The sequence below is a fragment of the Anser cygnoides genome, chromosome 1, assembly GCF_040182565.1.
Source record: "Anser cygnoides isolate HZ-2024a breed goose chromosome 1, Taihu_goose_T2T_genome, whole genome shotgun sequence".
NCBI classification, from domain to species: Eukaryota; Metazoa; Chordata; class Aves; order Anseriformes; family Anatidae; genus Anser; species Anser cygnoides.
In genome coordinates, this window is record NC_089873.1 from 124,071,859 (window position 1) to 124,133,281 (window position 61,423).

At 38.4% G+C, this 61,423-nt stretch overlaps 1 protein-coding gene across 5 annotated transcripts; it reads right to left on the minus strand.

Annotated features, from left to right (window-relative positions):
• Positions 1-5,432: 5,432 nt before the first annotated feature.
• Positions 5,433-40,137, minus strand: GK (glycerol kinase). 5 transcript variants are annotated; one of them, XM_048081238.2, is made up of 21 exons: positions 39,927-40,137; positions 34,147-34,220; positions 33,413-33,519; positions 32,768-32,845; positions 31,678-31,757; positions 30,540-30,677; positions 29,692-29,801; positions 29,057-29,123; positions 25,678-25,713; positions 24,944-25,011; positions 23,314-23,356; positions 22,366-22,446; positions 20,566-20,644; positions 18,660-18,756; positions 18,054-18,138; positions 15,040-15,160; positions 13,640-13,783; positions 12,607-12,687; positions 11,010-11,096; positions 9,000-9,070; positions 5,433-7,892 (listed from the first exon to the last, which is right to left on the minus strand). In XM_048081238.2, the coding sequence occupies exons 1-20, from the start codon at positions 40,002-40,004 to the stop codon at positions 9,027-9,029; spliced, it is 1,698 nt and encodes a 565-aa protein (XP_047937195.1). In that variant the 5' UTR covers positions 40,005-40,137; the 3' UTR covers positions 5,433-7,892; positions 9,000-9,026. The 5 variants fall into 5 exon arrangements, with proteins under 5 accessions (XP_047937195.1, XP_047937192.2, XP_047937197.1 ...); XM_048081235.2 differs by lacking the exon at positions 39,927-40,137 and adding an exon at positions 39,577-39,765; XM_048081240.2 differs by lacking the exon at positions 39,927-40,137 and adding an exon at positions 36,369-36,392.
• Between the last annotated feature and the right edge of the window lie 21,286 nt (positions 40,138-61,423).

Sequence of the window (61,423 nt, forward strand, 5' to 3'; positions counted from 1 at the left end):
AGCAGGAACAGCAGGCAGCAGGGAAATCTGAAAAGTGAAATAAGGACTTTCATTTATTTCTTTCTTTTAATAGTACTTAGTTTTTGTTCTTTTTAGATGTGTCAGTGTTTAAAAAATTTCATAAAGTCCATAATAAAATGACAAACCAGGGGACACAGGAGGGAGAGGGAGAAGTATCTTGTAGGTAGAATCACAGAATGGTTTGGGTTGGATGGGACCTTAAAGATAACCTGGTTCCAACCCCCTGCCATGGGCAGGGACACCTCCCTCCATAGCAGGTTGCCCAAAGCCCCATCCGGCCTGGCCTTGAACACCTTCAGGGATGAGCATCCACAGCTTCTCTGGGCAGCCTCTGCCAGTGGCACCACCTTCTGAGTGAGGAATTTCTTCCAAATATCAAATCTAAATCTGCCCTCTTTTAGTTTAAAGCCATTCATTACTCCTCGTCCTATACCTACACCCCCTTAGAAAGAGTCCCTCCCCAGCTTTCCTGTAGGCCCCCTTTAGGCACTGGAAGGCTGCTATAAGGTCTCCCCAGAGCCTTCTCTTCCCCAGGCTGAACAACCCCAACTCCCTCGGACTGTATTTGTAGGAGAAGTTGTCCAGCACTCTGACCATCTTTGTGGCCCTCCTCTGGATTTGTTCTATTAGGGTAATAGCTCCATGTCTTTCTTGTGCTGGTGGCTCCAGAGCTGAATGCAGCACTCTAGGTGGGGTCTCACGAGAGCAGAGTAGAGGGGGAGAATCACCTCCCTTGACCTGCTAGTCATGCCTGTGCAGAAGTTGTAGTTCAGTGTAATTGTGTAATTGCTAACGAGTCTTTAGAAAAGTGCTGCACAGAGAGACAAGAACTAAGGACAAACAACATGATAATGAGAATCTGTGCTTTTATGTACTACAAAACCTTTAACATCAAAATAAAAGTTATAAAAAAGACATGGATCCTAGTTGCATATGTTTTCTTTACTAGGGAACATCAGCTCATTTCAAAATCTAGTTAACATTCAAGATTAAAATTCTATAGAGCAAAAGAAATTTCCTAATTAGAGTTTAACAGATATGTTGTGCATTTGGACTATTAGACCGATGTGTAACCATAGTACCAGATCTTCATGACTTTTGGGTGAAAAATGCATAACTTTAGTAGTCTTAGGGTAATTTCTTAAAAAAAAAAAAAAAAGTGTTTCCACATTTTTTTTTTTACTTTATTATTAAAGAGCACACTGTCTTTCCTCATATGTTTTTAGTAATACATATTTGTTGCAAACTAGTTTGACAGTATGATATGCAGCTCATAAATAAGCTGCTCTTAAGCCGATGTTACCTTCCTTTCTAGCATAAGGTAATACAGCTGTGACTCATGTCTTTGCATAAATATTTAAATTATGATTTCAACATTTTCATTTTGAGGATACTGTGCCAAATACTGCTGATAGCTTCAGCGGGTGCTACTTTGAAAGGCAAGTGGGAATAAGTGATTTTATTTTTTAACGAAGCTATTACAGAATCTTCCAACAGTTTCAGATATTCAAGGATATTCTGTAAAACAACACCACCATACTGTTAGGACCTTCAACTATGCTATTGCTTGTTATATCAATCCATTGTTGTGTTACACCGGGTTCTGAACTGCAGAAATTCTGGTAGGTTTCCTCTACCTTTCGTAAGAGCTTGTCACACACACTGAATAATAAAACCATACCTGCCTATTCCAATATACAACATCCCTCATTTGCTCATCAGTTGGGACTCAGTGTTTCACATACTCATGAATAAAACCAGATAATCTATTTCAAGATTAGCAAATGAGATCTTTCAGCACTATTGTAATATGTTTAATCTAATGAATTAATTTATTTAATATAAAGATTTCCTTTAATTAACATTACCAAACACTTAGTAGTTTGACAAATCTCACCCTGTGTACTTTTGTTTGTTGGTTATTATCAGCAGCCAAACAAAAAGCAAGGCAACAATACAAAATGATAGCATGATCTGAAATCCGTTGCTGGGTATGATAGCTCCTGAAAACTCTGAGTCTGAAGTTGCTCAATGAGTTGTTCAATGAGCTGAAATCCAAACAAAATCTCTGAGTGCTTACTTTAAGGCTTATCTACCAGAGAGTCCCAGAATAACGGCATGTGAAGCAGTCTGCACCTCCTTGAACACAGGCGTAAGAATATAAGCCCATTTCCTGCAGGGAGTGTCTTATAAAGGCTTGATAATATGTGTCCTGAAGCTTGACAGACATGATTGTTATTTACAGTATATTAGAGTTACCATCTTGTATTTCCTTTCATAATGAAGGAATGTTCTTGCTTATTCCAGGCAGGTCACTATTTCTGTCTTTTCCCCTTTTTTATTGAAACAAAGGCAATTAATATTTGTGTAAGCATCCTCTCAACTGCAAGTTGAATCCTGTTGTCAAATTTTCAGTAATCTGTTCAGCTGTGAGAAAACATGCGAGAAAGATGGATAGGAGCGATGTAGTCGGAAAACAGCAAAAGCACAGAGTAGCTAAAGTGAAATCCTCAAGGATCCTGAAGCTGTTTATGAAGTGGAGGAAATGTGGGTGCTGTCAAGCACTCTGACTAACCCATCCTATTTCCAAAACAAATAGAAGACAACTCCTTTAGTGTTGGGAGGGAAAAGCACTAGACAGCAACAACTGATCACCAAAGCTGTTCTCCTTGAAAGCTCTTTTCTGGCTGCCCAACAACCAAGAAGCATTATGAGGCTATCAGACTCACCATGTTGCTGGCTCTACAGTTCTCAGAGCACTCCATCCCCACAGAACTGAAAAGTAATGATGCAGAAAATCCTCCTAACCAAAGTGTTTGGGATTTCAAAGATAGTCAGAAAAGGAAACCCCAGCTCAGCAGCCCATGGATTTAAACTAAAAACAAACAAACAAACAAAATCCACATACAAAAAGAAATGACATCTGAACTGATGTCTTTTCATCTTCCATTACAAAAATATAAGGAACCCATTTTTTTTTTTCAACTACAATGAGGTGTGGTGTCTTTGGAAGCAGGTTATGCCATGCTTGCCCTTTGGACTGCTTTGAAGCACCTGGTGGTACAATCGCCTATGCAAAACTAGGTATAAGGCTACAATAATCAGGAATCAAAAAAAAACCACAGTAATTCTGCTTAAATTCACACCAGCAACTGCTTAAAAGCTTAGCTCTCAAAATTAAAACATGCAAGAAAATAAGCCCACACAATAGGGCAGACTCCTCCAAAACAGAGATGTACATAAGATAAAAAGTAATAGTGCTGTTTGAGCAATGTTGAAATACAGCTCAGGGTGAATACCGATTCATACAAAGCAATCCACTTTTGTCTAAATAAACTAGCATTTCCTTTTCCCTGACTTTTAATGCCCTCAGCATGCACCATGGACAAACTGCAACCGACTTAAGCACAGACCCATGGAGCAGCTGAGGCTGGAAGGCAGCTCTGGAGGTTGTCCAGTCCAACGCCTTGCTCAGGGCAGGGTCAGCAGCAACAGGTTGCTCAGGGCTGTGTCAGTCAGGTTTTGAAGGTCTCCAAGGATGAAGACTCCACCACCTCTCTGGGCAGCCTGCTCCAGCGTGTGACCACCAGCAGTCAGAAAGTGTTTTCTTATGCTTCAGTGGAATTTCCTGCATTTTGGTTTGTTGTCACTGACACTGATCATGTCACTGGGTGCCATCAAGAAGGGTCTGGCTCCATTGCCTTTACTCCTTGCATCAAGAATTTATATCTGAGCTCTCTCCAAGCTGACCGGCCCCAGATCTCTCAGCTTCTCCCTGTATGACAGACAGATGCTCCAATCCCTCAGTCATCTTTGTGGCTTTTCGCAGGACTTACTCCAGTGTCTCCACGTGTCTCTCACACCAGGATCCCAGGGCTCGACTCAGCTCTCCTGATCTGTCTCCCTCCACCTCCAGTGACGCTCTGCCTGATGCATCCCCGTGTGCTGTTGGCCTTCTTTGTTGAAATTCCATGTCCAACCTGGTGTCCAATGCCCACCTGCCCACAGTGTCCAGCAGGGCCCTTTCTGCAAATCTGCATCTCAGGTGGATGGCCCCCAGCTGGTGCTGTTGCCTGGCATTATTTCTTCCAAGGTGCAGGACTTGGCCTCCCCTTGTTGGACCTCATGATGTTCTGACAGCCTGTTACTTCTGTCAAGGAAAAACCATCCCAGCAGCATTCCCATGTCATTTCTGAGCTTTGAAGGGTGACTCTCCATATTCCTGCCCTTATCTCCAGGTATTACTGATGTGTATTACTTCCAGAAATAGAAGTAATGGCAACAAAGAACAACAACCACCAAAAAATCATACTGGGTTTCTGTCACACCTCTTAATGGGAAGGTATTCCAATAGCTATAAACTCAGGCTTCTTTAGATGGTAAGATTATGGCTTGGCTGCTGATGTGGATGTTAAGAATATACTATATTTTATATAGTTCTAATAATAGACTAAACATTGCATAAGCTTTTGTTGAAAAAAAAATCTACCTGTAAAGTATTGGTACTAAGTACACCACGAATGTTCTCGTCTCTTAATATTCATGAAATTTCAGTATGCTCTTGTGGAGTGCAGCTAAGGGCAAGGCCCTAATTTTGCCATGTGAAAGGAAGTCTGGAACCTTACAAGCAGATATTGTCCAATACTAAGTAATAACATGTTACCCAAAGCTTCTGTGCTGATAGAAACAATCAGAAATCATTTAAATATATGACTCACACAACTGATTTTGACACCTGGAATGAAAGACTTTGTAATGACTGTTGATGAAGGCCGTGTCCTTGGTGGAATTATGCTGCAGCAGATGTGTAGAGTATAATTTGGAGCTACATAGTGACAACAAAAACGAGTCTGGCAGGCACACTCCATAAATGCAACCTGCACATGTATGCGTACCCCCATGCTTCTTTCTCAAAAGAAGAGAAATACCACGTGTTTCTAGAATGAAAACACTGCTGGGTGCGCTATTTCATGTACAGTCCCTGCCCCAACTTATAATGACCTTTTAATCTGTGTCAATTACCAAAGAATGGTGTAAGACTAAACACCAGCTGGCCCAGTGGCACCACCACTGTTGTTTGAAACCTTCATCTCACACCTGCGTTAGGACTGTACTCCCTTTCACCATTTTACTTGGTGAAATTTACTTACAGCTTCCTGCTTTTCCACAAGTTCCTCTGCATTCATGAAAATGGGAGGCATTTCTAATAGAACCTCAAAACTGAATAGATCACTGAACACCAGAATGCACTGCTGGATGTATTTGATCCATACCTCTGAGCAACTTAGAGCATGTGTCTGTGATACTTAAAGATGGGGCTCCACTGTTTAATATACCTCAGTATATACTAATGTCTCGTGTAATAAACGTTAATGAAAATGTGTCTGAAAGATAACGTGGAAGAATAAACCGACAGTTTAGATCAATTTATTTATGGCATTTTAATACCAAGTTAATGCATGTCTCAAGTAAGAATTTATAAATCTGGTAATTTATAGAAAAAATAAATCACAGCTTCACAAAAAGCTAACTTTCAACAGTTTGCCCCCCCAACCCCAATTTACAATATATTTCAACTGTTGGTAGAAAGTGGTGTGAAATTCTTAAAAAATATTTGCAACAGCAATTGAAAATAAAATTATGATATTTACTCAGTGAAAAAGTAATAGGAATTGTGTTTCCCAGTAAAAGATATATCAGAAAAGCAGCAAAAAGTCCTCCTCTTACTTATTATGTGCTACCTTTCCCCCGGCCACATACATCACTGGCAAAGGCAACACTTAACAGTAACCATTCCCAGGTTCAGTACTTCAGTGTTTTTGGCAAGAAGTCAAACTCAGAAGTCCAGTGCTTGAGGTGTATGCTGCCCTTGCCCTGTGTGCTCCGAAGGCTGCTGTTCCTTGGTGTAAGATGGAATCAGTGACAGCTCAGAGTAAAGGTAGGGAGTATAAAGATTTTCCTATGGGTTCATGTTCATTTTTCACTCTTTCTTCACCTCTCCAATACAAACTGGAAAACTCAGAAATTTTAATTATTACACCTCACATTTGAGTTCTTATACAAGATGAGGGATTTGAATGTTGGTGTTGTATTTTCACTTATGCACAAAAATCCCTTCTGTTAAATGTACACATGCAACCACAGGAGGAAAAATGTTCCTTCTCTAACTTAATTAAAAGTCACATTTTCAAAGGTCATTGCACTTGATAATAAAAAGGCAATTAATATGCATTTGATATTAAATATATCATACAGACCTGAACTTCTGTGCAAACCACTGCTTCAGACAAACACATATTTAACATTTTTTTAAAATCTAAGCCTCTAGTTAAACAAAGAAAAACTTTTAAAGAATATTTTTCAAAGACAACATTTTTTTTAAGAACACACAAAAACCACTCCCTTTAACTCCTAGTGCATTTAAACACCTCTTTGTAATTTGTTTTGAGTTTCTTCATGTTGTTCCCACATTTAACCTTGCTATCATTCTATACTGATCCAGTGACATGATACAAGAATACGTTTTCTCTGACCTACCCAATAAGGCTGGCATTTGTCATGCTGTTGGTACAAACACGAAAGCTGAAGGTAAGATTATTGCCTCACTCCTTTACCTGTGGAAGATCTAAAGTTTCAAAGTGGACGCAACTCCGTTTTCACTCCTGTTGCCTGTGAACTCCAATGGCCAGTTTCAGGTGCCAAGTGCTTACAATTCCAAGCCAGGGTTTTGGGTTGTCTCTGCATATTTTGTGACAACTTGCTGTTAAAACTATGGACATGGAAACTGAAAGGGAGATTTTGGTCCCTGAGGTATACTAAATGACAGCAAGAACTAAAGCACTGATATTTAATTTGGAGTGGACCCTCTTTAAGGAAAACTGTTAGCTTCAACTTTCAAATTTTAACAAACAATCACTAAAAATACCCTTAAGCAGGACAACAGAATATATGCAGTATTGGTCAAGAAAAAGTACACCGTACAGAGTAATTTTAAGAGTTTTCAGTTACTGAGGACAAAGAAGCTGTCCTGTGAATAGCATGCTGTATCAAATTTGTCTTTCAAAACACAAAAGGGCAAGAACATGAAGCACGGCCTAAACCAAAACGGCCATTTACTCCTACCTCTTTAATGTACAGTTACAGGACTTAGTGTCTTAAATACTTAAAATTGGCAAACTGACTACATATGCCAGAAACCAAACCAAACTTTTTAAGTCTTTAATTGATCGTTTCAATAGTGCTCTGTTTACCATATCAGCAACTTTTTCATTGCCAAACCAGTGGCAATGTTTCCTACCGATAATATATTTTGAGCTAGAGATTAAAAGGTTAGTACCATTGAAGGTGTTTCAGACCAGAGGTGACTAAAATAAAATATCTTTGGCAACCACATATGTATGATAAGTAATTCACAGCAGCTGGAAAAATTGTAAGACGTTTACAAAGTCCCATAGTGCATCATTAACTTTTTGCAGTGTGTTGTATAAAGTACCAACCCCTGAAAAGTTTAACTAAACATCTGAAGTCACCTCAGAAGTTGCAGGGTTTTTTATGCCAACTTTCTCAAACAAAGCCATGGCTTGTGAAATTTTAAAGGATGATGGGATATAGTCCACACAAAGGCCTCCAGTGCAGTTGGAGTTGATGGGGAAGAGAGGAGAGTAGTGAAGGGCTGAATACTTAAATTTCAATGTACCACAGGGAGGTAGCTCAGGGACTGACAACAGATGTATTCATGAATGAATTTAGTCACACAGGTAGTATCATCACACTGGTGGTGGAATCTTTTCAAACAATAAAACAAAATGAAACAAACAAACAAAAGTCAGCTGTGTCCAGAGAGTCCATTATGTAGTCTCATTTATCGTTACCTTAAAATGAGAAAGAATGTGCATTAGTAACATAGAATTTACTTTAAACAATTTTAACACAATATAACAAAGCTAAGTGATAGGAAGAATTCAGTATAACCATCTTGTGTTTTCAGTTAATGCAATTATAAATTAGATGAATCTTGTGACACAAATGCAAATAAAAGCTAGCACTTAAGTGTGTGGGATGTGTATACAGCAGAAGAGGAGAAACCACACTAAATAAGATGGGTAAACTTTTAACAAGGAGAAGAATTGAAGTAAGGTACACTGAGCTATTTTTTTTCACGAATATGAGCTCAGTTTTCAGAAATTTTGGAAATATTGCAACTGATTTGTGAACTGCATTGTGATTCCTATATGTAAATTAGTATGCAATTCAGCAGTAACTGTCACAGCACAAGGAATTTAAAAGAAAAACAGATTTTTAAAAACAACAACAACAAAAGGGTACTTAAGCAGGAGGCATATGATATTACTATCAGCACCGATACCTTACTTTGTGAGAATAAGGTCAAAGAACTTTGTGTCTCAGATGTAGCATAATATCCCATTTATAGCCAGACCTCTGGTTTTATACCTCATTAGAGAGGTGCCAACTTAAGCATGCAAAGGCGTTTCTTTAAATTTAAGTCTAATAAAATATAATGTCACTTTAATTTGACCCTCACCTCCCCCAAAAAAGTACAGCTACAGAATATGTTGAAATCTCTCAGGTATCCAGATACAAAAGTAGTGTGAAAGACTTAGTGGAATCATAACATAAGGACCCCAGTTGCTACATACAATTTGCTTTAACAGTGAAATAAAACAAAATATTAACTCTTTCTCCACTGGGGGAGAAGAAAGAAGATCATAAAAGAAAGAGCAAGTAAATGACCTGATTTTGATGAAATTATGAACTACAGTATTGTTCTTCATATTCTGTCATCAGGTTCTGCACGAAAAGGCAGTTAGTTTAGCAGATCCCTAAATGGGTTTTTGCTACGTTAGTGTTCTCTGTTCTGCCACAGCAGATTTTTGCTTCACATTTCAGCAGCTGTAAAAGCATGGCCCAGACCTACACAGACACGTTCGACAACAGCGCTGCTGCCATGCAAGACTTACTGCTGTTTCAGCACATGAAGGATGAATTCAATCCTCTGTAGATTCAATCCTCAAACTTACTATACTGATGACTGCATTGGAGTTCCATTGTTTTGTTAAGAGATAAAATGGAACAAATTAATTAATGGAGTTACAGTACCAAAGTTAGAAGGAAAGCCTGGTCAGCTAGCTCTGGCTTTTAAAAGCAAAAGGGCATTTACCAGAGAAAACGTCTAAGGGGGTGGTGGTGGTGATGCAGCCCCACTCCAATCAGCAACACAGATTCAATATGTCCTAACATGTTCTACCCTAACACAGATGAGCAAAACTACAAACAGTACATATCATCACTAATTCCACTCTTGCTTAGACACCATAATTAAAAAAACAACAACAAAAAAAACCAGGAAAGTTAGAAATTTCTTGCAACTTCTCCTGTCCCCAAGTTTACCATGTAAAGAATATAACAAAAATCCTCAATTGTTACTGGTTGAAAACAAGGGCAAAAAAGGGCTCTGAAGGCAAGAGTGAGGAGCCAAGATGATTTCCACTTGTGGGGCAGAAAGACACTGGCAAGCTTAGGGAAGGGAGAAAAAGATCTGTTTTTATGAATTCCCATTGTGTAAGTTTAGATACATATGCAGGTTACTGATTAGTTGTTTTCACAAAGCATTAAGCCTGGAACTTAGGTAACTTATCTGCCCTCTTGATATTGATCTTCCTATTATTTTAGGCATCCCCCATGTGCTCGAGAACCTGATCTGGAATTAATATTCAAGTTGTTTAGTTCAGCTTGTTAAAAATTTACCCACTTATTCACAGTTGGTTTTATGTTATATTTCATAACCAAGATTGTTCTCATTCACAGATGTATTTCAGAGTTAGTACATCAATGTCAAACCATTTGTTCAGTGCGATTTTTAATCAGCATTTGTTTAGTTTGATTTTAGTTCTCCTATAAGCTCAGACAGTCTCTTCCATGCAAGGAAAATTACTATTGAACGGTTAATTCAGGCTGTATGAGTAGAGACAAGCATTATCAGAGGAGCATACTAAAGTTCTCAGCTGTCTAATTAATACCCCACCCCTCAGAAAAAAAAAAAAAGAAAACTAAACAGTAACTCCAGAAAACCTTATTAAGAAGCAACCATGGCTATGCTGTAAAATATTTTACTTGGGAAGAAATTTTGAAACACAGTGGCAAAGAACAAATGACATCAATACAAAACTTCTTACCATACAAGTAATCTTACTACAATGTCTTACTGCTAGCATAAGTAACTAACACCATCATCCATCCATATTAAGAACTTTCTTTTAAAATAAAACATATATTAATAGGTTGAAGATGCACCTTCATTGCATATGCACACAGTCCCTTTTTCCCCAGTTTTTGTAGGTAGGTTTATTGGTGTCTCTTCTCTTTACAAAAAATGAATTCAACTTATCCATTAAGAGAAAAGTACTAAAAGAACATTCTGTAGATTAAGCAGATGAAGATTCCTAACCATACAATAGCTTCAAGGGTGCCAGAAAAAAAAGATGGGGGAGATACACAAAGCCTTTCAGGGACAGAAGAGAAGTCTTCCCTTTATTTAGACCAGATCCTCTAAATAATTTAAAACGTTATGAGAAGAAATAAAAGATGAAGGATGGAACCGTATTCTAATTGCAATGCGCAATGTAATGCAGGCAATGCAAAACTCTGCTAGGCTGCTCCAAACTATCCAAACTATATTCTGTTTATAAACTGTGTACAGTCGGCATAGCTAGACAAAGGGAGAGGATAGTCCAAGGTTTCACATGCATCTAACAATTATGAATTTCACAGCACATAAAAATGAATTCAAGAAGGCATTCTTTGTTCCCTTAGGTTCTATGTGACTAAACACCCTTAAACACTTGTGTGCATGAACAACAAAAAGCATCAGTCATTTTTGCTCAAAATAAACAGTGGAATATAAAAAAACCCACAACACTTAAACTAGTGTAGACAACTTTTAAAGTGATCTAGTTCAAATAATAACTAACCTGAGACGTACTTTGCTCCGATTAACATTACCATGCTACTCATAATAAAAAAACCCAAGGGCAGACTACAGAAGATACTAGTGTCACCTGATGTCATCGAGGGGAAGATGTTTCCAGTCAAGCAAATCAAAAGAGAAATATATATATAAATTGCAATATATGTGTTAAAAATCATATGAACAGCAAAAAGTAACAATTGCAAGAAAAACTAAAACAATTTGCAGAAAAAAATAAAAAAGTTCATGCAACCCCCCCAAAATAATTCAAAACAAGCTCTCAATAAGAGTTCAAAACCAAATTCCACTGTTAGAACTATCTAGGTGGAGACCATTTCTAGTATTCTCCAATCTTAAATGCTCCTAGCAGGCATAGGACAGTTTCAAAGCTAGAACTAAGAAAATTAGCATTCTTCCCCTGGTATTAAAGTGGATAATCAGTGAGGTCAAGTTTTCATAAACATAACCCTTTTCACATTAGCTGAAGAACAAGATCTAGTTTTATTTTCTGCAAGGCAGATATTCTGAGCTTCAAAAGGAAAGAATAATAAATAATACACACATCAAGCACTTGGGATTTGGGGACACATAACAGAATTTAGATATAAGGCAATTAAATCATGATGCATAATACTGAAGTGAATCTTGTTATTCATGATAAATTACCAATTTCCCTTCCAAGCATCCTTGAGAGAATTGTTTGTATAACTACACTGTTAAATAAAATACTTACATCTACATACAGGATGATAAGAGAAAAAAATTAGTTTTAGCTTTCATCAATAAAGTAAGAAACTTTATGCAGCTTGAGGGCTGCAGCTGTGGGTTCTGGGGATAGGGTTACATTCTGAAGATTCTTAATCTTTTCAGTAATTTTTCCAAGAAAAGTGAAATGAAATGGAAGTTGTGTGCTGTAGGCTGATTCAGGCCTAAAAACTTATCCTGAAACAGTGCTAAAATATAAACTCAAATTATAGATCATATAAGACTGCAGACTATTCAAACCTGATAAATGGAAAAGTCCCCTACTTCAAAAGAAACATCTTTTTTAGTCCCTCAAAGTGTATGTATATACTGTGTGAACGATAGGTGTATGCAGTGCTTCCCTTTATAACTTCTAGCTCTTAGTCCTTGCGAGTCAAGCAGGTTTTGATGTAGTTAGCAATCCCTCCTTCCTATACAGCAAATAATAAAGCCAAGATACAGCAAGAAAAATCACTGGATGAAACTCTCCTCTTTTTCAACATGAGTATAAGAAAGTTTATAAAATTCTTGCACCATCTTCGAATTAAGCTGTATCTCTTTAACAGGAAAGATTTTTTTTTTTTCTTTGTAAACCATCACCATTCTGTGGAACCTACAGTTAGTCTGGATTTAATGTCTTATGTTTTTAGAGACCTACAAGATATTGCTTGTGTCCTCCTTTCAAGAGGAAGACCTATCTATATCCTGCTTTGTTTCCACAGTGTTTTTAAGTAATCATTTTCAAATCATCAGAATAGTCAACAGATAGAATGAACAGAAAAGCTCACCAAACTCAAGATTAATTACCTAGGCTAGTTAGCTAATTAATATTTGACCTGTGTTAATGTCTGGTTTACCGTTTGAAGGAGCTTCAGATGTCTCCCAGCCCATAGATTTCATCACGGCTTTCTTCCATCTGGCATAGCGATATTCACTTTCTGAAATAGAGAAATCAGCAAACAGAAATGTCTGTCAGTGCCTATGAATACAACTACAGTATTAAATAAATGTTTTGAATTAATTAAAAGATAAACCCTCCAAACAACTAAAATAACACAATTATGCACAGCGACAAGATATAAACTTTGAAAACAATTTTCTGCATGTTCTCCAATTAGAAGATATACAAGTAGGACAAAATGAAGCAATTGTTATTTATGCATAAGCCCTTCAGTGTTGAAAATACTGTCTTGAAGATGGGATCATAGCAGTAATTATAATCAAAATGGTAAGACAAAGTTCTTTACAAAAACAAGAAGAAATAATTGAAAAGGCAAAAATGTCATGCACATGGATTAATTATGTCAAGTATATGCTTTTTGTTTCTAGAAGCATTTAAGAATGATGAAAAAGTTAACTAAAAGAATGATCAGTGTAGGCTTTTTAAAGCCAAATTAGGAGTCTACCAAAAATACTCTGTCTGTCCTTTCTACATCTGTGAAAACTCAAAAATGCACAGGAACTTTAGGAGACATCTTTCTCAGTAAAAATCTTTCAATATTTCTTTGATTTTACTTCCTGTAAGCCAAAAAAAAGCTATTAACTGCAATGCCAGGTGACAAGCTTCTTTAAAAAAGTAAACCAAACCAAACCACCAGAACAACATAAAAAACCCCATCACATTAAGTAAACAGTTGACACATTCCCTGATGGAGCTATGTTGTTTTAACCTTTTTCCAGTCCTACTAGTCAATACATGAACAAAACTGCAAGTGGAATGCACTTTTTCCTAAACCTAACACTACTAAGCTGATTTTTAACATTTTTGAGGATATTTACATACAGCTGTTTTTATACTGGTATGTCAGACTGCAACAAAGAATAAAACTGATCTTTTGAACATAAAATAAAAGAGTTCACAGGTTCCTGGAGAACATTAATGGGCTTTACCCTCTGGGTTGATCTGTGGTTCAAATCGTTCACATGTCACTGCTGTCAAATCTCCAGGATTCAGACTCCAAATTCCAACTCCTTCTGCAGCTCCTGCTGCCATAGCAGCTCCTAGAGCAGTTGTTTCAGGCATTGATGGCTTTACTGAAGTAAATCAGAGAGAAGGCCACGATGCTTTTTACTGAAAGTCAACTTGATGATATCAGAACTCCAGACTTACATATGTATCTAGAATGACACATATTTTCCTATGACCGTTATATGAGCTTCCCTTAAGTTTACCAACTACAAACCTCATTTTATTGCCATTCACATGATTATGAAGTTAACTTCAACTATGAGTCTTCCAAGTCTTCGAAATACCTCAGATAACTGCTTCCCTCAATATTGAATAGTGGGTGGCACCTCTGTCCATGGCAGGGGGATTGGAACTAGATGATCTTCAAGGTCCCTTCCAACCCAAGCCATTCCATGGTTCTATGAATCACGTAATTGCTCATTTTCATACCATGTGCAAGGTTACTGACCACCACCAGTTTCCTCAGAGTACTTCTGTTAATAATACGACATTTTGTTGTCCTCTCCCTCCCCAAAGCAGCAATTACTGTTTTAGTAACCCATGTTGTTCTCCTGCTCCAGTCACTTTGTTATTAAAAGCATCTATATTTAGAAAAGGCATCTTAAAAGAGGTTACACAGCTGTACTTACTAGCTGGTTTGCCTTCCACAGGTGCTATAAAAGACCAAACCACCCCCAAGATGTAAATCTGTGCCATTAACTCTACAAATGCCTGCTTTTCTCCTTCAAGAGGAGAATCCCTTAAAAGCAGGTTTTATTGATCACATCCTTTCAAGTGCTAGCTATGAAGCACTGACAGTATAAGCCTTGTGCATTATGTCTTATTAAAGGCAAACTATAGTAACTCTGGAGTTAAAAACTTTCCACTGGCTTGCTATCGCTGAAGTGGCTCACAAGTTTATGTAGAAGAGCAGTGGAGGTGCAAAGTTCTGATTTATCTCTGAGCAAGATTCTCAGGGCTGACATGTTGCAGGGCAATGTAAATTTCACTGATTTTAGAACTGTTGGACAGTTAGATATTGATCAGACAACTTTAATATCATCACAGTGCTACAATATTTCAACATGAGAAATGAGTCAGAGATGCTCTAGGAAAATGAACCTCAAAACTTGATGCTAGACCTAAATACTTTTTTTTCTGGAAACAAAACAAAACCAAAATACACCCTTCCCATCTCCCCCCCCAAAAGCAACATTCTCAGCACTAAGAAAAGCCCAGCAAAAACAACAACAAAAGCCATCCAAACAGCCCTCGTTAGCCATTACACATGAACAGCGTTTTCAGCTTTAAAAAGAAAACAGGAGTCATAGTTTTGTCTTACCTACTGGAATACAGAGAATGTCTGATTGGAGTTGCATGAGAACTTTGTTATTGGTCATTCCTCCGTCTACTTGCAACTGACTTAGTGGTATCCCACAGTCCTTGTTCATCGCATCTAAAATCTGAAGAGCCATATATGTTACAATTTAATTGCAGAAAAATCTCCAAATGCAAAATATTGATAAGTCAGTGTCTGCTGAAGAGTGTTAAGTAGGTAGGTCTCCTTCCCTGTACATTGAGAGGCCAAAAAGGAGGTAGTGACAACACAGTTTTGCTTAATATATAGCAAGTGCATTCAATTTATCACAGAAATCCTAGTGTAGGAAATGTTTCTCTATACCTACCCTACCCATTGCATATATGGTCTGAGAAGAACTTTGGGGAAAAAAAGCAACTGATGACCACTACGAACTTCATTAAAGCTAACGAGGAAGTACACAGCATCATCCTACAATCATCTATTACATGGAGAATATTGTTTTTTTAAGGTTTTGTAAAAACAGTCAATTAAATGTATCATTTACATCTTTTAATGTCATTATATAATACTTGATGATAGGCATTAACTACTGCAGAATGATTTTTCTGTCATATTGTAAGTGTGCTTTTCTCCGCTCTAAATAACATAGCAAAATACACAAACAAGAAACTACAGTGCATTCTATGCTATTCTGCAGCTCACAAAGTACCCAGTTATACAATCCTTACTTGGAATTCAACATGTTTCTACAAACGAACAAACGGGTAGGTTGGTAAAGTACAGAAAACTATACAGAGATGGGTTATACAGTAGATTTTATTTATTCCCAGAAAGTAAGTCAACAAGGAACGAAAAGCATTGCCACACGATAAATAATAGTTAAAAATTAGAAGGTAAAAGGCCACCTTTCATTGTGGCAGAATCTGTACATGGGTCTGCACTGTTCAATACATTATAAATAACCAAGAATACAGGATATATAGCGGAGCACCAAAGTTTACTGACAGTACTAAGCTAGTACTGCTCCCTACACCTTGTTTTCTTCATATGTATCATTTTATACTCATCTATACCGAATTTCACCTGTTTTTTTTTTTTAACTATTCAGAACTTCATCAGTGCCTCTTAATCTTAGCTTTACATATACTGCTGAAGCTCTGATTTTGTTTATTACTCTGCAAGAGCATGTTGAATCATACTATGCACTCAGACTAGAAGTCTAAGTGCAAGATATAAGTGCATAGTATGCACTTAGATTAAAAGTTTTTGACTTTGACTAAAAAGCAAAAAGAAAGATAGAATCGAGGGGGTGATGAAGAAACAAAACAAATTATGATCATGCTGCTGCTATCTCTATTGTAGCGTAGTTAGATTAAGAGCAAGGTGTGCAGCAACTGAAAAATGACTTCTTTTTCCATAATACTTTCTGAGAGAAAAAAAATAATGTAACGGGTCATCTGTCTGCACAAGGAAGGAACTTTTGGGAGAAAAAATGAACAGAAGCTTAGAAGAACTGGATGGCACAAACAAACAAATAAACAAAAAAACAATGAATAGGAATTTTGAGTCTTTTCCTGAAGGATACAAAAGACTTACATTTCAAATAGAATTAAACCAAAATGACTTTGCTTTTGAGAAGACAAAAATAACAATGTATCTTGGAAAAATGTGTGTTTTCTGCACATCTGTAGGACTTAATCTACTAATTTAAGCATGTCCAGAGACCTAATGAGGCACGCCTACCACTGTGATATAAGTACATTGACTAAAAAATAAGGAAATAAGGAAGAGTTAGATAAATTCAGTTAGTTTCACCTTCAGGTTTGAAAGCTTTATTCCTCACCCTGCTACACCCAGACACATGCCATCTCTTGTTACATTTGCTACAATCCTCTGCAAGTCAGCTGAGATAATTAATCCAACAGAAAAATAGCCCAGCAAAACAGGGATAATTTTTTGCTGGAAAGATCATTGAGCTGTCACGTGAGATGGAATGGATGGGAGGAGAGACAAGGAAAGAGAGGAGCAAGAAAACAAACCAGGCTATCACTTCAGTTCGCTGTAACTTTACCCTGACTTCTAGTATCAGAATTAAGAGCTTGCTATTTCCAAGCTCCTTCCATGACTTTCAGAGGACTCAGAGGCTGTTAACACAGCTTCAAAAGCAGATGCCTTGGTGAAGTTTCTAGCTGTCTTTTTTCCACAGGAGTACTTCTTGCTTTACTCATTGTTGCTACAGAAACAACAAGCTACTTTCCTCATCTCACACAGTTTCAGGTGGGTATTATTTTAAAACACAGAAGTTTAAATAACATAAATTTAAAACATGCAAACATATTAAGGTTTCACTGTTACCCTTTGGGGGCTATGACTTTCATTTTGTCCTGTGTTTGTACAGAACACAAGAAGCATAAAATGCTAGCAGATGGTGATATAAAGATTTTAATGCTCAAAACATACTGATATCAAGCCCTTTGATTTGGTTGAAGGATTAATTTATTGTGTGAGAATGTAGGTTTGCTTTTGCAGAATGCTGACAAATGCAAAAAGAGATGTGGGCAAAAAGTGAATGCAGATTTCCCTGGATATGTTTGGTGCTCTCTTGATTTAAATAATTTTTGTTCTTACGGAAAGCAACATCAGCCATATCTGTCACAGCAGATGATATAAAATGTAGTCTCTTCTGTTGTAGAACCAATACAGCATTTCTGTTATGGCACTGGCCTTGTCATTTTACTGTTTGCATGTTCTGCCTCTCATAACAGTCATAAATATGTTCACCTTATTTTAAGCACGGATAAAAAGTATAATTGCCACTCCAAAATAATGTACCACCCAGCCAGATCATTCTAGCTAAGTTCACAGGAACAAACCTTCAACACTAGCATCATGTAAAGAAAATAATAGCATGGAAGTGTGATATGAAGCATCTGATCATCTTCATTGAATCTTTTTAATCCTCTCTCTTCCCGAAGAGTTACAGTCACTGTTCTCATACTAATTTACAATTAATTTATGAATTAATTTGCTTTTACCTCTCGTGTTTGAAAGCAGACAGCTTCTAGTGCAGCAAAGGCGATGTGTTTTTTATTTGTAAACTGAGTAAGGCCACAGATAATACTGTTGAATAGAGGAAAAAACAAAAACAAACAAAAACAAAAACAAAAAACAACCAGAGTTAGAACATACATCTTTACTAGAAAATCCTAGACCTAGGTCTTCTAATTCAAGTCTCATTCAGTTCCATTGTATAAGGACTGCTTCTTAACATTAAAAAGCTGGTTTCTTTTTAATCTGAATTCCCTCATTTTTGTAATAAGCTGTTATCATGACAAACCTTTCAGTGTCCCAAAGTTTCCTGGTCCAAATGTTTTCTGTGCCCCTCCCCCTCCCTTTTTTTTTTTTTTTTTGGGTGGTGGTGGTGATTAGGATGAGTAGCTGAGTCAGCTCATCCTGCTTCTCCCAGTAGCAGTTGCTGTTTTGAACAGATTAAATACAAAACAGAAACAATGGTTGCTTGAAGATAAGTCAGAGAATGTTGTATCCAGACACACCAAAGGAAGAAAAAAAAAATCTGGTACCTGTAAGGATTTGTGACATAATTTAATCTTTCTGCAAATGTAGTTTATTCAGAACCTTACCCCCTTGCACTGGGTTCCCAGTACGGTGCATACAGTCCTGAAAATGCTGGCACAAAGTAGCAGCCATAAGAAGTCCCCGCTTCTGCAGCCAGTTTTTCTAATGCACACACAAACAGTCTATATTTAGCTTTTTACAACTGCACCAACACTTAAAAATGACACTTAAAGATGTTATTAAATAGGGAAGATATTCAGAATATGTTAGGTAGCTACAAAAGCAATCAAGCCATGTACCATTAGAGTATGCAACTAACTGCCACTCTGCTTCTCTTTGACTAGCTGTCCACATCCAACAATATAAATGGAAGATGGGGCATGGGGGGCTGTGGTAAATGTAAAATCAAACTCCAGAATCATTTACTTGATATTCTGATCTAGATTCTGTGCGGTTTTCAAAGGGTATCCTGTGGGTAAAGAATGTTACCTTCAAAGCTTTCCAAAAGGTCACAATTTACTTGCATTTAAGCCAAGGCAAGAAAGTGAAACTGGATCAAGACCAAAGGGAGTTAAGAACTAAATTCCGATTAATTTCAAATGGATTTAGAGTTCTAAAATCTCATCTTAAGAATACAATCACATCCAACTACAAGAAAAAGTGAAGTTTCTTAATATCTGAGTAGTAACTTCAGATATCTGAACTCCTCAATATTAAAACGTATAATTTTAAAAGCTGTATTAAAACAGCCAAAACTACAGAAGTTAATGTGCAGCTCCTTCCTGTAACAAGAAAGGAAAGTAGATTTTTTTTCAGCTTTTGTAATTTTCATGTTTGCATTGATCAAAGCAGAGCAATAGAGAAGAAGGTTAGGGAAACTTATTCAAAAAGTCTTCTAAAATGGTACTTTCATACAAATTCCACATAAAGGAGTGAAGGGAGAAGGAAGGACATCTTCAGGGAAAAAGAAGCAATGACTGAGTACCACATGATTTTAGCAACACTGACAAATTAAAGTTCTTGAAGTTCCTACATGTCAAAGGTCTAATCAAACTTGTGAAGCCAACAGTTACTATAGTGTTTCAACAACCGGCTAATTCTAGTGACAGTAGCTTATGTTCTTCTATATGGTCTGTCAGGCTTTCTCATAGATTATTGTTTTATGAGTTTTGCTTAGTCTCTGAAGCTTTAAGTCAAATTTGAATTGTACTTTTTCCACTTTTCAATAAGATATCAAATTATTAAAAAAAATGTAATGAGTTACTTTACAGTCCAAAATCTTGTTATATCAGTCACTTTCAAACTGTTACAGTTGCATGTTTCTGATTTTTTTCCTTTTTCAAAATTTGGTATATTCCTAGTTTTTATGTCACAAACAAGCTTGCTTTAAGTTCAGCTCATGCAGAAAACATTAGCGACCCAAATACTAAAGGATTACTGTGTTCTTAGCCGAAACAGACTGCCATCATCCACAATTTTTTAAGAGACAGCTTTGCAAACTGAGGTCTCTGCATCAGTAGATACAAACCCTTCTACATAAATCATTGCATACTTAGAGCCTCAGGTTGTCATGTCTGTGACAGGAAAGAATATGTATGATCTAACATGCTTTGGGTTCTGTAATAGAGACTTAAACACTCTTGATTCTGGAAAACAATATTGTACAAAACCAGGATACTGTATGTCAGTGCAGTATCTTCCTGAGTGTGTGCTTGCTACAGAAAGTTGGCAAAGGGTTTCAAACACCTTAGTGATATGCTGTATGAAATATCGGTGAAAAATATCAGTAAGTAGTGATTTCATGGGTGCAAAACAAATCGTTTGAACACAGCAAAATATATGCATCTTTCAGCTTTTCTTTACTTGAATATTTTGAGCTTTTGTTCAACAATAAAGCAGTTGTCAGAATTCAAAAATTTATCAAGACAGTTGACGACTTAAAATTAAAAGCTCCAAATTGCAAATACTCACCTATTTCCTGTGAAGTCTTAACGATACCTAGATTGTCCCTCAGCCAACGAACAACGGCACCAGCTATTGCAACAGATCCCTGAAGAAAATAAAATCACTATACTTGCATGCAATTTTTCCATGGAGGGGAGTTACCTAATTTCGTGAGCAATCTTCTTGGTCTCACTAATTTAAGGACAAGTAGGTCCAGTAGCCTCAGCCTTCTTTTTATAACAAATTAAGTTTTTTATGCTTTAATTTTAAAAATAAGACTAATTATAGCTAGAGCCTAAGTAAAAATGCCCAGAGAGACAGAAAATGTAGGCATTTTCATTTGTCAGTAAAATTCCTCTATTGCTTCAGCAAATGGCCCTGAATGGTTCCATCACATCACAGATGAATGACATGGCTCCCATCTCACACCAAAGTACAAATGGACTTCTCTACAAGACAGTTTCAAGTCTACTAGACTAAGCTTCAAGTAAACTGGAAGCAGCATTACATTTTCATTCAGAGCCATTGCTATAAGGGAACAGGGGTGTTTTCTAAACAGCTAGCTATTACAGTTATAAAATAGAGGGATGATTAAAACAAAAGGCTAAAGCCACATTTCTTGCCTCTCTGCAAAGTGTCTTATCCACTAAATTGTAGACAATTCTAGCATGGATGCCATAGAAGAAAGAGCACTTAATAGCTTTGGTTGAAGCTATTTCTTCAGACAATATCATTAACGACTTGGTGATGAGGAAGAAGCAAAAGTGTGCATACAGAAGTCTGAGCAAGTGGAAATTAAAATCACTCTCAACACAGTTCCAAGTCCTTTCTTCAAGTACCTGGACTAAAACCAAAACGAACCTCTTACACACCTTCATAAAGTGAAACCCCCAAAGTTGCCAGAACATGGCAAATAAAAAGCTCACCTTTCCTTAGGGAAGGAAAAGGAAATGAGCACAACCTCCCACATCCTGGTAATTGTAAGCCACAAATTATTTTCCCAGAGAAGAAAATCCTGTGTGTTGTCTTGGTCTGTTTGACATGAAAAACATAGGCTATCTTCAAAAGCTCGATTGCAGCAGGCAATTCAGTACACTTCTTGAAAGTAACTATTAGATCAGGCCCACTGAACAACATAGATGGAAAAATATTCATTCTACTGATCCCAAAGAAGCTTTGGTGCCAAATATGTGCCAAATGGCTCCGTGCTTCAGAAGCAGAGCTTTAGAACAATGAAATCTTGAGTAAGAGTGAAAAATCCAGTTTTCTACAGAATTTGGATATCCTCAGAGTTGTGAGGAGAACTGAGGAACTAAAGGAACTGGAAGTAGGAACCTGATTTTGAGGTAGGTAAAAAGGGCTTTACTGTTTGATGAATCTTGTCCCAGAAATTTAGCTTAGATTTTTAAGTTAGAAGTAAAAAACATTTGAATGAAATAAGACAAAAGACATCTAGTCATGTTTTTTGTTAATAGAGGATAGTTGAAACACTAGTACCAGAACTTCCTCCTGTTTAAACTCAATCTTAGTATGAATTTTTGTTTATTTATTTATTAAAGATTTAGAAGACTGTGTAACTGAAAAAGTGTTTCAGCCATTATGCCAAGAAATGCAATGTAGAAATATTTTTATTAGATTAAGTGATCTAGATTGGAGGTAGGATAACCAAAACAACACACAAACGTTGAAGCACACAAGATACAACAAAAAGCTATTTTAATTTCTGTGCAACTGAATAATTTCACTGAAGATTACAGAAAGATACTAGAAAACAGAAGTAAACAAAAACATGTATCGCTACAGAGAGGAAGAAATTACTGTACTTACTTCTAGTGCATAACAAACAGGTTTGTCTCTGCCCAGTTTGTAAGCTATTGTGGTTAGAAGACCATGCTCAGAAAACACAGACTAAATAGGGAAAGAAGAAAGAAAAGGTGAAGCATGAATACAGGCAGAAAATATTTAAATCGGCATATGCAAATGATAATGAAGAAGAGACAAAACCTTTACTTAAAAAAAAAACATATATATATATACACAAAATGTTTAAACAAAGTAAATTATTAATGACTCTACAAAAGTTACATAAGTTTAGTCAGGCATTGGAATGGGTTGCCTGGGGAGGTACCATCCCTGAGAGTGTTTAAGGAAAGGCTGGATGTAGTGCTTAGGGACATGGTTTAGTGGGTGACAGTGGTGGTAGGGGGATGGTTGGACCAGATGATCTTGGAGGTCTCTTTCAACCTTAATGATTCTATGATCCTATAAACACCAAAGATAAAACCCTTGGACTGCTGGTTTTAGTTCTAATTTCCACAAGCTGCCTCAGATCTTTCCAGACTCTCTATAGCAAAGAAATGGGGCTCTTCGAGAGATATGAATGGAAAGGAAGCCAAAGCTCTGCATTATTTTTTCAACTACTAATAGAAAGAAAAATGTGAAAAGAAGAAAAAGAATAGCCAAGACAAGGAACAGAGCATGTGGTTAAGTAACACAAGACTCAGCACTTTGTGGGTGAGGTTAAGGAACATACACAAGGGAAAAGCAGGGAACTTGCTATGAAAAGTTCATTTTGCAGCTAGGATATACAGTCTTACTGAAACACGTTGAACAGATTTTTACTTTCTGTTCTTTCATATTTCAATATTCATTTTTCCTTATGTCTAGCAGTGTAATTGTTGCTTATAAGTTTAAGAAATGTTAATTTACAGTTGTGCTCAAGTATTTAAATGAAGAGCAATAAAAACAAGTGAAAAATTAAAAAATGCAACTGACCTTCTGACCTGTATTGCACAGCAAGAAACATCCTGTTCCATACCTAGCATGAAAGCAAAGAAAAGTTAAAACAAGGATGTTTGAAGGATAAACAATTACTGCAATTCCTGAATCCACAACTCCTTTGTGGAGAATCAAGACACCACTTTTTTTTTCCCGCATTTAAGTTTATGTTAGCATTAACTGATGACAAAATCATCCCCCCCAAATTAATTTAAATGCAACCTGAAGCTGAAAAATCTAGACCTACACCTCTCTCTCTGGTTATTTCTTGTATAGTACTTATCATGGAGCAGATAGGGCCAAAAACTAAACATGAATTCATCCTGGGTGGCAGTGTTTACTTATTTCAATTTAAGATGATTATGAAAGCCACTTTATAAAATAAATATTTCAAAACATCAAATTCAAACTTTTAAAGGTGAAAATTCAAGACACTGCATTCCTGCCACAAAGAAGAGGGTTTTATTTAAACATACTTAGTTCAAATATTTCTAAAAGTGGCATGTTTCTCATTTGAAGACCACGTCACATGTATGTGTGCATACACACATACAAAGACACAGTTTAATAAAAGGAATACAATATACTCATAATCCATGCTAATTTATTCCAACTAATTATTAATTCTCAATATTTTTTACACCCTGAAAAAAATCAACAACTTAAACATAGTACTGAGAAAGTCCTCAGTTATATTTGGAGAGAAAAAAGATAACAATACTACAAATAGGTTAAACATTCTCATCTGTTATCTAACTTTTACCATTTTCTTTAGAAGTTTTTTTTTTTCCCCAAAAGTCTCTCGTGTTATAAAAATGTTTTTATAAAAATACTTTGTGACAATATTGCTTAGAACAATGTTTGTTTTAATAAAACACAAGGCTACCAACAATTAGATTCGTGTACAAATATAAAAGATAACATGAAGGTTAATTTGCAAGAAGTACAGATTATTGTGCAATTAAATCTGTGAAAGTCCAGAACTCTGTATATTCCTACATGCTCTGTTAGGCACACAATTGTAAATGAAACAGTAAGTCATTTAAGCAAAGAGCTTTTCCTCAAATGAATGTTTGATTACACCATTTGCCTGATTTAACTGATCAGCTGTTTTAAACAAGGGAAACTAAGAGGCTGAGAGCTAGGAAAATAACATTTTATAATCTCCATATTGATCTAGACACAGAATGAAAACTAAGCACAGCAACCTAGAGGTTGCCTTTTCCTATCTAGCAATAGTCTGTTTTTTGTCATTGAAGTCTATGCAATCTAACTTCCATTGCCTGTATTTGTTTAACTTTAGCTTACTCAGTTTACATTACCCTAGCAACTGCTATAGTCGGTATTTTGGAGAATTTTAAAAGGAAAAACCTTCTTTCACACAGAGGTATTTCCTCGCAATGACTTTGTTCCAAAGTATACCTCACAAACCATTTCACTATTTTCCCTATTTCATTCAGAAGTCAGTACACTGTTTATTTTGTAGGTCAACACAGTCAAAAGGTAGAGCTATAGTTATGTCATAACTACAAAAGTATCCGGCGGTTAGGTTGAAAGAGAACATAACACTAAATTCAAAACAGAACAGTGACCTACTGTTTATCTTACAACTTTCATCATAACTTACGTGTTTTTTGCCTGCCCATCTTGAAAACACATTTGCCCAACAAGAGCAGCAGACTGGTCACCCAAGCACTGAAAAAAAAAAAAAAGGAATTTTTTTTTTAGCAAATGTCTGCGCATGAATCGCATTCATGAACAAGTACATGAATAGATATATTTAACTATGACTCTAACCTATTAGGAGCACCCAGGTAATTGAAAGTGAGGAAAAATCCATAGAGATAACCTGTGCTTATTATTACTCTTCCTTTTGTAAGAACTGCAAATTAAATGTATTATGGAACTTATGGTGAACAACTTAAAATTGAAATTTACTATCTTAATGCATATTGGAGAAAAAGCTGGGAATCTGCCCCAAATTTCTGGATTACGTATACGCTGAACTACTATTATATATAAAGCAGAGCTCGGTTCCATTTTGTTATGCTATTTATTTAGAGATTCTAAGTTTCCAACATAACTAGACATGCATTAAAGTTGACAGCTGTTTTTGCATAGCCAGGCCTTATCTTATTAATTTACTGGGTTCTTCATTATTAAATTCAACCTCAAAATTTACTTCATGTAAAGGAAATTTACTTCATATGAAGGAAAAATAAAAAAAAACAAAACAAAACTGGAAACCATCATCTTAATTTGTAGCAGGATTCACCCTTCTTAAAGCTTTTTCCAGTGAAGAAATGCTCCTGCAGTATCTACCAGGTTCCTATGCCAGAATTTTAGTTGAAGTTGACTCACCCCAGAAATTGGTACACCTGTCAAAGCTCCAGATTTCTGAATCACAAAAAGAGAAAGAAAAGCTCCATATTAGCTTTCTGTGAATAGAAATTTCAGGCAGTCAAAAATAAGCTAAACTTTTATTTTAATAGGGAGATGCAAATCCTGGATGCAGACAAAACACATGAAAGAAAGGCTAAATCATACAAGAATGGACAGCCGCTTAAAAACAGTGTCACTAATACTGTAGAATTTGCTTTATAGTATCCATTTAATGGAAACCGTTACAGTTTTCAAGAGAAAGACTTCAATACAAGACCAACAAACTCACAAAAGACCACAAAACCATACAGGTTTTTCACTGAAGGTCCTCTGTGTAAGCCAAATTAAACTTAGTTACTTTTAAGTCTGCATCCCCTTGATCCCTAAAGTCTAGACTACAGTACTTCAGGTTCACCTTCCAATTAACAAAAAAAAAAGGCTAAGAAAAAGCACAAAAAGAATAGAAAAATATATCCCCATTATCCTGTTATAGCCAAACATGAAAGATAACTCAACCCAAGAATAAAAGCAAGGAAAATGTGTAGATAAGCTGAAAAAAAAGGGGGGGGGGAGGGGGAGAAGAAAAAAGCAAGTTGTGATATCACTGCTGTTTATATGGTATCACATATATATATATATCTATCACTTATGCAGTTAGCATGTTTCCACAATCAGTGCTGAGGTGGCAGAATCATGGTACTGTCTGGCAAAAGGCAGGACCCGATTATCACAGACAATAGTTTAAGCAGTAAAGAGACTTTTTTTTTTTTTTTTTTTAGTATTTTAATGCTTCTTTCAATTCTGACAAAAATCTCTAGTGAGAAATGGAAGATGGCCACAAGATATTTATAAAGGAGAAAGTGTCCTGGAGAAAAATACTTTCTGGTAGGAGCAACTGTTTGTCTAGCAATTTGTTGCATAGAGCAAACAAGGAAAAAAAACAACAGATACATCACATAAAGACAAATTTCTGGGAGAATAAAAGTCAAGTGAGAGAATTAGGAAGAGAAAAAAAAAAGTCAATCCTGTTAAATTATGTTTATGAAAAGCACAGATTCCAATCCTGAACATAGCATATGTTAACTATATTTTAGTAATATTAAGGTTGTAGTAATATTAAGATTGTAGAAGCTGGAACTCTCTTCTTTTTATATCACTTAAAGAGAAATGCATTGAAGTTGGTTTAAAGTCAGGAAAAAAAAAAGGAAGTAAGATTTAACGCCTAAAGGAAAACAGAAGGATCACGTAAACAGTATGGTTGAGTTGATTGCACATTGGACTTGAGCTTAATGCAGCTCATGCCTAAAATAGAGCAGGAAAGGGTCACGGACTACATGGTTGAGTCGAATTGTACATTGGACTTCAGCTTCATGCAGCTAATGCCTAAAATTGTATACTACCTCAATAGTTCTAAAGATAATTTTTTGAAATTATAGTGTACAGAAAACCAGATACAGTGTAACATGCAGCCTGTGTCAAGTTTAAAATGAAAAGGTGCAAAACAGTAAAGTGAGTAGAAAAAAAGTGACTGTGATGACACACTAGGCAAAGACAGATGCCTCATTTTAAGATACAGCATTTCAAGGCTCATACAGAAATTCTTCCAAACACTACCACATATTTTTTCAGTTGCATTCTTGCAGTAGGTATCATAATAAATCTCTATCTTCACAATTTTTACCTCTTTCTTTAAAATTGTTTCTTTGTGGAATTGTGAAAATGAATTTTCAGTGAAGCCATGCAAGTGCATTTCCAATCTGATTTTTATTTATTTATTTTTTAATTCTCATTTCAATTGACTGGAATTAAGGTAATTCATTTTATAGATGCACTAAAAACCCTGGCATGAATCTAATGTTTCAATATAATAGAATTAATATTTGTAGACAGAATGGCTCAGTTTCCTCATTTATAAAATGAGAAAGCCAGCATTTAGTAGACAGTAGCTGTATTTTTGTGTTCGCTGTGAAAAGAAATATTCCCCAGCCTACAAATTAAAGCAAATACTTACATAAAGATTACACTTCAGAAGCAACTTTGACATGAGCACATACTGTAATATCTCAAATTTGGAAATACTTGCCAAATTTATTGGTCTAGAAAGCATGCTTTTACTAATACTAAAAATCAATGGAAATGCACAGCACCTGAACAGAGTGGATAACATAGAGGTGGTCAGCCTAATGGAAGCCTCTACTCACCAGGCTAGGACAGATTTTCTAGTCAGCAAAAGGAAGAATGAGAAAAAAATGGGAGGAAAGGGGAAGAGAAACAAAAGTTCAAATTTAAAGTGACCAATGACCAGCTATTCTGTTTCAGTTGCCAGGTTGTATCTCCTTTTTCATTACCACATTGCCTAGTATTTCATTTGCCTCACTCATTCAGCTTAATACAGCTCACTCTCATCTGACCATTTGCATTAGTAAAAGTTAGTAAGATTTCTAGTGGCATCATTTTTGACAGATTAGCAAAAGTACTTACATTTCAGGCAAATTAGAATTTCTTTTTAAATAAAATTTTAATTTGTGTTAATTACAAAATGCTTGTATGTTCTTAGTAAGCAATAGGGTAAAATACCATGAAAAAATGTGAAACCACAACATCTAGCTTATCCTATTCTCAAGCTTTAAGAATAAATTAGATGTCACTTTATCAGAAGAATTGGTACTACACATCAAAGTAAACTTGAAACCTCAGGCCAATGATAACAAATCATGTTTTACTCCTAAGTTACATTCACAGCTCCACTGGGAGCAGTGCAATTAGTGTAAGAGTTCACAATGTTATTATTTTTTTTTTTTAAACTGAAGTTCTATGTAAATATACACTGCAAAAGGAGTTTATTAAAAACAAAAGGCAAAAAAGCAATCTTACGGTATCACTTGTGATCTGCTAGTTCATAGAAACTGAACAAATTCTACCTTCAGTTATATGGGAATAAGACATTACACACTTTGTCCAGTCTTCTTAGACCATTAAGTAACTTTCACATATTTTTTTTTCAGTTGTACAAGAAGTACAAATACGGTGCCTTAATAACAGCAAGCTCATTACTTTAGATCTACTGATTACACTTTGCAACCTGATGGGTAATTTCTACATCAATAAGTACTTGTCAACAACTTGTCTTATATTTATCAAAAACCTCTCTCATCTTGCTTTGCTTTTTTGACTGATATTTAACTTCATATAATATCACACAGGCGATAATGACATATTACTCACAAATCAAACAATACTGGTCTAGAAAAAGCCGAACAATACCAGTCTAGGAAAAGCCATTAGTTTTAATGAAAATTCTGTCAATCAATATTGATATAATTATATTTTACAAGATCAACGTCACAAGAAAACATACCATCAGGCCATAAATCTCAGATGAGCTTCGTACTTTTGGAAGTATTTCCATAGGAATATCAAAGAACCTGAACACAATACAAAAGAAGTTATATATATGGTCAGTGATAAATCACGAAGGGTTCTGCATTTATTTTCTTAAATAAACATAAGCTATAAACAAAAATAGGTAACTGATTTCTAGGGTTTAATCCATCACTATATGTTTCCCCACTTCTTACATAATGTGACACTGAATCAGGGAGTAAAATGAGAAATATTTGAGTATTTTGAAGACATGTCCAACGCTTTCACATGGGAAGTCTTTGCTCTTCCAACACTATCTTTATAATATTGTTATTAATTGTAACTGACTAAAAATTTAATTAAGAAATAAACAAAATATTAAATGCCATTGTTTCCATGCAATAGTCCTCTACTGACAGAAAAAAATCAAGGCTCTGCTTTTTTAATTAATCCAGATAGTTGGATTTTGGACATTTGGAGAAAAATGAATCTTAATTATTAATGTTAACAGTAAATACAACAGTAATAACTGACTGTAGTCTCAACAACAAATTCTTCTATTAAATGTTTCTTTACATATCACTTACAGAATCTACTTAAAGAACAATATAACTGAAAATCTGAGCTTACTGGCAGAGCTCAGGATCCCAATCCAAGGAATGAATGTTGAACAACATCGTTCTACTGGCATTGGTTACATCTGTACAGTGAACACCTCCATTCTTCCCACCTGTCAAACACTGAATAAAAAAAACACACCTGTATTTGCCGTGAAAAGATACATGTTTACTTCAACAAATTACAAAAAAAAAAAAAAAAAAGTAAATTCACAAAGCTTTCAGTCTGGGAGTGCGAAAACTGATATTTCTGCAACAACTAAAGGGGAAGACTTAATATAGTGGAATTAAGGCATGGAAAAGATAGTATGGGTCCAGCAGTACAATAGTAAGGGTACTGCAGTACCTCTTGGATTCTTATGTTGCAAAGGTGGCTAATGCATCTTTCTGAAGTCCAAGTTTTTTGAAAGGCATAAGCAACGTTTTACAGAAAGTGGGAAATTAAAAGTAAGCTTCTACAAAAAAACGTAGTGCTATATGGACAGTACAAGCTCATTTTGTAAGGAGCTTTAATGGAGTTTCGTTAACAGCTTGTAACAACATCACTGTGTGATCAGTGGGCATCATGTGATACAACGCTCCTGCTAGGATCCCATCTCTCTGCCTAAAGTTGTGCTAAAAAACAGGCTATATTCAGCAAGTGAACTGGTAGGAGACAAAAAAATCCCTTTTTCTAGATGAAGAAAAGTATGAAATTGGTTAGAAAATTATGATTAAATATTATTACAAGCAGCCTGTAAATACTCAAAATTTGGTTCTGTCTGTGTCTTCAGGAAAAAATGCTTTTGTAATGAATTTGTGTGGTATGGGAAATGGAAATTCATTTTACAGAAGAGTAATAATAAACTCATAAGTACATACCCATATAAGCCATGAATCAATAGTCCCAAACATTGCTCTTCCATTATCAACTGCTTGCCTAATCTCTTCTACATTATCCAAAAGCCACCGAAGTTTCACTGCACTAAAGTAAGTGCTAAGTGGAAGACCAGTCCTAAACTGTAAAATCAAAAACATAAAAAGAAACAAATAATCAAAAAAAAGCATTTAGAGATCATACAAAGATCTTTTCAACACATACTACAGTTAAATATAAAAATAGTCATATCAAATGAAAAATGCAAGATTCAAAAGTCAGATAACTTAAACAAACTTGTTCTTTTAGTAAGTATTAAGCATACAATAAATCTAAAAGTATCAAAAACAAATGGCTAGTGCACTAATGGACAAAGATCAAAGCTGATCTAAACTCAGTACAAAGACCATTTACGTGGAAACGGTTATTTGCAGAAGTCTGGTCTCATCCAGGATATCTCCATGACTAGACAGCAAGTAAAGTAGATAAAAATGAACAACATGACACAAGAAAGATGGATTTTGTATTCTATTTGAACTTAAAAATCAAATAAGTTTACATGCTCTCTTACATCCATTTTGTGGCTAAAATAAAATATATAAAATATAAAATATTTACATAATCAATCAAGGAAAACATAAATCAAAGAATTTTGATACCATTCTGCAAGCATTTATTTTCCAAATTCTTATATATACTCTTATTAAGGAAAAAAAAAAGGAAGATTTTGCTTTTCATAAAATATCTCTGCAGTTCTCAGACTGGTTGTAATTAAGTTCAATGTTATGGCATACGATGAAAAATGATAATATTTCATATCAGTAAATGATTTTTGAACTTTTTTTCTACTCGATCTTAATTTTTTGGTGTGATATTTAGTGATTGGATAGAAAGTGCTCGATTAAGTCTTACAAAAGGTTACCCAATTCTCTAGTAAGAATATGTAAGGACTATTATAAATCTGTTTTGAGTCTCAGATCAGTAGATAGTATTATGCATTTTTTAAAATTACTTTACAGCTAAGAAGGAACTAGAAGCTACAACTGACTGACTTTGGGGGAATTTTTCAGCAAAAAATCCCTAAAACGTTATATACTGTAGCAATAAGTATCCAGCTGCTATTTAGTCTGTAATATCTCTCACCTTAAAAAAGGATTTGTTGTTTCCTGGAATTCTTTTAAGAAGCCTTTCAACTGTTGACTGGGTTCTCAGGTCAAGCCACACTACAAACATGAATAAAATGAATTAATTAAATGATCTAACACACCAATAGTGAGATATGTAAGCTGCTTTTACAAAATTAGAGCTCTTGGCAGTAAATTCCTGTCTTTATTTATTGCTTTCTTTTTTTATTTTTTTAACACAGCTGAAAGAATACTGTATTGCCATTCTATTTTTAATGCGTGTTTGTGGGGGAAAAAAAAAAGGTTGGATACACTCATTTGATTTAGAAAAACTAATGATTTGAAAAGTCAAACAGGATTTTCCACATAATAGGATATATACTTTTCTCTACCAGAGTATAAGCAAATGACTAATACTGCTTACTTTATAGCAGATGAGTGTCATTAAATTGGAAGGTCAAAACAAACAGCAGGTTGATTATTTACTATAACATGAAAACTTTGAACTAAAGTGCTATGCCAGAGCTATCACAGTACAGCTGAAGATAAAGCTGTAAACAACAGAGGAAAACATAGAGGAGTCCTGATCTTGCAATGATAAACTGCTAAACTAAATTGCCATAGGCTAAGAGAAACAATCTAGACAATTACCATTTCTCAGCTGTCAATCTCAAAAGCCAAGGTAAATTATTTTTATACAAATACAAATCAGTAAGTATTAATTAAATCTACTTAACATGTGTTTCCTTTAAAGTTAAATCAAAGTTAAATCAAATCCTGAAAATTTAGTAAGCTCCTTCATTTTAACAGAACTGGTTGTGCATAAGTCAGGACTTCATGACACGCTAAGGATGTACAAAACCCCTTAGGAACACTGTTTTTTGTTAAAAGACTATTAAGTGATTTATTAAGTTATTAGGTAATAATTAACAAAATAGTCTTTTTTAATTGTACTTGTGTATACAAACACACAGCTGATGACACAGATCTCAAACACTCAAAGAAGTCAGTAGGTTATGTCACAATGAGATCTGAAAAGAACTAGGAAAGCATTTTTCTACAACACACTCATTCTACAATGCTACATATTTAGAAAGTATAGCAGTTACCAATTGCGTTATAAAGAGGTTCTCCAGTGATCTTGTCCCAAACCACTGTTGTTTCCCTCTGATTGCTGACTCCAATGGCTTCAGGACAAAATAGAAAGAAGTATCCTTTTCAGAAGGTTTGTTTTCCTCTTTTTGGGGGTGAGGGAGGGAAAGGAGAGGTGGAGATGAGGGACGAACAGGTAAGGAGAAGAGGAACGTAAATGGGAAATAAAATGCTTCCAACTTTTTCATGTTACAGTCTAGAAAGATTACTTCTATTAACTGTCGATTCATCTTTCACTGCTTAACTTACATGCTCTAAATCTTTTTTTTATTTACCACAAACTGAGACAGCACCAACACTGACAGGTAAACTAGTTTTCTCTCAGTAACTCCTAAACATTTTACATTTCAGAATTTCTTCATTCATTGCCTGTCTCTGTGATTTTGTAAGATTGGTTAAGTCTACTCTGTAGATTTTGCATTGCTAATATACACGAACAGCCTCTTTTCTCATTACTCCTCCCAAACAAATGACTCTCAGTAAGAGTTAACATTTTCTTTGAGGCTAGTGCATACTTTCTCCTTATTGACTTAAAAAAGAATCTGACTTGCTCAACTATGAGCATGTTAAAGTCATGAGTTACACTTAAGGATTGGAAATACCTTTTATGTTAGTGATGTCTATGTTCAGTTGTTGCAGTTTCTCACAGGTTCTTTCCACACATTCATAGACTGACTTTAAGATTTCCTTTGGATCTTGTTCCACCCATCTTGAACAGTCAATAAAAATGCACGTTTTAAAAAATTACGGTTAGGAGGAAAAAAAAAATCAAGTCTGATCATTTTGACACAATCATAATTACAGAGAATGGTTTACATACCTATAAGAAGTTTAACGATTTTCAAAGCATTTTTAAAGAGTAAGCTGTATTTTCATAGCAAAACTATCTGCAGAAAACAAGAATTTTGTTTTGTTTCATCCCATGCAGAGGGCTTTGGAGCAACCAGTAAGTCAGTTAACAAAATGGTAGGTCAAACAAACAAAAAACACCTCAGAGAACAAACTGTGCCATCTCTATGGACTAAGCTGAAGAATATGATTAAATTGCAAAAATAACCAGCTTTACCACTTTAAATGAGACCACAAGAGAACATGTTAATGATTGGTCAGAGTGAAAAACTAAGTATTTTTAGTTTACGTAACACAAAGCACATACTAGATGCCTAAAGTAGTTATATTATGCCATTTTTCCTACCACAGAATCATTTATAGTGGATAGTACGTTCTAAATAGTCATTTTAGATCATCAACTTCAGTTTTGGTCATTCATACACAACAATACATATGCTCTACTGAAATGTCCATAAATGAATAAAAAGTCACAGAAAATGCATACCCTTCTTTAGGGAATTTCTGCTGTATCTCAACCTGATGGTGACTCAAGAGCTCCGCTGTTTTTGCATTAAACACCTGCAAATAAATTACACAATTTAATTTTCTATGAACACAGAAGTTTAAACAACAATAAATAACATTTGTTCTTTGCAATAAATATAGTGAAGTTATAATTGATAGCCCCTTTCTCATCTATCAACAACTACAAAAAAATATCCATAAGCAGGGTTCAGGTATTAGGATTTATGCAATATTTTGGTAAGCTTTGCTGTCAATGATAACTGTTGAAATCCTGATGTTCAGAAACATTTTAGTTACATATTAGAATTGTAGAATAGAGCAGGCTGGAAGGGACCTTTAGACACCTCTGGTACAACCTCCTGCTCAAAGAAGGGTCACCCATGGGTTTAAGACCAAGCTGCCCATGGATTTTTTCCAAGCAGGTCTTGAAAATCTTCAAGGATGGAAACAGCACAATCTCTCTGGAAAATGTTAAAAGTTAATTTTTCCACTCTATTCCCCAGAAAAGAATTCTTAAAGAGGTCCATGTTCTTCCTTTTCTGTTATCACCCGAGAGATTACACAGAAAAGCACCACTGTATTTTTTCCACTGTATTTACTTAGCTCTGTTTCACCTACCAGCTCAGGCTTGACATGAAGCTATCCTAGAAGAGGGTAAGCTCTGTCAGTACTGCATGCTTGCAAGGAATTGGTATAATTGGATAAGGGTCTTAAAATGCTAAGCAATACAGTTAATAGGAGAGATTGAGTCTTGCATGTATGTAGCAAGATATTTTTACTTGAAATTCCCTTTATGCCAAAAGCATAGTAACATTTACTAAGGTTTTATAATAAAGATAGAAGACATTTTATTGAACACAGGTATAATATGTATGTGACTTATTAGCAATGTTAAATATCACTCAGTAATCATTCACCATTAATCATTTAGTACTCCTTGAAATAGGAGGTAGCACATAAGGATCCCTGCTCTTAGAAGGAAATAAACACAGATTCAACCAGACGAGGTCATTCATTAAACCTAGAGTGTGTGACCTGCAGATAATAAATGGTGAAGCCCTAGCAGAGCGAGGATTTTGCCTCCTTCTAAGTAAGCTGTTCTAGCAGGAATAATTTCTCAACAGAACCAGTAAGACTACAAACACATGGATTTTTTTCATGCCCATAGAGAAGAACTAGGTAAACGCAAACTCCCAATCCAACACAAACAAAACCGCTAGCTTCTGACATCCTCAACAAAAGCAGCAAACACTCCCTGTACCTCTGGGCAAGGGACTAAAAAGTGTCGCTGAAAACAATACCATGTTATATAGTGATAATGGAATTATGATACACAGAAGGAAGCTAAACATGAAGGAGACATTACATTTAAACCCATTAGAAAATGGTAAACAAAGTAGTAAATAAGCAGAACAAATTGGAGCTCTTGCCCACCTCCACCAGGCTGTAGCCAAAAAAGAAAAACTGTCCTTGTTTCTCTCTGACGGTGGTGTGAGAGAAATAGGTGACAATGACTAACGCAGATAAGGTCAACACATTCTTGTTGAAACAGGTTTGAAGTGTATTTCCGTCACTGCTTTCCTTCCTTTCATATTCATTAATAGCTGATTCCAGTTTATGATAATAATCTCTCACTTCTCATAGGGGAAAAAAAGTCAAAGTCGGTTTTGCCCTAACTGTATCAGCAGTAGATACAGAATTGTCTGGGCCATTTGGGCATGTGGAGCTATCTTGTGGCAGAGATGATCTGATGGAAGGCAGTGAAAACATCTAGAAATGTACCGAACGCTCTGGTGAGAGATTAAGGCAAAAAGAGTAACACCCTCCTTCCTCTCCCAGCAAATGTATCATACAAAGAAGTAGAGCTAGAGTTTTGACTCTCAAAACAACGAAGCAGAGAAGGAACACCTATGTAGCTATGTTGTAAGGAAGCAAGCAGACAAACAGAAAAGCTGATCATTTAATTCAAGCTGTTTCTAGGGTCTCATCCATGACAACACACTAAATAGTGCTAACAGTTGCATGGCGTTACATTCACCCTTTATCATCTTAGTGGAAAAGAATTCAGATCACCCAGCCCTACCAATTTTCAAAGAATGAAAAAGAACCGTGAGACAAACAAACATGAGGCTCGTGTAAGTGATGAAGAAGCTGCATGGCTGAAAACGCAATAAACAGTGACATATTTTACAAGTAACTTACCATTACTTACAAGCTTTGTCACTCCTGATAGTCATAACTCTACCTGCAGAAAAGCTACTTCAGTTAGCCTATGCTGTGTTTTCATGAGTTTATGTTAAGCTGAAACAGCTATGGCTTTGTAGGCCAACACGCCCAAAGACGGAGTTTTGAAACTGCATTGAAATCAACCCAACTGGGGAAAGGATGACAAAAACAATAATTCCACCCTTAGCATTTAACTAAAATTAGCAAGCAGGCAGGCAGATTTCATGAATGAGCACAATTTAAATTGTCTCAGAGAAATTATCTTGCTTGGAAGTCTCCTGTCAAACAGCTCCTCCCCTCCTCCAGAAGCACTTATGATTACGGGAATAAAAAGCAAAACCATAACCCTTTTAAGTGATAAAAGCTAAGAGTTGGGGGAAAAAAATAAAGCATTTGCAACATTTTCAACTTTCTTGTTAGCTACGTGGCCAATTTTTTTTTTTTTCCCCCCCAAAAGGTTGGGCTACTTATCAGAGGAGCAGAAGAGATTCCCTTCTGTAGGGTAAGCCCAATGGATACTAAGTGTTTCCTTAAGTAAAAGCTGGTTCTGTTTACTGAAAAGAATGGTTATAATGTGATACAATTTTATTTGAAGTGTTTCTTCTGGATATCAAGGCAGAAAAAAAATGTGCAGGGCGTGGAAAAAAAAATAAATCTGACTGACTGATAAACCTAGGACTCTGAGTACTGTAGGTGTACTTCACTGTATTGACACTTCATCGAATATTTCAATTCTTGCTGTTCTTGGATAAAATACCAGAAAGGCTTTACCCAGCAAATACGTTTCAAGAGATCAGGCAGAGCCATTAGCTCCTGACCCCAAGGCTTTTAGCAAAAGTAGCAGGAGTTACAATGGATTTTAATGATATCATTCTTGAATAAAATGGAATATGATAGATGTAAGTATTTGATGAATGTATTTGGCAAAACATCTAGATCAGAATTTAGTCACTCAGGTACAGTTGTTCAGCCTACCCCTTTTTCCTCCAGCTTGGTATCTTAAGAAAATGAGCTGCAAGCAATGGTGATGGCACTCAAAGCACTGAGCTCTCCCCAGTAACTCTGATCCTGTCATCCAAGTTCATCCCAACTTAACAGGAAAACTGAGAACTCACACAAGGAATGACGGTTTCTTTTGCAGAAAAAAAGATCCAAATAAAGGTCCTCTGAGGGCAAGGCTACAGCATAAACTAAAACTGTTTGTGTGCATTGTGTGTGCTAAGGATAAACAAGGAGTGGCAGTAACAGAGATGCAGTTTCCTCAGTTCTGGTGCTTATTTATCATCGGCCAGCCTCATTCATGTAAGCAGGAGAATCTCACAAATCCTGGCTTGTGTCCATACATAGAATCACAGAATAAGTAATGCTGGAAGGAATCTCTGGAGTCCTCTGGCCTGACCCACTGCTCAAATAATATTAAATTTAAAATTACACCTAGTTACTCAGGGCCTTTTCCAGCCAGGTGTTAAGTACCTGCAAGGATGGAGATCTGTCTTTTTGAGCCCCGATCCAGCGTTTGAGCCTAGTGAACCTTTTGTTCCTTGATTTATTTGAGGTTTATGTTGCTGTAACTTGTCTTTGTTTCCTGTTTTCTTTTTCTGTGCCCCTCTGAGAAAAGCCTTGTTATATTTTCTCTATACGCAGTGTTTAGATAGCTAGAGACACCACTTCCATGCCTCCTTACATTTCCCCTGGACAAACAGCCCAGGGTCTCCCATCCTCACCCTGCATGTCATGTGCTGCAGCCCACGAACTGCATTAGCCAAACTCTGCCGGACTAAACTCAATGTTTTGGACTCTCTGTTCCTCTGGGGGGGGCAAAACCAGACACAGTGTTCTCAGTGCTGCCATGTAAGTGGCACATAGACAGGAATAATTAGTTCCTTTGACCTGCTGGCTGTACTCTTCTTAATGGGGTTAATCTTCACCGCTGCAAGGACACACGGCTCTCTCATGCTCAACTTGCTGTCCGGCAGGACTCTGGATCCTTTTCCACCAAGCTGCTTCCAAGCCCTCTGTCCCACGCGCTAGAGTTTGTTGAACTTCACGACGCTTCTGACAGGCCGCTTCTCCACCAGGAATTCCAATCAACTGCTCACCTGCAAACTTGAGAGCACATCCTGACCCATCATCCAGGATGCTGATGAGAATACCACAGGGTATCAGCCCTCACTACCAACCCCTGTGGAACACCACGTGGGAATTGGCCACCACCATTTAGACTGAACTATTGATGCTACCCTAACCACACTTTTCACCCAGACATCTTTGGGCTCTTCAAAATCTTATGTCCTCTGTCTCAAAAGTAAATAATAAAAAAAGGTAATGGCTGTACAGTACTAGTACACTTTCTTAAAAAGAAGGAAGTAAAAAGGTATGGCCTCTTCTTTATTTGAGCATCTGAATCCCTGAACAGAAACATACTTCATGTCAGACAAAAAACAACTAACAGTATAAAAACTGCTGATGAATGCAACTAGTGCAAGGAATTTCTTTTTAGCAGAACTTGTATTCATAAAAAGATCTTGAGTATAAAGTTCAAAGTGTCACTTTCAGTTCTACTAGTGTTAGCCTTGTAGGCTAAGAAAAAGAGTTAACTCAGCTGCATGTGTAGAGCAGACAGAATTTATTTTCAGGCATTACAGGGAACTTTTCCAATTATTTTTTTGAAAAGGGCTCCTGACTGGCATTCCAGATAGCCCGCTGGTGTCATTTGTCAGTTTGGAGTTTCTCTCCACCCCTAGATCTCTGCTTTGTCATTTGACAATCCCATGAAGGTCGTGATATTGAGAAATAACGGTAACACAGGTCAAGATACTCGGTCTCCTGCTTCGTGAAAGAAAATTCCACATGGGGGAAGCATATCTCATTCATCTTCCCAGTTCAGTACTGTGCACATTTGACAACATTCCCTATCTGGTTGCTACCTCTATGTCGGTTCCAGAACAGAAGCTATCACCGGGGCCTATGTCAAATTGCTACGACTTATTGACTAGGAGACAGGACAGCATGCACAGAGATTTGCAAGCAGGAAGCTGATCTAGTAAGTTAGGTAGATAGTAATGACATTAGTTACTGTCTATTGCATAATATGGAAATGACTAGAGCCTTAGCCTAGAGGGCTGTCATTAACCGCCCCATCCTTAGACAAGCCCGTCCTCCCCCGGTGCTCAGCCGGGCCCACCTTCCGCAGGGTGGGCGAGCTCAGCCACCTGAACGCCGGGACGCGCCGACACCGAGACCGGAACTGCAGCAGCCGCCCCAGGAGGCCACCACAGCGGTCTGGAGCCCGGCCGGTGGGGCTTTTATACACGTTATCGCCCCGCGGCCGCCCGGAGGGACCTCCATCCTCCCGCATGCAGCAGGCCAGGGGGGCCCTCAGCGCCCCCCCGCCCCTCCTCGTCCTCCTGCGGGGGCGGCAGCCGGGGCAGGGCGGCGCTGCCCTTCCCCAAGGGCGAAGGGAGGCCGGGAGGGGACCCGCAGCAGCGTCCCCGCCCCGGCCCCCTCCCCGCGCGATCCCCGCGGCGTGCTCACCAGGAAGCGGCTGGAGCTGGTGCCCTGATCGATGGAGCCCACCAGCGGCCCCAGCGCCACGCGGTCCGACGCGGCCATGAGGGGGCCCCCCCCCGGCTAACGGCCAACGGCGGCCGCCGCCCGTCCCCGCCTTGCAACGGCCGCGGAGCGGGCAGAGGCGCCAACGGCCGCGCTCGCGCTGCCCGGCCGCCCGCGGCGCGTGGCCACCGAGTGAAGCCGGCGGGCGGGGCGGGGCCGCCAGGGGGCGGGGCCAGCGGGGGGCGCTGCCGCGCGCGTCACGAGCCCGCAGCCAATCGGCGCCCGGGGCGCGGCGGGGGCGGGGGGCGCGTGACGGGCGGTGCGGGGGGGGCCGCCGGTGGCTGTTGGCGGCGCGAGGGCAGCCGTTGGCGGCGCGGGAAGGCTGAGGCGGCTCCTGAGGGGAGCCCGGGGCGGCTCCGTGTCCCTCTCCAAGCCCGTTTCTGTCCGGTACCGGGCAGCTCCGAGGGCTTGTGAGGCAGCCACCCGGCCTGAGGCAGCCACCTGTGAAACGTCGGCCGCAACGGGGCCGGTGTCGCTTCGCAAAGCTGGTCTCTGCATCCAGCAGAAATACTGACTTCAAAAAACAAAACAAAACAAAACCCCATGATCTTGGTCCTCCGGCCTTCCTACGTGGAGGCAACTAGTGCTTCAAGAAAAACCGCTGGTGTTGCAAGACCCGTGATCGAGTTGCAAAAGCTAATAATGCTGACTAAAGCATGTGAGAAGTTAACTAGTGAAATGTTGCGGTAAATTGTCCTCCGCCGGCTCCAATTAAATAGATTTGTCTTTGTTTCCCGTTGGTGGTAGTTGTCCAAAGTTGAGGTATTTTGTCAGAATATGGTCAGACGCAATCAGATTGCTGCTGCTTGGTAGTATTTGGTGTGACATCTGATCCAGTGCCTCCAGCGTACCATTTTTTTTGTGTCTGTTGCCATTGGGGCACCTTGGCATGGATGCTAAGGCTCTTTACTAATGTATAATAGATAGCAAATGACTTAGTTACAGCCTGTAATTACAAAATCTGGAATGAGACAGATAACAGTTTTAGTAAGAAGTTGCGTGTTTTTAAGAGTTGGAGTAAGAAAGCACTGGAACCGCTTACTAAATATTATGAAAGATTCTCTGTTACCCTAAAATGTTTTAACCACGACTGGTATTTCTTCTTAAAATGTCAGCTACAGTTCAGAGATTACTTAGCTCTGAGACTTTGATTCTGCAGCCCATAGAGAATGACCAGAGGCAGGTGGTGCAAGGAGGTGACAACAATCCTCTCTGGCTGTGCAGGAGAACCCTCCAAATTCTCCACCTGTCAACTCTCACAACCTACACTGCAGGCAACCTCTACGCTACAGCCATGGGCAGTAACCACAGCTGACTTTAAAAAGTTTATGCAGGGCTACACCATCTTCATACAGACTAACAGCTCAGGGAATTAATCTCAGAAGATCTTATTGAAGTCTAAATTCATCAGTATAATTAGTATGATTTTTGTATTTTCTTTTGCTTCTTTTAAAACCTGCCATATGATGTTTTGAACCTAAATTTTAGCTCGAGGTAAGACATAACTATTTTCAGCAAAAGTTGAGGTCTCTCAGGATCCAGAAAAGGAGGAAGTAATATCATGACTGATATTTATGCAAAACATGAAACACTACTGCACCTATATACAATTTATAGAGATCACTGAGTTACAGCAATTTCCTAGGATGTGCAAATCTACCATTTTCTTGGGTATTCTTTAGCAGTGTCTCTGTATTTTCACACACCTGGGAAAGGAGAGATGGCAATGATAACCTGTGCTGTTTCTTTACCCTGCAGCAGACTCTTGATTAAGACAGACAGAGAATTCTGGCAGACTCTAGTAAACAGAGTGTCATGGAGAACAACTTAGCTAGTCTTCCTAGCTCATTCAACAGAATAGTATAATATGAATATTCAATAGAACAGCGTACTCTTTATCCTTCAATGTTTTTATTTGGTGTTTGAACACTTCTATTTTTCTTTCCCTGTGGTATTTATTGCTTTATAGTTGAAAGTTGCTCTTTGCAGACCTGTCAGTACAGATAGTGGGCACAGTTCCAAGGAAGCTGTTTGCAGAGGAAGGAAGGGTGGAGCTGCGGCCATACCTCTGCGGTGAGATGGTGCAAGGCTGCATGCAGCTCAGATATTGTTAAAGGAATTAGCTTGGTAATGGAAGCAGTGTGCCTGAAGGAGCATGAATATCTGTGTTTCTCCACTTCTGAGTATGTATAACCCCACTGGTGGTTTTGGATATTTTCAGGTAACGAACATATTTGATGCACATTCATTAAGCACATAAATATTTACAATACATTTTTCCAAGACAAGTAATTTGTTTCCTAAAGAACTGTTTTCAATAGCTAATAACACCTTCCCCTCCCCACCCACCTTTTTTTTTTTTTTTTTTTCAGTATCAGCAGAATGATGGAGGGGTGTTGGTAATTACATTCTGCTCTTTCTGGCTGATTCTTCTTTATTGACCTCAAGTTGAGGACAAAATGTGACCGTGTCAGGCTACTCCAAGCATGTGATACTGTGTGAATTAAAGAGTGGATGCCAGACATCCACATGTCTTTCCATTTCGCCTGTTAGTGACAGAGAGCTCGGCTGGCTGAATCCTCATGTGCCTTACTGATGTCTGATCTTTGTGTTCCTGTAGGAAGAGCTGAAGGGAAATATTTGGAATTGGCCTACAGCAGGTGTACACATAAAGTGTGAAGCGTGCCAGGATCATGAGTTACGCTGTTGCATGTACCCTTTTGCCTACTGGGAGCATGAATGATACATGTGAGATTGCAGATGCTTGCACGTTTGAATACATTCAGTCTCTCATGCCACCCCAAGGAGCAAACACAAATAGATCATGACCTTGGTTGCTGGTGCCCTCGCATTTACGTACGTGGTTTGCAGCACTCGTATACAGGGAGCCTTTCCACGGATATAGAGGAAGCTGATTAGAACAAGCAACTCTGTTCTCTATCCTAGGCTTATTTTGGAAGGTGTCCACAGTGCTCTGTCACCATTTGGCAAGAACAGTTTAATTGTGAAGCCATGACTGTTGTGATGCAATAGATGTCTTGCAGGATGCATTTTACTTCTGACCTGATATTAAACAATAGTTTTCCCTGAATGACATTTTATATTTAGAATCACTCTCTCACTCTTCAGACCCTGAGCAATCATTGTTGCAGTTACTGTCTCTCATGTGGACAAAAGCAACAGTTGGATGAAGTAAATTCATACTTGAATTTACAATGAATGCCACTTTGAAAAGTAGTTTTTCAAAACGGAAAAATCAGAAAAAAGAAAAAAAAACACAATTTTCATATAGATAAAAGTAAACATTCTTGGGAATTAAAATGAATAATTCAGAGAAATATAAATATTCATTACTGGTATAGTAGCTACTCCATGCCTCAAAATCCTTAACTCTGAGGTGCTTGGTCTTCTAGCTTCCATACAGAAATTATGGCTGCTTACTGCAAAATTAACTCCTGAGGGAGAATGGACACTGCATCGAGGAGAAGCATTAAATTTGAGATAGTTTTCTACTTGTTTCCTTAGATGCTATATATTGCTGGCTTTCTTTTTTATGCTTTCTTTCTTTTTGTATCCTATTTTTCCCTGTCAAATGAATTAATCTAGTTTGTGCTCCATAAATGGATGATATGAAGACCGCTTCACATAGACTCATCCTATTCTTCAATTTGACTTTCAAATTAGCAAAGGCAAGGCAATTGCTATTCATACAGCGCATCTTCTGACATATATCTTTTTTTTGCACTTGATATTAGCAATTTAAGCTTATTTTTAGAAATATCTATGTATAATGATAGGATTAGAAGAAAAAAAAAAGGTTGTATTTCTCTAAATATTAATATTTGTCACTTTTCTATGTAAACCCAGGCTCAGAATTGAAATTTTAGCATTACATACTCTAGAGTTTGGTTTCCATCTGTGGATATCAAAAATTCCAGGACAGCTGTAGTGAAACTATTAAGAATTATCGAAGGAAGTTGTATGAGAACCTGGAAGCTATCACTACACTGGATTTAAAGAATTTCTGTTAATTCTGCACTAACCTGAGCTCTTGCATCATGCAGAAGAACTAAAAATAGAAAAGGAATATTTGAAGTGAGAAGCATCATACAGAAAAGGAATATTTGAAGTGAGAAGCATCATACAGTCCAGAATGATAGTGTTGATTGAAACATATAATCAAATATATGCTATTTTTGTAGAAATATATTTAATTATATTAAGGAAAATCCATTTTAGTGTATTTAAGGAAGCACACCCCATGCTTTTGGTTGCAATTTCAGTTTTGTTATTTCATGCTGAATTGCCAAGCAACATCCAGAGAAAGGGCATTAAGAATTTAATACTGATTATTCTATGGTGGTCATGGCATTTACCCAAGTTAGTTAGAAGGCCCCAGGATCCACGTATTTCTTTGTCTGTGAACTTCAAAAGCTATTGGTGTATTGGCTCTACGAAACCTCCTGCAGCAGTGTCATGCTCCTAGCATTTTTTTTACAGATATGGAGAAAGGTTCAGAGCGGCTGCATTACTAACCAGTGGTCACGCAGCAAATGCTTAGCAGAGCAGAGGTAAAGGACAGCTCTCCCTCAGGTCAAAAGGCACTGCATTCCTTATCCGCTACATTTCTCAGGAATCAGTAACTGCATTCCTGTTGACCTCAGAGAGAGCAGGGCTGAATTACCTAATAATAACCAGCAGAGGCACGATTCCACAGGGTAAGCTGAGCCAGCAGCACATAGGTACTAAAAGAATGCGTGTTTACTACTGCCATCCAGTTCCTGCCTGTGCAGTTTCTGCTGCTTGTGAAATGGGTCTGTTTTTTGTTGGATCCCTTCTTGAGTTGTCTGAGCTCATTAACATGGCAGAGAACAAACCTAGACAAAATAAAAGTGGATTGTTTTCTGCCAAGAAGCTGAATTGGCTCGCTTTCTGTGATGAGTGCCAGAGCTGGTGCAAGAGCAGAAATTTCCACAGCTAGGAGCATGGGAAAGGTTAAGAATAAGTAGGAGATGATGTGGAGGAGACGAAGGACAGGATGAAATACCAGCAATAGCAAGCTCTTACAATGCCACTGCTCATGGACCTTCAACCTCCATATCATCACATTGAATGTCAGCTATCTCTCAGGACATTCTGGAGATATGAACAGCTATACTTTTGTCAAGAAACTGTATCATCTGTTTCTGAGAACAACTTTGATACATTGCTATCTTCAATTTTACATATATCTACATCAGATATCACAAAACCAGTGTACCTCTGTCATGAAACTGATGGGAGAGCTCAGCTATGTAGAGGTCTTCTGGAGATTCTTCATGCCCTGATTATATCCAAAGGCAAAATGAGGCCAGCTACTAGTAGCTGGAGTTTTTGGGGGACTGGTAGATAATGTATGAGAAGAGGCTGTGAAACCTGTGTTTGCTCAGCTGTAAGAGAAAGCTGAGGAGACATCTTACTGCTGCCTTTACTGCCTGGTGGGAGAGTATAGAAGAGGTGGATCCCATCTGTTCTCAGAGGTGCATGATGGTAGGACAAGGGGGAACACACACCAATAGGAACACGTGAAGTTCTGGTCAGATGTGCTATAAATAAGCAACAATTTTTTTCTTTTTCTTTCCCTCACAGTGAGAAGTGTCAAACACTGGAGCAGAGAAGTTGTAAAATCATCATTCAGGATACTCAGAATGCAACTGGACAGGGCCCGAGCAACCCTGCTCTGGTGCTGGTTTGAACGGGTTGGAGCGGACTGGCTAGCTTCCAGAGGCTCGCTCCAGCCCATGTGATTCTGTGGTTCTGCTTTTTTTTTTTTTTTTTTTTTTTTGAGGTTTAGTCCAATGAACACTCATGTTGAGTACCTCTAGCTCTGCTCCCTTTAACTTTATGACAGGTCCATAGGTACAAGTCAGCTACATACTTTCAGTCCCTCTCTATAATCTAGACAAAGAAACAAGTTGGAATATGAAGTAGAGAGAGAAGAGAACATGAAGCAAGTGCACTAGTGGATTACAGATCTCAAAAAAAACCCACTAAGCTGCAGTTAAACAACCTCTTTCTTTCCTTCAGAAGTACTGCATGTCAGTTTTCATGTGACAAGTCTCCAAGCAGTATCTAGAATGTGCTTCAAGCAAACAGTGACCTCAGGACTGCTGCCACTACCTGAATCATTTCCAAAGACTTTAGCAATTATGTAGTGCTTCAGAGTCTAAAGCAGTTTAATAAAGACACCTGAGGGGGGTATTCTATGGATTGTGAAGATAAGAGACAGTTCTGAGATCATTCTGAGACAATCAGTCACTGATGTCAGCTTTGCCTTAAATAGCCAAATTAAAAATAACCTCTGTAGGGCTGTGTGTTAGCAATGGGACAAATGATATTGGAGAACATCTAAAGGTTTTGAAATACAAAAAGGGAGAACCCCACAGAGACCCAGGGAGTACAGTGATTCTTCTGTTTTAGAGACTGGAGGGCTGGGAAAACATAGTTCAAGCTTATCTGCTAGTAAATACGACTACATTCTTATGCAGAAGCGTGCCATGTGTGTGAAGGGATACCCCATATGAAAAACAGACTTGTTAGCGATCTTCTCTAAGTGCCTGAACACTGTTACTTTGCAAACACAACTGCTGATAACTGGGGTGATTACTTCCATACACAGGTCATCAAGGACTCAGAAGTAATGCAAATACCAGCCTCAGATTTCACAGCGTCAAGGAATTTCTCACCAGAAGAAGAGCATAAAAAGTGCCTTTGCTTCAGTTTTTAACATTTCCATTTTCAACAGCTGAGGAATAGGTAGAAATTACTGCTAGATTAATACCTAAACTGATGCCTAACCTCTACTCTTCAACCTAAGCAGATAGTTCAAAATAATGTAATGAAGAGCTAGAAGCAAAGCTTGGTATGGTAACTGAATCGCATAGATTTAAGATGAGCTGCCAGATTACATTTTTCCTCTGTTTTTATGGCTCTAATCTCTTTATGCATTTTTGATTTTTCTAGCTATTTCCCCAAATGAAAGAAGAAGGTACGTGTTTAAACAAAACCTCTGTCATGCCAGCAAAGACTTGATATTTCCAGTCCACTGCTTTTGCAGATCATGAAGTAGGTATGAAGAGCCCAGCAGAGACAGACTTTTAGGTAAAAGCTTTCTAGAGAGATTGGGTGAGGGATATTGTCCTATAAACCTTGCTCAGTGTTTCTGACTCCTCCAGCAGTACTGAAACATTCGGGAATACCCTCTGTGAGAGGTTATGAAAAAAACCCTGAATCTATGTTGTGAACTACCTGGAAGACTATGGGCTCTGTGCGTAGGGTGAGAAATCCTTTCTGATTGATATGGGAGACAAACGGGCCGCTTTCCTGGAAAAGCATTGTTTAGAAATGCAGAAAAAGGCTGAGCTTCACACTGTCCGGGACTGATCAACACCACTGTCAGAACTGAAGAGGCCGAACATCTTGTGTGAGAAGCACCTGTGCTCTGATGGAGCTTGCGTTCTAGGAATAGGAGACCCCTTGACAATCCTAGCCTTGATTTCAGAAGTCACCCTGACCCTGACCCTTTTCTTTCTGAAGGGAGCAGTGACAGTATTTTCCTGAAAAGCTGTACTGAGAGATGTAAAATTTCAAGTGTGATTCTAAAAGATTCTTGGACACCGAATCTTGCAGAAAACCTGAGAGTACGTGCTGTAAGTCCAGGAGAGGCTCCACAACCCCTTGTGCAGCAGTACTAGCTAATGGGGCAGGAGTTTGGTATCAGTGATGCTGGCAGAGCTCTAAATGGTTCTGAGGGCTGAACCAAGCCAAGCTCTTGGACCTTTCTTTCTTCTCTTGCTTCTCCTTCAAGCCTTCACTGTTATTATCAGAAGGCTTTGAAGCCTAGCCTAGAACCTCCTGAATGGATGACCAAAGAAAACATCTCCAGGAAAAGGAGATGTGGAAGGAGATGTCACACAGAATCACAGAATCACAGAATCGTCTAGGCTGGAAGAGACCTCCAAGATCACCCAGTCCAACCTCTGACCTAACACTAACAAGTCCTCCACTAAACCATATCACTAAGCTCTAAATCTAAACGTCTTTTAAAGACCTCCAGGGATGGTGACTCAACCACTTCCCTGGGCAATGTCAGATGAGGATGTCTTAGTTTGACTGATGATGCCAGGGTCCGAGGTCCAAAAGGACTCATTCAGAGTAGTGGATCTTTTCTTGCCAAGGTCTGACACTGACAGGATGGCACGCACCAGCAGCTATTCCTGAAGCTTGTGCTCTCTATTTTGGAGTGTCCTACGTTCAAAGAAATACTGACAGATGTGTAAAATACAAAAGTTTCTGTGCACTGAGACAGAAAAAAACCTCACTTGCTATCTCAGCTTGCAAATACACCCCAGTGTGGACACCAAAATGAACACCAACCTTTTAGAATATCCTGAAAGCTGTTCTGCTGTGTTTATTTAAGAATTGAATTGGATTTGAATTAAATTTGGAAGATGTGTAGATTTCCTTCTGAGATTGCCAAAGTAGAGCACCAAAGCTATGCTTATGGAAAACAAACAAACAAAAAAACAAACAAACAAATTCTAGCGAGAGAGAAAATTCTCAGATTTGGAATCAACTAAAATAAACTACAAGGAAAAGACCGGGATGGAGTTTACCAAGCTATCAATGAAGTTATCGAAGTTATCAATGAAGCTGACCAACAGAAAGGTGTTCTTGTGGAGTGAAGAACTGAGGTTGTGAGGTAAAAAAAAAAAAAAGAATTAAAAAAAAAATTAGAATATCCTAAAGAGACCAAGAGAGAGTTGGAGTCAGTAGATATCATTAGGATATCATTAGGGCAAAAAGCCCAGTTACCCAAAGAGAAAGAAGTGGATATGCTGACTGTTCTTCAAGGACTGAATTTGACATTTTTGATGATTTGTTGTGTGCTTTCTGAACATCTGCAGAGACTACATGTCTTAAACATTATTTAGGATACCTAATCTAAAGAATGTACTTTCTTAAAGTAAAGGTGGAGAAGCACAGCAAACAGAAATAAGAAAATCAATTTGTCTGAGAGATGACCTGCACACCACACAGTCCTGATTGAGCAGAGGAACCAGCCGGCTGCAGTCAAGGAAGGCCAGGGTAGTGCTTGTGTGAACTTCCCATTCTCTAAGATCCAGCTGGATTGCAACCAAGCTCAAAGGGCAAGAGAGCAGGCCAGAGGCAAATTTAGGAGATTTTATTTCCCTTCAGTGACAATAAGGTAATACTTACTTATGAAGCATCGCAGGGAACCAGCGTGGTCAGGTTTACATACTGGATTCTGAACCACGTGTGCTTGTGCAACAAGAGGTGTTTGTTACAGGTTTATATACACAACATAAAGGTGGCCCCACCTGTGCCATCAGGTGTGGGCTATCTCAGTAGGTTATTATGTGGTTCGATACATGGTCAGATTGTGTGAATCCTGTACACTGGCTAGATGGTTTTCTGACAGCAAGTTCCTGTTTTTCTTGAATGTACCTCAAGACATAGTTTCCTGCTGAAGTTTCCCAGGGTAACTTTCTGAAAACTATGGCCCACTGTAGTCATGTGCGGTATTCTCTCATGTTCTGGAGCTTTTGCAATTTCCGTCTACCCAGCAGTGGTTTACTAGAAGGATATATTTATATATTCATATTGCAGCTACTTGTTATTGACTTCTGCCTAATTCCAGTAATGCTCTTGGGACATTTTCAGAAGAGTGCTTTGGTTCCAGAGAACCATAGAATTGCTCAGGCTGGAAGGGGCCTTCAGGATCATCCAGTTCCAACCCCTCAGCCAATCACAGGGATGCCACCCACTAGATCAGGTTGGCCAAGGCCCCATCCAACCTGGCCTTAAACACCTCCAGGGATGGGGCATCCACAGCTGCTCTGGGCAACCTGTTCAGTGCCTCACCACCTTCTGAGTGAAGAATTTCCTCCTAATACCTCATCTAAATCTATCCTCTTTTAGTTTAAAACCATTCCCCCTTCTCCTGTTGTTATCTGATTGAGCAAAAAGCTGCTCTCCATCTATTTTTATCAGCCCCCTTTAAGCAGTGAAAAGTTGCAATGAGGTCACCCTGTTGCCTTTTCTTCTTTAGGCTGAACAGCCCCAGCTCTCTCAGCCTGTCTTCACAGGAGAGGTGCTCCAGCCCTCTGATCACCTTTGTGGCCTTCCTCTGTACCCACTCTAACAGCCCCCCATCCTTGTGCTGGGGGCCCCAGACCTGGATGCAGCGCTCCAGGTGGGGCCTCACAAGGGCAGAGCAGAGGGGAACAATCACCTCCCTCGACCTGCTGGCCACCGCTGTTGATGCAGCCCAGGATGCAGATGGCCTTCTGGGCTGCAAGCACACACTGCTGGCTCATGTCGAGCTTTTTGTCCACCAGAACCCCAAGTCCTTCTCTGCAGGGCTGCTCTCAATGAGTTCTTCTCCCAGTCTGTACTCATGTCTAGGATTGCTCCAGCCCAGGAGCAGCACCTTGCACTTGGCCATGTTGAACCTCATTAGGTTCACAAGGGCTCACTTCTCAAGTTCCCTTCTGACCTGGATTCCAAAGCATGGGTGCTTCCCATGACCTGAAGTTCCCCTCAGGTCATGTACTCTTCTGCATGAGCAGAAGCTCCTTAGGGGCAGAGTTGAGAGCTAGGGTGGAAACTGCTCCAGCTGCTTGGTTTTGATCTGCCCCTGTTTGTGAGTAATTACTATAAGCACATTCACTTCTAGAAGCTGAGTTGATTCTTCTATGCAATTTAATAAAATTCTCGTAAGTATAAAAGAGCAATTTGTCTGTACGTGCTCTTTATTCGGAGTATTAAGCCAAAAGATATTAGGGGCATAGGTATAATCATAAGACTAGACATTCAGATGATGAACATCAATGTAGCAGTGGTAAAATTCATCTACTTATTGCAGAAATAGAAAAGTTACATTTCTAATGACATTATAATGCTCCTATTCTTAGCTGACTTTGTTCTGTATGAGACTGTATTTTTGGTATAATAATAATACAAAGAAATTTAATTGCTACCCTTAGCTTCTTTTATACATTAATTTTTACCATATTATTTCATTTCTACCAGCCCAAGGCAACACACTTCTCAGCTGCATTTCTATGCTATATTTATAGTGGTTTTCTTTCCGTTCTATGCAAAAATAGTTTTCTGGTTAATGACCAAGAGACTGCACAGCATCTCTGCGTGCACCACAGCTGAATGTTTCAGAAATACTTCAGAAAATTCTTGTTCTCCCCACAGTCAGGTGAAGATTTTGCAGTTAATTTAAGAGGGAAAGGAGACAGGCATTTCTCCTGTGGATGACCTAAAATGTGCTTGGTGTTCGTGTGGGTGCTTTTGCTTTCTATGTGTTGTTTTATCGCTGCTTACTTAAGAAACCAGATTAAAGTTTTAACATCAAAATACATTTTTCTGGGATATCTTTGCTTACTATCTTTGTTTGCTGTAATTTGGTAAACAAGATAAGCAATAAGTAAATAGGCAATCCTACTGCCACAGTGCATTTTGTACAAAGTTCTCAGATGATTAATAGTGGAACATGTGAATCTACTAAAACAGAAAAGGACAGAGAATATTAGATTAGATGCTCGGAGGCATCTGAAATGTAGGAAAGTACAGTTCCAATTAATTCACAACAATATTTTAAATCATGACATGAACTTTGAAAATAAATGGTACTAATACTAAACAATTATAATTGTAATAAATACTAATGATAAGTGTATGTAGGTATAATACTAAGCAGTTATAATTATTTAGTATGTATAATATAATACATGTAATTTAGTAAATAACATTATTTGTATATAAAAATATATCAGATTTAGTATAATAATATACTATTTCCATACACTGTATTAAAATAATAGCACAATATATATCAAATAACGTAAAGTAGTGGTTTTTAAGAATTTAACACCATTCATTTTCATAGAATAATTTAGGTTGGGAGGGAACTCTGAAGGTCAGCACATTACCCTCTTCATGCTAGAGTCTCACCAAGCTCTTCATCTGTAGTGTGCTGCTCTGAAAACACCGAGCACTTTCAACTTGAAAAAAAAGTCACTATATGATTAGAAAATGCTTCTTCTTGTGTCATCTCCTTAGTCCACATACATATTTAGTTACATGGTTTGGAAGTGTGGTGGAGGAAGGTACTGAATAAACTGAGGAGATCAGGATTTGACCCTTCTTACTTATAAGTGTTATAAACTCTGTGAAAAACAAAACCCACATTGTCATAAGTTTTCAGTTTTGAATAGCGGTAGAAATATTATAAATTTAAATGAAAAGATTGCTGATTACTTGGATAAAATAGTCTCTGAGGACATCGAGTGCTGGTGAAGATTCTGTGAGCGAATGTGGCATGTCTGCAGTTCCCACTCGCGCTAATGGGGATGCCTGAACCAACAGAAGAGCAGAAAGTTTGAAGACATTGGGGAAAATTGCTCAGCCAGTATATGAGATCATTTAGGTAGCAGAAAGCCACAAGTTAGTGCAAACCATTTTTGCAAATAGTAGAATTAAAACATTATTATGTTTATTCAAAGCAAAGTAGCAAAGTAGCAATATTATTAAAGCTTTTGAAACCATTCACTTCTGATTTGAATTCTTGGATACATTTTTCTATTGTACTTCTTCTGTATTTCTCTTGTACTTCTATTGGATTTCTTTGTGATTATCCATCCTTTGCTATAACATCTGGTTGATGGAAAAAAGATATCCCAGATCAGTGAGAGTATTTTTTCTAAGATTAAAAACAAAACTTTTTTAATTTTTTTTCCCCCTCCCTAGAGACTCAGTTGTGCTGTTCCTTAACAGCACAGAGGGCACAATATCCAAACAAAATAATTTTTTTTTTCCCATAACCTCTTCTGGAAAGACTGATTCTATTTGCTTTTTGCCTCTTTCTTTTTAAAACATCACAATAATTAGAAGCCTGACATAAATCAAATAGCTCTTCCATGGCTGAAATGTTATGTTTTCCTTCTACACCTCAGCAGGAGGATTTACTCTTCATCATTTTGACAGCTGAGGCAGTGTACGTGAAACAGGTGATCCCAGCTAACAAAGCATGTTTCTCATGACAGCCTGCTGGGCAGGAGAGGAAGGATTTAAGAATTACATAACAGAATTAAGCACTGAACATTTCAGGTGCTTTAAAATCAGTTCAGGATTATATATTTTGTCAAATAAAGGAGAGATTTTTTCTTCGAAATGGATTACCTCAGAGAACATATTTTTATCTTGGAACCTTAGTTTTGTTGTTGCTGTTGTTTTCCATTGTAGTCCCATAAAATTTGAAGATAAGATTTATACAAGTTTACGGAAAATATCTCCTGAAAGAAACAACCTCCACGCTATTGTTCAACTGTGCAAACAACCCTCATCAGATAAACTTTAACAGTCAGCCTTACAAAGAAATCTGATATGCAGCCGCTCCTCGAAGAAGAGGCTGCTGTGGAAGAAAGGTGAGAAGGTATTTTTCCTGAATGTGCTGTGTTCTTCTGCAGGTACAGAGGCTGGTGGATGGATACTGTGTTTGTTAGCCTGCCTCTGTTTTGTCGAGTCAGGTTCAGAGACGATACTGTTTATAACCAATTTCCCTGGTCATGGGAAAGTTCATTCTACAATTTTATGAGTAATGCTCAGTTTATTTACCGCAGGAGGCAAAGAATGAGTAACTGGAATGTGCTCTGCAAAGGAAGCAGTTCAAGGGTGGAGTGCCTATTTCTCAGGAAATCTTGTGAAATTTGTCTTATCTCCCTAATGCAAATCTCAAGAGGCTCAAACCATTCCTCTCTCCCCTGTGTGTCTTTAAGCACAAGCTGTGCCATCTGCAGCAGGCGATCCTGATAACCTTCTGGGGTTGTGGGCCTGATTTAAAAGAACAATTTCTTCCAGCCTGCAGGTAAAAGATCTTATGAATTGTGAAACGGCTTCATAGCAGTCATTTTTTGGAGGACAGGACAAAGTTTCCTCTCCCCTCATTACAAATGCACCTGCTGTGTCTCATTTCAGTCAGGTGCTGATTGCATCAACAAACATTTCACTACCTCCTAATCCTAAGGAGTTCAGTTCACCACTTAAAACAGGGAAGGGGAGAAATTTGATTATCTGTTCCTCTTCTTTTCTTCCTTTCCCCTCCTCTCCTCCCTTCTCCTCTCCTGTTCTTTCTTGGCAACCATATCCGACCAGTACAGATTGGATCAATCTGTAGCTTCCAGCATTGTGAATCAGGGTGCTGGTAATTTTTACTCTTTCCTGGTCTGCTTTAAGAGCTGCATGCCAGATAGGAAGTCCCCTTCTGTTGCTGTGAAGAGCTGGTCAAACCCACTGAGCTCATCACAGAGGTCCTATTGCTTGGCAGGAAAGCAGCAGAACAGCTGGGGCTTTTTCTTCTCAGCCCTCTCCTTAGCCAGAGCTGACCAAGCAGCTTCTGCTTTTCAGGACAGCTCCTGCTTCTTGCTGGGGACTCACCTGGGACTGTGGAGAAGTTTTGGCATGTGACTGTGGAGATATGGAGATGTGCCTCTCCACCCCTCAAGTCTTTTCCCTTGGGTGATGTACCTGATTCAAACACTGCAGTTAAAAACCAACCAACCAAACAAGAAGCAAGTCAACCCTTCAGGGCCATCACCGGGGACCATGTCTCCAGCCTACACCGTTGGCTTAGCAGCCTGACTACAGAGCCTGCAGGTCTACTGGAGAACAACGCCTGCACCATGACGGCTTTTCTCTGCCCTCCAGAGCCTGTGAGCAGCAAGCGAGCAGCCTGCTGCTTTATGGCAGAGGAGGGGGGAGCTTTGCCTGCACATACAATAACAGTGGGCTCAAAGTGCAAAGTTCAGACACGAGGCTAGATGTAAACTGCTGCGGCCATTGCATCACGTATCATGCCTGGATGAGTCTGAGGCGTTGTGAAATATTTCTTATTTGTGACAGTGAATCCACAGCAGAATGTCAATTGCACTCTGGTACCAAGAGCTCCTTAGCCTGGCAGCTGGGTGTATGGAATTGGCTGACGTTGCATGAGAGGCTGCTCAGTTTTATGATGGTATTGAAGCACCTTTGATTTCCAGTGATTCATCTAGTTCTTTCTTAATGAAAATCATTACCAAGCCATTAAGATGCCAACTACCTAGCAGAAAAAAAAAATAAAAGATAAAGAGCAAATTATTTAAAAAAAAAAAAAAAGGAAATAACCAACTTCCCCTGATACACAGGCCTACATTTTTCAATACTTCTAGAATGCCCAGGACAATAAATACAAATATTCTTTAATACTGACTTTGGAGTTAAACTTTTCAGTTTGGTAGGTGCTATTCCTACTTTTCGTGTCTTCACAATTGCCTTTTCTTAAAACAAACAAATAAACAAACAAAAAAGAGAGCAATTGTGTCTTGCACATTGTGCTAAACTCCTTAACGTTACCAATTCCTAAACTCTCTTTTTGGTTTCTTGATGCCAGCAGCCGAACTTGTTCCTGTATTTCCTTTGACTATGGAAATTACTTGGCCTGTGGCCTCCTCCTTTGGTTAGCTTTCACTTAGTTTTCAGTTTTGCTTAGTGATTGCTGAAATCACTTGAGGTTGTTTCCCTTTCGTGTAACCAAATCCACAAGATTGTCTTTTTTTTTTTTTCCTGAAAACGTCATGTGAACTAATGCTTTCTATTAAGTGATTTTATGAGTTGAGAAAATGAGCCATACAATATTTACAGGTCTCACTCAGGGATACATAGGAAATCAAGAGCAATGTGGTCATTATTGCCTGAATTGTCTAATATTCAAAGTTGCTTTCAGCATAAAAATCTTCCTTTCCCTTTAGTCTCCTTTGTGATTGTTCTGTTACCTCTTTATCTAGTTTCATATCCAGCTTTTATCTATCATATTGCTGTTCTTACAGCCCCATGTAGTGGTGTATTATATCAATGTACTTTCACACGTCACTGGTATTTTATGCTGCAGTAGCAGCAAATATTCCCAGAGAAGCATTTGTTGTCTTTTGTACCAAATACCATATCTTCTACCTCCTCCCTATTTATAACCCCAGACCAGCTGAGGCTGGAAGGTGCCTCTGGAGATCGCCTGGTCCAAGCTCTGCTCAGGGCTCTGCAGTGAGACTCGGCTGCGTGGATCTGTGTCCCATCAGGTGTTGAACACCTCCAGGGATGGGGACTCCACGGCCTCTCCAGGCAACCCATTCCCATGTTGGAGCACCTTCACAGTGCTGCCTTTTGTTTATGTGAAATTTCCTGTATTTCAGTTTGTGCCCAATGCCTCTTGTCCTGTCATTGGGTAACACTGAGAAGAGTCTGGCTCTGCTGTCTTTACTCCCTCTGCCAGGTATTTATGCACATGAATAAATCCCCCTGAGCCTTCTCTTCTCCAGGCTGAGCAGTCTCAGCTCTCGCTGCCGCTCCTCTTATGTCAGATACTCCAGTCCCTCAATCATCTTTGTGGCCCTGCACTGAACTTGCACCAGCAAGTACTGGGGATCTTGTACTGAGCGTCCCCACCCTGGACCCAGCACTGCAGGTGTGTCTCACCAGGGCTGAGCAGAGGGCAAGGATCAGCTCTCAATCTGATGGCTGTGCTCTGCCTAGTGCAGCACAGGGTGTTACTGACCTTCTTTGCTATGAGTACACATTGGTGACTCAAATATATATATAGATAGATATATTAATTTAAAATGTTCTATCTTATTCCTAAATCTTTGTATTGTTTCTATCCCGGTCTTCCTGAAAATGTAACTTGCTGTCTTCCACTTCAAAGCAAATATATTTGTTGTTTTCAGAAACCACAGTGGATGCATTTTTCTTACATTTCTTTCCTCTTATTTATGCAGCTAAAAGCCTTTTGCTCTCAGCTTTCCTTGCAAAATCTCAGTTTAAGCCTGCACCTGAAAAAGCTTCTATGGTTCTCTATGCCCATATCGTTGCTTGATTTCATTTTTTTTTTCTGCTCCTTGGCAACAACCATCAAAAAATCAGCTCAGCGGCCCTTAGCTTTCCTCCTGCTATTCAGACCCTCGCCCACGATGCCATTCCTTCCACTCACCCCCTCTGCCAGGTCTCATGCCCTTGGGTACCTCTTCAGCAGCAAACCGCAGCGGGCATAGTTTCTTTGCTAGCAGATGGAGCCGGTGGTTTGCCTGTGGCTGTTCCAGCTCATGACATTTGTTGCCTTTCCTTTTCTAGTTTGTTCATGGCACAGGTGCCCAGGAATGCCTGACTAACAAAACTGCAGGCAATGCTTTTCTGGGATCTGGTTTGTATGGACCAAAGTGCAGGAGTGTTTTCTATTATTATCTTCTTAAAAGTATTCAGTGAGTCCACTGCTTTTTCTGTCGCAGCTCCCAGATTTCCCCAATCATCTCTGTTGTAAACCTCCTGAAGACAGTGCCTGAACTTAGACATAATTTTCAGTTGAATTTTACTACTAGAGAATCCGAGATAGTTGAAAAAGTGCATTTTCTTGGTTACTGGAAAGATGTAAGAATAAGAAGTGAAGGGTGTGATAATCAGAGTTAAAGCAAAAGCCAGTACTTGAGATAAAGATACATGAAATACAGCCAGCTGCCACTGGATGGCTCTGCTTGGACAGTGCACACATGTGCCAATACAACTAACACAACAAGACCACTGCAATACCTCTTGGGTATCTGTGATTTTTGTGGTATTTTGATAGATTATCAAAAAATCCCTTATTAGCCTGAGTGTTTTCAACTTCATTGTGTTACACTGATGTATCCTAAAAAAAAAAACTATGAAAAAAATAAACAAAAATCTGTTGCAAGGTCTTGTTTTCTAGTTAAAAGTTCTCTCCCTGACAACTTGAAGCCTCAGCACTAGCGACTAGTTGTCACTAAACCAAGAAGTAATTCAGCAGCATGAGGTGTGATTTATTCTTAACAAAGATTCAATACAAGCGTCAGAATTAGAGTGTGTATCATGTGGCAGGATTTCATACAGGTAGGCAGTATTCCAGCCTGTCTGTACTGCCTCTGGATATAACACGAAAGTTTTGTAATATAATTAACTGGCTCCCACCTTGGAATTACACAGCTAGTCTTGGCTCATCCCAGAGAGTCCATCTAACCAGAGTGGAAATCTGATCAGAAGAAAGCCAGGAAGAAAACTACGGATGTCGTAGTGAGATGGTCCTGCAGAGATGAATAGCCTTCCTTGTCCTCAAGGCACAGACAGGTGAAACAAGCTTCTCCTCTTACAGCTGGGAGTTGCTGAAGCTTAAGCCTGTTAAATCTGGCGACCTGCTGAGAAGGGAAGCTCACCCAAAGGAAAAAATCAGAAAAAGGTTCCTGGGGGGAGAAAGCCAAGGGGAGGAGGGAACAGAAGGCTACACCCTCCTCTGGCCACGTTGATAAAATAATGTCAGGCTCTGCTGTCCTCTGCCTAGGACCATGCTGTTGGCTGCAGAAATCTCCCTCTAGACACTGTATTTTAAAAATTCTTCTTAAATGAAAGGTGGAACTACATTTCAAGCAGCAAAAGCATTTCCTCCCAGGTCTACTGGTTAGTCTTAAAACGAATCTAATGATGATGCTTTTCTATCTGGTACATAGGATGCAATTAGCTGCAACTTAATTAAGTGAGCAGATAGGAGTAGCCATTTTGGACTTGTGAAGCAAAAATTGCATTATAACACCCTGTGTTCAAAGAAGCTGGGATTCCTGCAGTAGGAAATGATCTGGCACTACGGAGCTGAGATACAGGCTCAAGCACTTTTTATTCTGCAGTTATATCTAAATGCAGTGATCTGGAATGGCTGCTTAATTTGTTTAGCACCTGAAGTACATTTGCTACTCATACTGAGATTTACAAATAAAATATAATAATGAAGGTATTTTTTCACATTGCTTGCAGAACATATTTATGAGTTTCCAGCATTTAAAGTTTTCAGTGTGCAAAGCATTAAACAAAACTAAAGACAGGGAGAAACAAACAACCCTTCACATTATATATGCACATTTTGAAAGTGTAGGGACTTACAAAAGAATCATGCATACTGGGGAAATATCCAGGCAAACAAAAGGCACTGCTAAGTTTCTCCATTGAAACTGGACTTTCTAAAAAATGGGCTGGGCTTTCCACAACACAAATTCTACAAAAGGAGCAGAACTGATCTCTTTGTACCCTGGAACGCTTAACAAATGACCCCAGAACACTCCTAAAGAGACCTGGAAGGTACAAACGCAAGCAGGGGTTTGTAGCTGCTGATAACCCATTTAGCCAAGCAGGCTGCTGAGTTGGGCAGGAATAAGGTACATTGCTGAAAGAAGGTGCAGTTTGCACTCTGCCCAGCACAGCGCAGTTTCAAGCTGCTCTCTGCTGCTGACTGAAAAGCTGTGATGTGTTTCACGGTATTTACTGTGTACACCAATACTTCAGTACATATATATCTGTGTATCTATACATTGTGGATCCCCTTTTAGCCTCACTGTTATCTAATGCTAGAGAGGTGTAAAAAAGCAGACGACAATTAGATTATTTTTTATTTAAAAAAATATATAAATTATCATACTATTAATAAAAAAAAAGAAAAAGAAGAAAAAAAAACTTTTTTTTTTTTTTTTTTCCCCAGACCTTGGCAATGGAAAGAGGCCGATCAGCCCTACACAATACTTTTTTTGGTATTTTACAAGCACTGTGCTTCATACACTCCAGATTAAATAACAGTGTTTATACGATTATGTGCCCATACATAGTTGTGCACAGAAAACACATCACACTCTCTGCTGTCAGTGGGATCACCTGTGCAATAAGGTACTTTATCATCTGGAATGCACCGGTGCAGCATTATTTATGGTCTTTGTAAAAAACACATAGGTAGAGCAGTTTGACCACTAAGATAAAAATAAGATTGTGAATGAAGACAAGTTGAGAAAGATTTTGGAAGTGTGAAAACAGCAATCACATAGTTCATGTAAAGTATGAGAGGAGAAAGAGCATGCACTGAAAAGACTCCATCAGCTGGCTGTGCATTCCTAGCAAGGCTAATGCTGGGAACAGACAGTATAACAGCTTCAATATACCCAGTCCAACATCGCTGCCCTTTCTCAAAGCAAACTCCCATTGAAGATTTTATCACAGGGTGCAATGGTCTTGCTTCTAATTTTCTTAGATAAAAGGCCTTGTTTTTCTTTTTGACTTGCACAGAGTTTGAACCTGTAGATTTTTTATTGACTAGAAAGAGCTTGCAAGTCAACAAATAGTTCACTTGTCGCTGAAGTACAAAAAGCAAGTCACAATACAACAAGAAATCAGGAAGGTCATGGTCCTTGCCTCTGTAGATAACTAAAAGATCCAGTAGTCATTTGCATGATGAAATAGCTGTTTTATTTTTAAGCATGTAACATCAAATGCTGGGTGCCTAGCGTGACCTCACAAGGCATGCCCAAGGTGCTGCCCCGCCTTGCTGGGGGGCTCCTGGCAGCAAGGCTCCGGGCACCCAGCACAGCCAGACCTCTCCATGCTGTGGAGGGAAATACAACCGGCTTTGCTACAGCAAGGAGCAGGAATCATTCGTCATCATTTTTTATGACAAAGTACTGAATAATGTGCTTATCTCTTTCCCATACCCACTTCCCTTCCAAAGACTGTTTTAAAATATCCCCTTTGTCATATTGCACAAAGTAATTATACACTAGGTGATAATCTTAAGGTGTTGTCCTAAACCTTTTTAAATTCCAAAATTCCTAGTTAATGGCATAGACCTACCAAACAAGGATAGAGCTAAAACTGCTTGATAACCTGATGGAGCTTACTGCGTACATACCTGCTTGAATATATGCACAAGAAAATTGATTTATTTTCTGCATTTATTCCTACTACTAATTTTAAGAAAAAGCTGCAGAATATGGGTCCTCTCAAAGGCTCCCCAGTTACAATTTCTAGTAAAGACATTTCACGTACAGCTGGCAGGCAGCTGCCTTTGTGCTGCTTGACAAAACAGTCCCAGGCTATGCAGAGATTTATATGGAACCTCTGTGGTGCAGCCTGCAGCTGTACAGAAGGAAATCCAGCCCTCTCTCTTATGTTTATAGCAGTGTAGCTTTATCACTTATAATATATTGAGACACACTAATTCAATGGCATCAGTGGATGAGGTTTTCTTCATGAAGACATGATAAACTGTCCAGCACTATCTTATAGATGAGCCTCTTGACAGCATTTTTCTGCTCTGCCTACATCAGCCTGTACTGCATCGCAGCCAGAGTAGATGTGGACAGCAAAACAGCTGGTGCTGAAACCATGAAACCACGGTATGAAGTTATTTTGGACTACCTCTATTGTGGTCCCATGAGGAATCCTGTTTCATGTGCTTCGAGACAGGTCTGTGAGGCAAACCAGAGCACAGTGAGTGCATA

Bases quoted from the DNA above. Each gene is read 5' to 3' on its own strand.
- GK (XM_048081235.2), bottom strand. From the start codon at position 39,750: ATGCGGGAGGATGGAGGTCCCTCCGGGCGGCCGCGGGGCGATAACGTG. The intron at 29,124-29,691 runs GTAAGCTCAGAT...TATTGTGTTCAG, and splicing joins TGGGATCCTGAGCTCTGCCA to GTTCTTTGATATTCCTATGG. The intron at 18,139-18,659 runs GTAAGGTTCTGA...TCTATTCAACAG, and splicing joins TGGGAACCCAGTGCAAGGGG to TATTATCTGTGGCCTTACTC.